Raw genomic sequence first — 71,631 nt, 5'->3', positions numbered from 1 at the left:
GTGTTTAAATGTTAGCGTGTGTGTTGTTTGTACCTTCCTATTGGTTGATGATAACTTGTGTTATTCATCGTTGTTGTTGTTGGGCTGTGATCCATTCCTTGATTGAGTATGGTTTCATATCTTCGTTGTGATCCGTTGATTGATTCCGGTTGAGGTGTGATGCGTGTGTGGCTTTACCTGGATTGCACGATTAGTGGTATGGGACCCTAGCCACCAAGGTATTGCAGCGGTCCTCGTGGTGGTCGTGACGTGATTATGGAGTTTTGACCTTTGTGTAACGTTCACGTGATTCTTGGGTGGCATGTGTTGCCGTGTGTGTGTACGATACCCCCTCGTGTACTATGAAATTGGTGGTCTCGTTGGTGGGGGACGATGGTCCCAGGAGGGAAAAGGTTGGACTTGGTTGTACAGGGGTCCTGGAGGTAATGGTTGGAAGAAGATACAAGGTTGGGGGTAGCCATAAGGTTGGAACCGGGCATAAGGAAGGCATATCAACTCGTGATGGGTGATGTCACGAGGGCTTGTGTAGCCGTTGTTATGAGTTCTCTTTCTTGTGACGTGTGTAGTCACAAGGGCATGTGTTGCCATCGGTCTTGTCTTTATCCTTTGTGTGGTGGTTATCCTTTGTGGTTTTGGGACGTGTTCCCGTATCCTTGATTGAGAGAGTGTTGAGTCTTGTGTTGACTACTGCTCTTGGTTTTGTACTTATATACTTATGTATTCCGTTTCGAAAATGGCTTTACAACTTATATCTTACTTATGTATGTTATTTCACATGTATTGGTGGGTTACCAGCTTTATTCGCTGACCAGGCGTCGTCCCATGTTTTATTGTGTTCTTTCAGGTGATGTCTAGGCGAGTGCATAGTCTAGTGCTTGCTAGTGTAGCTTCTCCCGTTTGTTTTATGGCCTGTGTGCCGGTTTAGTTGTAGACTTCTGAGACTATGGATTAGTTGTAAACAATGTAGATATTGCCGTAGCGTTCATCCTTTTGGTGAACGTGGCATAACACCCCCGTTGTTTTGGGTTTATGTTTATCTAGTTACCCTTCAGTCTTCCGCTGTGATTTTACTTTAGTTCAGTTATCTGCTTGTTTAAGGCTTTTAAATAGCTTGTTTTTAGGGGGTGTTACATTATGGAATAATAATAATAATAATAATAATAATAATAATAATAATAATAATAATAATAATAATAGTGTTTGCAAACTCGCAATGCAGAAATGATTTTAAAAAGAGTAAGTCGCAATGCAAAAATGATTATTAAAAAAGGTAAGAAGCAGCTCTAAAATTTCGATCCTCTAACCTTTAAGTTAAATTAAAATACAATAAATACATGTTCCTACCAATCCTCCATGGAGCCTTTTAAGTTTAAGTGAAAACTTTTTGTTTTTATTTCTAAACTAGCTAGGTAAAAATTAAATATTGGACCCAAGTTTCAAACCTCTGACCTCCAAGTTACATTAAACACATATTCTTACCATTCCTCTATGAAACCTTTTAAGTTTAATTGAAAACTTTTAGTTTTTATTTCCAAACTAGCTAGGTAAAAATTAAATATTGAACCCTCCAAAATTTGGGGCCCTCTAAAATTTGGGGGCCCTATGCAGTACCCCAGCTTGCACAGCCTAAAATCCGGCCCTGGTGGTGGGATAGCAAGAGATGAGAATGACATTTGGATTAGAGGATTCATGCATAAAATTAGCGCTTGCGTGACTGACACGACTGAGGCCTGAGAATTATTGAAAGGCATACAGTTAGCTAATCTATTAGGGAGCTGGAAAACAATGTTTGAATGTGATTCTAGCTCTATCCCACCGGTTGATGCCATAAGCTAGCCGAGGATCAAAAGGTAATAACATGCTTGTAGATGGGAGCTTAGGAACGTTGGTGTTGACAACAAGAGAACATAATCAGGCTGCTGATTTTTTGGCCAGATGATAGTGGTGGTGTCCCTACTAGTCGTATCGGTATTCAATAATTTTCTTATCTCTCCAGGTGTCCCCTTTGTTACAAAACATTTGAATAATGGACATTATTGCTGTTTAAATACCATTGATTAGCCATTAGTGTATTGTTTTGTAACAGCTATTCATTTGTATTATATAAAGTTGATTCTCAATAATAAGATGGCTAATTCTTTGAGTCTCTATCTTCTTTCTACTTTGCATGCACTCTCTATTTTATATTATATTGTTCCTGCAAATTCACCGGCTAGGAGCTAACGGGCCAACGGGCATCAATATTTTAACACGTTATCGGCACGCTCAATCCCGGTGAATGGTAACTTTATAAGTTTTATACCGAGAAAATTTCAATTTTGGTCCTACGACTATAGGGGTCTTTTTAATTTCAATCTCTAACTTTTAAAAGTGTCAATTTAGTACCTTAACTATGCAATTTTTGTCAAATTTGATCACTCCGGTCAAATTTCCGGCCAACAGTGATCGGAAAATTTTAATGCATAAATTTTGAGGGCAATTTAGTCATTTGTTACCCTTTTTTTCTTCTTCACCGTTTCTTCTCTTTTACGCGGCCGGAAAATTTTTGTTGAAACTTGTTGAAGCATAGACGGCATTTACAATCACCGAATGAGCATCATTATTAAGCATACAAGGTTACAATTAGTTTCATACTTATGCACTAACCTCAATAATTAGCAGGAGAAATTTCCACGCCATCGACTGGAGTACCTCCAGCCACCGCTGTGCCACAAATTAATTCGCCAAACAGAGCTCTGGGCGAAGAGATTGAATCATTCCTCTTCAGAATTCGCCCTCTTTTTATCATTGATGGATAAATAAATAAATAACTTAGGTAAACTCAGAGCTCAACATTCTCTTCCTTAACTGGAAATTCAATTATGCGATTTTTTTTGCTGCATTTAGCATGCTTTTGTCTTCAGAACATTCCTCAGATTCATAGATCGTAAGGTATGTGACGAAGCGGCGGTTCGGATGAGTTTGGTCCTCTCTTCTTTCCAAAGCCAACAACGGCAATGACGAAGCGGCGGTTGTATTGCATACATGCAATTGTTGCAATCAAAGAAGCCGGGAATGTTAAGGTTGCCGTCGGTCATAATCTATACTATATTATAGTATTTTTGTTGTCTGATTGTGTTTAATTTTGTTGTCTGGTTTCTTGAATTGTATGCCACCGCCCCTTCGCGACTGTCGTTGTTGGTTTTGGAAAGAAGGGAGGACCAAACTCATGCGAACAGGGGGAGAAGAAGGACGACGACGACAGCTTCAAGAACGGAGGAAGAAATGATCGCCGGAAACTGGAGAGAAGAGATGAATCGGTTGGAGAGTAAAGAAAATAGAAGTAAACTGACTAAATTGCCCTGAAAATTTTATACATTAAAATTTTCCGGTCACTTTTGGACGGAAATTTGGCCGGAGGGACCAAAATTGACAAAAATTGCATAGTTAAGGTCCTAAATTGACACTTTTGAAAGTCAGGCACTAAAATTAACAAGACCCCTATAGTCGTAGGACCAAAATTGAAATTTCCTCGTTTTATGCCTTATTTTTTTTCCAGTCATCTCAAATCGCATATTATTTTTATGCTATGTGAATTTATATGTTTATATGCTCTAGTTGTATACATGCTTCAGTAGTACATATTCAATAAACTGCAAATAATCATTTTACGTTCATATGCTTTATTGAATATGTTTTATTTCTTATATATATGTTCTGTTAATTTATAAACATATGCTTATATTTTTCTCTTGCAATAACTAAAACAAAAAAGAAGAAAAACAAAATTTCCAATTGTTAGATGTACTGGATCTAGAAATTTGCATATGACTTTTTTGTGTGAAAAGTAAAAAATTGCATTACTTTAAATATATTTTGACATACAGGCATGAAAAATATTTTTTTTTTACTGTATTTTTTTTGCCTTTCGGAATATCTCAAACAATATATATATATATATATATATATATATATATATATATATATATATATATATATATATATATATGTTTTTTCTCGTTTTCCATGAATATATGTGTTTTGTTTTCGATTCTGTTTATACTATGTATATTTTTCATGAATCCAAACAAAATCAAGCGAACAAAAACAAAAAAATCGAAACATATATGTTTCTTTTCTTTAGCAATCTGCGTTCGGCAACGATCTTGAGATGATCGGCGATGATGGCTGTGACGAGAGGCGATGGAGGATGGCGGCAACAAGCCTGGGTTTTTGGCTTCCAATCTCTGTTGTCTCTCTTCTTTTCTCTGCAAAACCGATCACCGGTGGAGAGACGCCGGCGACCAGCGGGCGGCGACGGCAGGACTGCCCAAATGCTGCTACTGTTTTTCCATCCTCCTCGATCCGACGGTTGACGGTGATCTGTGCGTCGGATGGCAATGCTGGTCGGCGATGGTGACGGCTACAGGCGGCCGACCGCTGGCCGAGGTATGACGATCGGTGGTGGTGTGGTCTGCGGCAATGGCGGAGTAGATGGTGCGTTTTTTTTCATCTCTTCGGTTTTCTCGCTTGAGTAAATGCGAATAATAACGCCAACAACGTTTTTTTCGTTTAATATTCAGAGTCTTCAGAGTCTTCTTCGCTTTAATTAAAAATAACGCCAGAAGCGTTATGGTTTCTTTTAGCAATTTAATATTCATTGATCCACCTTTTATTTGGACCACCTTTATTTATATGGATCATTATTACATGGGGTATTTTTTTTTCTCTCATTCAAGCCCTCATTTGTTTGGACTATTTTTAGGGTATGCTATATTATATGTTCCTTGGGCTTTTTTTGAAATAAACTAGGCCACACATTCAATTTCTTTGGTCCTCATTCAAATATTTTCTGTAGAAATGGCTGCTCTCGCAAAAAGAAAATTTGCTGAACTCGCCGTCGATGGAAGCAATTTCCTCACTTAGGCGCTTGATGTTGAGATATATCTCCAATCTACAGAACTGCTGGACACCATTGAAGAGACATCTACGAGCACTGCAGCCCAGAAGGCAAAAGCGGTCATTTTCCTCCGCCACCATCTTAACCACGACCTCAAGAATGAATACTTAACAGAAAAAGACCCCTATGTCCTCTGGAAATCTCTTAAGGAACTCTTTGACCAACAGACATCATTGGTCCAACCCCAGGCCCAACATGATTGGCTTAACCTCCTATTTCAAGACTTTAAGTTTGTGACTGAATACAACTCCGCCCTACACAAAATTGTGTCACAACTGAAGCTCTGTAAGCAAATAATTACGGACGAGGATCTAATTGAAAAAACTCTATCCACGTTCCATCCAAATGACCTTGTGCTCCAGAAGCAGTACAGGAATACAAAGTATGATACGCATCCAAAGCTCATTACGACTTTACTGGTGGCTGAAAAGCATAGCCAGTTATTGATGCATAATCACAACGCGCGTCCAACTGGCGCTGCACCTGTGCCTGAAGCACACACCGTTGCCCAGCAGAGCAACAATCGGCGGGGTCGAGGCCGGGGAAGGGGGAAAGGTCGTGGTAGGGGCCCAAAGCGAGGTGGCAGAGGGGGAGCTAGCAGTAGTGACTCCCGTCCTCAGAACAAGCAAACTCAAAGAAATAGACCAAGCAAGTCACAACAGAACTCTGGTCAGTCGCAGCCATGTTATAAATGTGGTTGCAAAGGACATTGGTCTAGGACATGCAGGACTCCTAAGCATCTGGTCGAGGCTTACCAAAAGATGCTCTAGCAGGAAGAAGGACAAAATAAGAAAGGTTATGGGCAATCATCTTTGCCTGAAGTAAATGCCCTCATCTTAGGAAATGATGACCTGCTAGGCGATGAACTAGCTGATTATGGAGATCAGGAGTGAAACTCTTATTCTTTTCTCTCTTTCCCTTATGGACATCCTTTTTACTTCATGCCTGCGTGCATGTTTATATTTGAACTCTTTTGTCCTAATATGAATAATGGATCTTTTTTTGAACACTTTTGTTCTATTTGAATAAATTCAATGGATCCTTCTTACACATTATCATGATACGCATTCTTTTTCTTTAGAGATATGGGAGACTAATCAACCCTGTGCTTGGTTGATTGTGCGACTACGCACACTATTCTGACAAACCGAAGATTTTTCCAAAAGTTCAAAGAACACAAAGGCAACCTTTCAACCATAGCGAATGATGATATTCCTATTGTGGGCTCCAGCAGAGCTTCACTTATTCTTCCTAACGGAACAAAGTTGATAATTGATTTAGCCCTCCTATATCCTCAATCAAAAAGAACTTTGCTCAGTTTCAGGGATATTCGGTCCAATGGTTTTCACATAGAAACTAAAACTAAAAACAATACCGAATTCCTTGTTTTGACCAAAACGGTCAATAACCAAAAAAGAGAAATTGAAGAACTTTCTTCCTTTTCTTCAGGCCTGTATTATTCCTATATCAGGCCCAAGCACTCATGCGTTGCACTCGCAGTGAAATTTAAAGATACACATTCTTTCAGTCTATAGCATGACCGCTTAGGTCACCCTGGGCAAACTATGATAGGCCGTATTCTTTCAAATTCAATTGGACATAACCTTCTTAGGACAAACATTCTTTCTACAAAAGATTACACATGTGCTCCATGTGCACGGGGAAAACTTATTGTTCGTCCCTCGCGTCCTAAGATTGATTTTGAGTCACCTGTCTTCCTGTAGAGGCTACAGGGTGATATTTGTGGACTAATTAATCCTTCATCCGGATCATTTCGATATTTTATGGTCCTTATTGATGCTGCCACCCGATGGACACATGTGTGCTTGTTGTCCACTCGAAATATGGCATTCGCAAAATTCATGAGCCAAATCATTAGGTTGAATGCCCAATTTCCCCATTATCCTATTAAGAACATAAGAATGGATAATGCTGGTGAATTCACTTCGTCAGCTTTTGACGATTATTGTATGGCCATGGGAATTAAGGTGGAGCATCCTGTACCATACGTCCACACCCAGAATGGTTTAGCTGAATCTCTTATCAAAAGAATTAAACTAATAGCTAGACCATTACTGCAACGGTCCAGTCTACCAGTAAATTGTTGGGGACACGCAGTGTTGCATGCTGCAAATCTAATTCAACTCCGGCCAACTGCATATCACGATTATTCCCCTCTGCAACTTGTACGTGGTAATGAGCCAGACATTTCTCATTTGCGTGTCTTTGGCTATGCAGTTTACGTACCTATACCACCTTCGCATCGTTCTTCTATGGGCCCGCATCATCGGTTAGGTATTTATGTTGGGTATGAATCCCCTTCTATCATTAAGTACCTCGAGCCTATGACAGCAGATCAGTTTACTGCCCGGTTTACTGACTGCATTTTTTGTGAAGATCATTTTTCGGCATTAGGGGGAGAGAAAAACCCATCTTTGAAAAAATGCCACGAAAGTTCATGGGATGAAAAAGATCTTTAGTATCTTGACCCACGTACTAATCAAACTGAACTTGAAGTTCAGAAAATAATAAAATTTCAAAAACTAGCAAATAATCTTCCACATGCGTTTACTGATTATAAAAGAGTAACTATGTCCTATATTCCTGCAAAAAATGCTCCATCAAGAATAATTGTCCCCGAAGGACCAAATACTAACACCGACACTATCCGACGCCAGAAGCATGGAAGACCAGTTGGTGCAAAAGATGTAAATCTGCGATAATTAAAAACAATAAACAATCACAGTTACTCCAAAATCATCCTGAAGACGAAATACCCAGTGCAAATGCACGTGCTACAAATAAATCTAACACTGGGAATACGAAACACTTTCACCAAGATATGATAGCAAATGAGAAAGACTTGGTTGAAGTAAATATAGAATCTGCCATAAACTTTTTCGGAACAGGAGAAAATCTTAATAGAAATATAACAGTCGTCGACGACCAATTCGCCTCTACAATTGCTCTTCACATTTCTTTCAATAATCTGGATCCAGAACCAAAAACTATAGTGGAGTGCCGGAAGCGCTCCGATTGGTTGAAATGGAAAGAAGCAATTGAGGCTGAGCTGAACTCGCTAAATAAATGAAAAGTGTTTAGCCCTCCTGTACTTACCCCTAAAGGCGTGATCCCAGTAGGATCCAAATGGGTATTTGTACGAAAGAGGAATGAACAAAATGAGGTGGTCAGATACAAAGTGAGACTGGTAGCTCAAGGGTTCTCACAGAGACCCGGAATAAATTTTGAACAAATTTACTCTCATGTCTTAGATGGCACATCGTTCCGTTATCTAATACCGATGGCAGTAAAAATGAATTTAGAAATGCAGTTAATGGATGTTGTGACTGTGTATTTATATGAGTCACTAGACGCTGACATATATATGAAAGTACCTGAGGGCATCCAAAATCCTTTATGTAAAGGAAATACAAATAAAAATATGTTCAGCGTAAAACTACAAAAGTCATTGTATGGCTTAAAACAATCAGGAAGAATGTGGTATTGTCGATTGAGTGAATTCCTCTTAAAACAAGGATATGAAAATAAAGATATTAGTCCTTGTATCTTTACAAAGAAATCAACTGATGGTTTCTGTATTATATCCATCTATGTAGATTATATAAACATCATAGGGACAAGCAAGGATGTCTAGAGGGCATGCTTGTGCTTAAAGGAGAAATTCGAAATGAAAGACTTGGGAAAAACCAAGTTCTGTCTCGGCCTGCAGATCGAGCACTTCCCTGAAGGGATATTCATACACCAATCCAAATACACAGACAAGTTATTGGAGAAATTCTACATGGATAAGTCCCATCCACTTAGTACTCCAATAGTAGTCCGATCACTTGAAGTTGATAAGGACCCGTACAGACCTAAAGAATATAATGAGGATATTCTGGGACCAGAAGTTCCTTACTTAAGTGCCATTGGAGCACTTCTATATCTTGCCAACTGCACTAGACCTGATATTGCATTTTCAGTAAACATGCTAGCTTGTTTTAGTGTTGCTCCAACCATAAGGCATTGAAATGACATAAAATATATCCTCAGATATTTACAAGGTACAAAAGACCTTGAGCTTCTATTTAAAAGAGACCAAGACACCACATTAGTGAGATATGCGGATGCTGGTTTTATGTCTGATCCGCATAATGCTAGATCCCAGACTGGATATGTGTTTCTTTCAGGAGGTACTTCTATCTCATGGAAATCAGTTAAACAAACATTAGTAACTACCTCGTCAAACCACTCTGAGATTATTGCTTTATACGAGACCTCCAAAGAATGTGTATGGTTGAGGTCATTAATATACAATATTCAAGACTCGTGTGGAATAATGAATAATGGAAAGATCCCCACTTTCCTGTATGAGGACAATGCAGCATGTGTTGCACAAATGAGTAATGGATATGTTAAAGGGGTGTTTGGGAATGTAAGATTACCTTGTGTGTTTGGTTTGGATGGTATAATATAATATTACCTTGTTTGGTTCAGGGTTATATTTTAGGTTATATGGATCAATTTACAATAATGCCCTCAATAATATATATATATATATATGCTAGTTTTTTACGCGCATTGCGCGATTGGGATAATGCCCAATGTTTTTTTTTTTTAAATAAGTACTTTAAAGTATATTAAGGCAAGATTATATTGAAATTGTTCATGTATAGATAATTGAAGGTTGAATTTGCGTATTTAAATAGGTAATTCTTCTCCCAAAGGTTGAGTCCCCAACCCCAAGGGCCCCCCACACTCTGACCCGACAGAGCATTGTGGGAAGTTGTAAATCACGGTGACTCAATGGTTCAGCAGACAGGACCAAATGCCGGTGTGAAAAAGGAATCTGCCCACTTTGGACATAATTCCCGCACTGCCGCCACCGAGGTTCAAACCTTGGTCTCTTCTCCCAAATACTGCCCACTAAACCATTGAGCTAAGCCCGTGCGGGTTAAATAGGTAATTCTAAGTTTACAAATGCAAGATAATATAGTCAAGATTGATTATAATTGTCAATAAAATAATTGTATAGGTATGGTTGAAACCAAATACGGGACATAAGGGAGAACAAATAAAAATTAGGGCATAAAATATTAAATATATACTAATATTGTTTGAGGAGATTTCGACATTAGGATTTGTGGTTAAGTTTTATTAAGACTTTAATATTATAATTAGATTAATGGTGTAATTATAATTATATATTAGACATTAATATTAGAATTAGACTAACGGTGAATTAACGGTATTTAACGGAAAAGTTAAATGGATAATCATATAATTAAGGATAAATTAGAAAAACTTTAAAAAAAATTAAAACCTGAACAATTTGAATCATTCATTTGATTTAATAATTTGGCAGTCATTTTTTCTACCCAATGTTAATAATTAAATAAATTCGTTGGTCAAACCCGCTAACTGCTGATTGTCAAACAAGGACATTGCAAGGTAGTTCTCACTTCAATTTGTTGTGTGATTTGAATATTTTCTTTGTCACAAAATCTCTCAAGTAGTTAATACGGTTGGCTTTATTAATTATATATATTTTTAATTTTTTCATGGTATTAATAAAATACTTGGTAAATAAATATATAGCATTATTTTGTATTATAACTTTGATATTTAATTAGAAAAATAGTGCACAAAAAAGATATTAGACAATGTAGTGAATATAATCAATTGATGAATTTGAATGTAAAAATTTTTACATTTGAGAAAAATAAAGACAATATAACTAATGAAAATATTTCTCTTAATTAATTTATTGATAATGAATAATTTTTTTTTTACTGCATTAAGACATTGTAAGGACAATGTAGCGAATATAATCAATTAATAAATTTGAATATAAAGAATTTTTATATTGTAGAAAAATAAAGACAATATAACTAATACAATTATTTCTCTTATTTAATTTATTGATAATGAATAATTTTTTTGAATAAAGGCATTGTGGACACATAATTCTAAATTAAAGAAATGCATATCTATAATTTTTTGTTGTAGCTACTAAATTATTATTTATATAATTTAATAAGAGTAAAATAGACTACTAATTATGCCAACTTTGATTGAGATGAGGTTCGAACCTAAGACCTTTTTTTTATTGAAATTAATGAGTAAGTTAACGGTGAACTAACGGAAATTCTTAAAATTTTAACGGAATTAGTAACGGTGTGTGGGTATTTTAGGAAATTTTAGTGTAAAATTTAAATCTTATCAATCTTTTAATCAATCTGAGCCATTCATTTGATTAAAATCTGTGACCGCCATTTTTTCTACCCATTATAAGCCTAACTCTCTTGGGCTCTTATTAGTATAGTAGACATATATATATATATATATATATATATATATATATATATATATATATATATATATATATTATGTGTGTATTTATTTATATCTATGAATGTATATCAAAACTTAAATATTAAAAAAAAAAACCAAATATATAAATATACACATATGTATATTTGATTATATAAACATATATTAATTTTATTTTTATTATTATTATTATTATTATTATTATTATTATTATTATTATTATTATTATTATTATATAAGGATTAGTTAACAAGCGCAAAGTTGAAATAATTCAAGGTAATCTAAGATTACCTAAAAAAAAAAAAAAAAATGGGGGTAATCACATACCTTGAAACATTACCGCCACATCAGCTTTGAGGTAATATAACATTATCTGGTAATCTCATAACTTGAATCAAACAAGGTAATATAACATTACCAGACTCAGATGACCTAGGTAATCTAAGATGACCTGAACCAAACGCCCCCTAAAGGTAATCTCACCAAACATATTGCACCAAAATTCTTTTATCCACATGAACTCCAGAAGAGTGGTGAAATACGAGTCCAAAAGATCCAATCAAGTGAAAATCTAGCAGATTTATTCACTAAGTCCTTACCTACATCTACTTTTGAAAAATATGTATATAAAATTGGTATGCGTAGATTAGGAAGGCTGTTGTCTTCAGAGGGAGCAACAACATCTTCAATGTAATGAAATTGTTAGTCCAGAAGATTAACTCATTCACTTTGATCCAGAAGATCAAGATATATTATTATGATTTATACCTAAACCCAAAAGGTTTACGGTTGTACTCTTTTTCCCTTACTGAGTTTTTTTCCCACAGGGTTTTCTCAATGTAAGGTTTTTTTTTTAATGAGGCAACCGAAGCAACACATGCATTACCCATATGTCGTGTACTCTTTTCTCACATAGATTTTTCCCACGGGGTTTTTCTAGTGAGTTTTTAACGAGGCATGAATATGGTTGAATAATGTCCAAGGGGGAGTGTTACAAAACATTTGAATAATGGACATTATTGCTGTTTAAATACTATTGATTAGCCATTGGTGTATTGCTTTGTAACAACTACTCATTTGTATTATATAAAATTGATTCTCAATAATAAGATGGCTAATTCTTTGAGTCTCTATCTTCTTTCTACTTCGCACTCTCTATTTTATATTATATTGTTCCTGCAAATCCACCGGCTAGGAGCTAACGGGACAACGGACATCAAGATTTTAACACCCTTCCATTAGATATAAAAATTGTGTATTTTAAATCTGAATCCACCTTACGGCAAATTATTGTATGGACCATGATCCACACAGTGTTATGTGGACCATAACAAAAAGTATATTTTTAATATACTGAATGTACATTATTTTTGTATTGAATGTACATTATACAATATAATGTACACTCAGTACAAAAATAATGTACATTTCATGAATACAATGTACATTATTTTATAGTATACAAAATATGGTCCACACAACTTGTGTAGACCATGGTCCACATAATAATGATTGCCACCTTACAAGGTGGGCCTTGGTCAATGGTATAACAACTGGGCATAACACAACCCAAGTATAGCCCATGAGAAAATATTATTTTTAATCCCTCGATTATAATACATGTATCAATTTTAGTCCTTAATTGAGTATTAAAATTTTTAAATTAGGTGCATGACTATTCAATTTGTATCACCTTGTGTCCTTAACTATTAACATTTTCAAATTAGGTGCATGACTATTCAACATGTATTACATTTGGTCTTGCCGTTAAATTTTCCGGGCAAGTCACTGGTGACCAGCTAATTTATTTAATTTTTATTTTTTTAATTATGTTAATAATTTTTAAATTAAATTTTTTTTTAAAATAAAATTAAAAAAAAAAAAAAAAAAAAAACGACGGTCACCCCAACCCTCCTCTCTCGTCTCCGCCAGAGACAAAAGAAGAAAGGGTAGAAAGAGAACGCCAGCCACCTCACCCCCTTCTTTCTTCGTTTCCGGCAGAGAGTCAGAGACGAAGGAGGAGGAAGTGGGGTGGTTGTCGTTTTTTATTTTATTTTTTTCTTTTATTTTTAAGGTTTTTAATTTAAAAATTATTAAAATAAAAATTAAATAAATTTGTCGGTCACCGGTGACTTGATCGAAAATTAACAGCAGGATCAAATGTGATATAAATTGAATAATCATACACCAAATTTAAAAATGTTAATAGTTAAGAACTAAATATAATACAAATTGAAATTCATGTATCAAATTTAAAATTTTAATAGTCAAGGATTAAAATTGATACATCTATGGACTAAAAATGATATTTTACCTATAGCCTATTAATCCACTAAAATTTAAAACAAAATCAGGCCATTGTTTACATACATCTGTATAGCCCAATTACAAATAAAACCCAGTAGCAATCCTAAGTATACAAATCGAAGAAGAAGAGGACAGCGAATCAAATACAAATCGCCGCTTCATCTTCTCCGAACCGCACATTTCAACCGGTGATTGGCACGATCTGTAATTTTTAGAGGCTGAAGTTCAAGCTATTACAATACACAAGGGACCCCTGCACAATAGGTAGATTGTCAAAACTGAATTGATTCTCAGTTCAATATTACGCATATATATTGCTATAAATAAACTATTCGAAAACATAATAGTTTTATCAAAACTGTTACGAGTGTAAATTTAAAATCTGCTAACCTGAGATTTAATAACATAAAATTCCTTGATTTGAGCGTGTGATCCTTAAATGATGCTTTCTGTAATTACATATCTGCGTTTGTTAATGTATTTGTATTTCTTCGTTTTGTAGTAAAGCTTTTAGTACCAGTGTGCAAAATGAGAACAAAAATGATCTAATGTGATTTGTTAGTTGAATCACTTGTAATTCAAAATTTATGGTAAAGCATTAGTATTAATATATAAACAGAAGTTAAAATGGTCAAATGTAATTTGTATCTTTAGGAAGAGTTCACCTTTGTACACCATGGCTTCTTCGAGGATGTAAATTAAATTATCAATCTTCCAATCTTTAGTTGGTTTATATGCTTTTTGACCTTACACAGATTACATGATCTTAATCTATTAGCTTTAAGAGCAAGTTTATTTCCAATTCTCTTCATTAGGAAACAACATATGTTAAACTTTAATCCAATGACTTATTTTTATAGTTGTTTTCAAAAACAGCTGATTTCCTCAATCTCCTTTTCTGGATGAAAAATGAAATTGCAGACACAACAAAGACCTCATTTAGGACATCACTAGACATCACAAACCCTGTTCTGGGTTAAGGAAGATCAAGTGGGACCACTGGGTTATTAAATCAAGTGGTACTTGATGGTGAAGATCATAAAAAGTAAAAAATCTATATATAAAAACATGCTTCTTGAGTAATTCTACCATGGGTATATTCAACTTTGCTTAACTCAAGGATTTCTTGAGTAGGGAGGATACATGCACCTTTAGTCAAGTTGGAAGAATGTAAATTTTTTTTGGTGTGCGTTGGAAGAATGTAATAATTCCAAAACCAGCATCCTCAACCCCACTATGGTGATTGGTGAGTACCCGAGGAGAAAACCTGTTCAACTCATATACCCACTCTATGGTTTGTATGAAGAGGGAAAAACAAAAATTAAGATAGAATAAAAACTCTAAGAAAATGAAAGAAACAAACCTGACTGTTTTTGGCTAATACGAGGCATTGCAGGAAGATGCAGAGAATTTAAGCTACGTTCAATATGTTTGTAACATGACATATGGATTGTGCTTTTAGCTGAATGAGGCTTTACAGAAATTTATGGTCTGTGGTTGAAATGAGGCCTTGTGGTCTTATTTATAATGGTATAGGTAGTAGGTTTGGAGAACTGATGTAAATGCCTGCTGTTATTAAAATTTAATTAATTAATTAATGTACCCTGTTGGGGGTTGCAGAAGTCATGTATGCTTTGGGGATTGCATTTTTTGTTTCCCAGACATTTATATTAATTGCACTAACTACTTCTGCTGGTCAATAATGCTAGGGCCCGGGTGTGGGGGCGTCTGGGGTGGGCGATTTGACCTTTTGTCACAAGAACAAAAAAGTTTTGTAGGAATTGGTTTATTATGCATGCCTGTAATTATCATTGACAGAAATCAAAGACTCAGCCAGCATCCAATGAAAGTTTGTAGTAAATGCCAAAACTTTTTATTAAAGGTTCAACTGAATAATAAATCTGTGGTTGGATTTGTTTTACTTGTGACAAATTTCACCTTTGTGACCAGTTTAGCTACCCATGCGGGCAAATGAACTGCTAATTTTGGCTGTTATATATACATATATATATATATATAATATAGATGCTTGAGGGGCCAGGCCCCGCCCTTTCCCCTTTGGTTCTGCCCCTGTAAATGGTATGCTCCATGAATCACCATACATATGCCTTATGGTAATTATTCTTACACTTGGTAATGCTGAAAAGAATTGGTAGCTTCAGAAAATCGACAATGGAGAGCGCATGCGAATTTGTGGAGTTCCCACAGCTGCCAACTCCAATCGAAACGAATTACAGGGCATGCACAATACCTTATCGATTCCCTTCTGATAATCCCAGAAAAGCTACACCCACTGAGATTGCCTGGATTGACCTCTTCCTCAACTCTATCCCTTCTTTCAAGTAACCTCTGATTTTATTTTTTATAATCACAGTCCACTAGTATTGCTTTCTAATTTATTGACTACTCTTCACCCCTTGTAATATTTTTTTAAATATTCATCGGTAAATGCAGAAAGCGTGCTGAGAGTGATGATTCAGTTACTGATGCTCCTTCGCGTGCAGATAAATTTGCTCAAAGGTAACCTTTTTGCCTTTAGCAGTTAACACACAATCTTTCTGTTAAATTTTTGAAATGAGGAATCAAAATTAGGGAAATTTGTATTGGAAGAATGATACAATACAGATCCTGGGCTGCCAATCTGCCTAAAATCAATTTAGTTATCTTATTTTCTAGTTTATTAGTAGTTGCCTTTTTACTTTAAGTAACCATATTTTAGAATATTGTTTCCTTATGTCTTAAGTTTTTAACTCCTACATATAGGGAGAATATTAGATTGTCTTAGTAAGTTGGAAATTGAATAAAATCCAAGGTTTAAAAAGGCGGAGGCGTGCCTTGAGGCGTTTTCTATTTTGAGGCGAGGCGTAAGCCTCAATTTTTAGCCTCAGAATATATTAGTAAGCTGTAAGCCTGTAAATATTATTCATAAAATTTACCAAAATATAAAATTAATATTCATTAGCTAAAAGTTTCATTGGTCTCAAAGAAACACCCTACAAAACATCAAACATAGTATAAGTCTAAAGCAAACAAATGCATAACAATCTAAGATTAAAGTACTAAACAAACAATCAAACATTCAAACAAACAGTCAAACACATCATAAATCACAATATAAATTCATCTAGAGCATCATTGTCTATATCCTCATCATTCCCATTGTCACTATCATCATCAAAATCCCTCCCAATCTTCTTCATCTTCATTGATTAGTCTCATTTTTCCTTTTCCCTTATTTGATCCTTGTGCACTAGCTTTCTTGGAGTTCTTGCTTGAGGATTCAATTGGTTGAGCTTGAGTTGCTTGTGATGGCCCCTCCCCTTCAAAAACATCAACATCAATGTCATCTAAACTTATGTTGGGAGCATATTCATCTTCACCCACAAGCCATTCATCATCCGATGGCAACTCATCAATCAACAAATTATCCTCATCATTTCCCAATGACTTCAACTTCAAATGCCTATCCTTCAATTTTTTGTTGTACAAGATGTAAACCAAAGCATTCATCCTTGCCGTGGTCAAACGGTTTCTTCTTTTGGTGTGCACTTGATTAAATGCACTCCAATTGCGCTCACATCCAGAAGAAGAACAAGTGAGACCCAACACTTTAACGGAAAACTTTTGAAGCTCGGGAGTGCCATCTCCATATTGAGTCCACCATTCAACTAAAAGAATAATAACAATATAACTTTTAAGTATTTAAATTTACTATAAATCTATAATTAACACTCATATTTAACTATTTAAGTAAGAATTTAAACTTTAATTACCGGGACTTCGCTTTTAGAGTGTGTTTTTAGCTTGAGTTAACCCAAAGAATCCTTGTTGAGCGTGGAAAGCACTACATTGTACGTCAGCTTTCTCCATTTCATCTACGTTGGGTATGAGCTTCGCTAAACAATCTAATAAGCCATGCTTGATCTCAACATGTGTAGAAAAACCAGGAGCATAATGGCAACGAGGATTTAAAAAGTAAGCAGCTGCATGCAAATCTCGGTGCATCTGAATCTCCCATTTTTTATCAATGAGATCCCATATCTCCTTATAATCCTTTTCTTCTCCACCCAAGTTCTTGGCTATCTTTTCCTTTGCTTCATCCATAGCATTGTAAAGAAAACCCATTGCAGGCTCTTTTTCTCCATCTACTAGCCTCAATACTTCAACCAAAGGCTTTGTAGTCTTGATAGCATAGATTAAACTTGGCCAAAAGTTGTTATCCCTCAAAATTATTCTTCTAATTTCCTTCCCATCAGCTTTGTTTGCGTAATTACTATTTGTCCACTTTTCAGAAGTGAACATAGCCTCCAATGGTTGCCTCACTTGATAAATACTTTGTAATGTCAAATATGCAGTGGCAAATCTAGTAGCTGCTGGCCATATAAGCTCTCGGTTAGTGAATTGCCTCATCAAGCTCAAACCCAAGAATGATTATAAATGTAGTTGCTCACTTTCTTTGCCTTGATCAAAGCATTTTTGTGTTGTGGTAGCTCTCCAATTTTTTCTAGCATTAAATCAAGGCAATGTGCAGCACATGGAGTCCAATACAAATGCTTCCTTTTCTCCATAAGCATTTGTCCCGCTGCCCGGTAGTTGCTTGCATTATCCGTTATCACTTGAACCACAAGCTCTTCTCCAACTTCCTCAACAACTTCATCAAGCAACCGAAACAACAATTTAGCATCTTTCACATGCTCGGATGCATCAACACATTTCAAAAAAATTGTACCACTAGGATTATTGACAAGGAAATTAATTAGACTCCTATGTCTAATATCTTGCCAACCATCAGACATGATTGAAACTCCGGTAAGTGGCCATGTACTCTTAATGTCATCAACAATTTTTGTTGTTGTTGTCAACTCTTCCTTTAATATCCATGTCCTAAGGTCGTACATGCTTGGAGGTTTAATCCCCGACCATATGCGCCAACCGACCGAAGCATGTTGACAAATGAAGGACTCCTTGCCACATTGAATGGTATTGCATTCTCATAAAAGAACCTCCCAATGTCTAAACAAACTTGGTTACGTAGTTCTTTTGCATTCTGGGGGTGTAATTGTGGTTGGTTGGTCACCACTAGAACTGTCTTTCATCATGAATCTATCCATAGGTCCCCGGATACCTCTATTAGAGATAGAACCAGAACCACCGGAAGCCACATTGTTCCCATCATCACCTTCAGCTTCCCTCCCGCTTCCAAAGTATGAGCCAACGTCCACACGTTGTTCAAACTCCATCTGTGCTAAATTCTTGGAGGCTTGAACTTTGTTTAATATATCAACAAATTTTTTCTTCACTTCTATTGATACATTGTCACAAGGCTTGACATTTTTCTTTGTTCCGGCGAGATGATGTTTCATCCGTGCCACTCCGCCTGTGATGACTTTCTTGCAGTAATTGCATATAACATATTTATATGATCTTTTTTCTTGACCATCCTCAACAAGTTCAACACAATGATCCCAAGCTGGATCTTTTTTATTCTTTGAACCGGTAGACACTCCAAGATTGCCTAAACCACTTCCTGCACTACTCTTTTTTGAGTGGTTCACCATTTATAAACAATCAATCTTTCAACCTACAAATAATTCATAATATTCAACACATTAATATTTAAAAAAAAAAAAAAATCATATCACAGATTCACAGTGCCTAGTTGCCTACTGCCTACTGCTGAGTGAATATACTAGTATACTACTGCCAAAAATCCTATCACAAATATTAGTTATATTACTTATATACTTATATACATTATACATATATATAATACTCTAACAACACCTACTCAGCTTATTAGTTTAACCCAAAAAAAAAAAAAAAAATTGAAATAAAATGACGCATCACCTGAAGTTGGAGGGTTGGAGGCCGCCGGATGGGGGAGGTCGCGTCGCACAGTGAGTTCGCAGTCTTCGGCTATTCGCACAATCGCACTTCCCGTTTCTTTGAATTACTTACACTGACTTAGTGACTTCTAAATTCTAATTCTAGTCAAACTAGGGTTGATTGGGTATTGGGTTGGGTTTTTTTTTGTATTGGGCTTAAACAAATAATAGTTGGACTTTCTAACATCTAAAAGGCCTAAACAGCCTCACTTCACGCCTCAGACACACCCTAAGGCGTGCCTGAGGCGTACGCCTCTATGGCCTGAGGCGTCCGCCTCTAACATTGCCTGAGAGGCGGATGCCTCAGGACTATACCCTAACGCCTCGCCCTGAGGCGTACTGAGGCGCGCCTTTTTAAACCATGATAAAATCAAAAGGAAGTTTCTTCCTCCAACTTCTCCCCAACTCTCTCTTCTCTCATTCTGTTTTCCCTTCTTCACGATTGGGAAGAACAGAACCAATCGTTCAAACTCTGTCTCTCATAGGCCCATAACGAGAAGTATATCTCGTGAACATATCAATTTGGTTCCCGTTGCCGGCGTTATGGGCAGTAACATCACTGAGGATCCTGCTTTCAAGGCACTGCAGAAATCTGTTCGCTCCCATGAAGCTTATGCTGACAAAATTGAGAACCTCTCTGCCACTGTGTCTTCCCTCTTTGCAACACAACACCAACAGGCAGCTTCCCTGGTTAATTTGGAGAGAATGATGAATCAACTTTTGATTGCTCAAGGCAAAACGCCAGTCTCCGAAGCTGAATCAGAAACGGTGCACCAACTTGAAGGGGATTCTGCCATCCAGGAAACACCAGACGATCACCATTCCCTCATTCGATATGCTAAAATGGACTTTCCATTGTTCTCTGGAGATGAAGACCCCAGTGTATGGCTGCTACGTTGTGAATCCTATTTCCGGAATGCCAACTTTCCGGATTTGGATCGGATAAATTTTGCGCACACCATATGATTGGAGAAGCCCAATTATGGTACCATTCTGAAACAGAGTTGATGAAGTTTCCCTCATGGGCTGCCTTCAAAACAGATTGTTGTCTCAGCTTTGGGCCACTACGTAGTATTAATGCCTAAGGTGAACTTAAACAGTTGTTTCAAGCAGGACGGAATATAGACGAGTATGTCAAAGAATTTCGCACGCTGTTAGTGAGAGCAGGGACAGTACAACCCAACCAGCGAGTGGATCTTTTTACCGGCGGATTAGATGAAATAATCCGTATAGATGTGGAGCGCACCAAACCAAAAACACTAAATGAAGCCATCAACACAGCCAGGGATTTTTCCCGCAAATGCCAATTGTTGGGACTTTTGTCATCCAAGCCTGCACCTCTACAAACCAGTAACAACATTGCCCAGTCATCCGCCCATGTTCCATTACCCATACATCCATCACCCAATCAGCAACAACCCAAATTCAAATTCCTCACACCCGAACAGAAGGCCGAACGCATAGCCAAAAATTTATGCTACAACTGTGATGAAATTTTTTTTTCCGGGTCATAAATGCTGCCACCTTTTTATGCTGTGGACATTAGAAGATGGTGAAGAACTGCCTGGTGGGCTTGCATCCACGGAGGATTTCCCTGAATTCAACTTGAACGCACGCGATGGAATCACCTAAATTCAAGCTTGAGGACAAGCTTGATCTCCAGGAAGGGTGTAATGATACAATACAGATCCTGGGTTGCCAATCTGCCTAAAATCAATTTAGTTATCTTATTTCCTAGTTTATTAGTAGTTGCCTTTTTACTTTAAGTAACCATATTTTAGAATATTGTTTCCTTATGTCTTAAGCTTTTAACTCCTACATATAGGGAGAATATTAGATTGTCTTAGTATGTTGGAAATTGAATAAAATCAAAAGGAAGTTTCTTCCTCCAACTTCTCCCCAACTCTCTCTTCTCTCATTCTGTTTTCCCTTCTTCACGATTGGGAAGAACAGAACCAATCGTTCAAACTCTGTCTCTCATAGGCCCATAACGAGAAGTATATCTCGTGAACATATCAAAGAAAAGTTGTTTTGTATCACATAACACAAACGATACAACCCGGTGGAGAATATTGCTTAGCACTTGCTCTCTTGTGAATCAACCATTGTATAAACCTAAATACTACCTTTTGGGTGGATTGAAATGTGAACTGGCCAAATTGCAAGTCTAACTAAAACATGTATCTTTCACATGCTCAAAATCTGGACAATCTCTACTGAACTGATCATAACTCTCTTTTAATACTCTCTGATTGATGAGTTGCTTAATTCTTTAGAAACTAGACATTAAAGAGCTTTATTTGGATGTGATTTGTCCAGATTCCTTGTGCAATATTTCAAAAGCATAGGATTACTTTCCATGTCAAGTATAATTTCCATTGTGGTTCTTGTGTTTTTCTTTGCATGATGAAGGTATGCTGAAATACTTGAAGATTTAAAGAAAGATCCTGAAAGCCATGGTGGGCCACCCGACTGCATTGTTAGTCCATACTATACCCTTGAGCTTTTTGCAACTTCTTTTCTTTAATCAATAAGGCTATGGTGAAGCTATATTGCTTTCCTGTTTTTATATTCAATTTAGCTTCTTTGCCGACTTCGCGAGCAAGTTCTTAGAGAAGTGGGATTCAGAGATATATTTAAAAAGGTTAAGGTGAGCATGAATTCTTCATTTATTGTGTTCTAGATGAACTTTAGAAGATCCAGGCTTAATAGGAGAAACATTGTACTGTTGATGGCTTGATGCATTCCAATTCACTAGATGTTTTTAATGGATTGGTTGGGTTGGGTCTATTGGAATTGAGTAATAAACAGGTCCAACCATTTAATTAATGGATTGGGTCATAATGGGACTTTATAAACTTATTAATCTATTGATATTTATTTGTGACCCATTTATACCAAGTCCATTACCTTTTTAGTTTTCATTATTATTGTTGTTGTTCTTGTTCTTGTTCTTGTTACTATTGTTGCTGCTACTATTACTACTGCTTGGTGAGATAGGTTCACCCAGTTCAAACTCATCACATATGTTGGTGCTAAATAGATATGGGTGTACCTAAACCTATGTATTTATGGGTTGCATTTGGCTGCCATTCATTTGCACTTTGGTTAAGATTAACACCTATCCAATTATATAAAAGAGTGTTTCTTTTCTGATTCCCCTTCCATTTATTCCATAATGTGTAGAAATAATTTGAATTCTGGATCATTCATTTTGTTTTCTCATGTGTGGAAATGCTCTAGGATGAAGAAAATGCCAAAGCTATATCCTTATTTGAGCATGTAATTGGCCTTAATGATGCTATTGTGGATGAAGCTAAGCGTGTTGAGAATTTGGTTAGAGGAATATTTGCAGGAAATATATTTGACCTTGGCTCAGCTCAGGTATGTCCTGAACTCGGAGATACCCCCACAAAATTAAGAGTTTTTTGTCATTGAACCTGACTTGATTGTGAGCATAACATTTATGTTGGTGAAGATGCTGAATGAAAGTATCTATGGAGATATTGCTTATAATTCATTCAATGAAGTATTGGAATTAACATTCCTATATAATTTAGATTCCATGCTATGTATCATTGTTGAAAAGATTGAAAGAAGTCAAAGAACTGCCTCTGTGTAAGATAATCATCTCATGTGTTTGCAACATTAAAGCACAGCATATTTGTAAAAGTTCAGAAAATGCTTTCTATTAAAATTTGTTGGTTGACTTTAGTTCATGAAATATTTTATCATGAATTCTATAACCTGCAATGACCAACACATTTTTAAGGTAGACTTTTTTACTTTTCCATCATTAATGCCTCTTTTCGACAATATATAATGAAAGCTTGCAGAGGTGTTCTCTAAGGATGGCATGTCCTTTCTTGCTAGCTGTCAAAACCTAGTTCCTCGACCATGGGTTATTGATGATTTGGATGCATTCATATTGAAATGGGGCAGGAACTGTTGGAAAAAGGTTAACTTCACATCATCTTTCTTAATATTAACATTTCCTTTACAATGAATTTAAGTTTCATTATCTTTCATAATTTCACCTTATTATACATTTTCCTTTACTGACCTGATTACCTCTTATACAGGCTGTAATTTTTGTTGATAATTCTGGTGCAGACATTATTTTGGGTATTTTACCATTTGCAAGAGAGTTACTCCGGCGTGGGACACAGGTTATACTCTTGATTTAGCTCTCTCATAGAGTCATAACTTTTAGATGTATAACATGAATACAAAACACAACTTTGTTGCTAGCTGTTAGCTCCCCCCTTTTTCATAATACTAAATAAGGGTAGTGGTTGCGGGTTTCCCTTTTTACCCAAATAAGGAAATCATTTTTTTTCTCTGGCAATTTTTCAAGTATTACAAATTTTGGGGTTTAATATATGCACCCATATGTTAGTTGCATGATGAAGATTATGTTACTTGTATCATTGGTAAATCTTCTCTTGTATTTCCTCCTCAACTTTCCATCACTGAGATATAGGAAGTGGAGGATATTTTGATTTGATTAGTATAGCCATTGAAATTTTTGTTTCTTTGAGTTTTCTAGCTTTTAGTATCTTTTTAGTTGTGATCATAATGTGACACTTAAATTTACATGATCTCAAGTCTTCAATGTTTAGGCATCAAATGAGGCTCTAATTGGTTGTCAAAATGAAGGTTTCTAGTAATTGAGCACTGTGAATAGTTCATCTACTTCTGCATCACAGCTTATTCTGACATTTTTGCTTTGTTGGGAGCAGGTTGTTTTGGCTGCTAATGAGTTGCCTTCTATAAATGATGTAACATACACAGAGCTGATTGATATAATTTCTAAGGTGGTTGAAGCACTATTATTTGATAATCTTATAGGTGTGTAATTGAGGTTGATTCTGACATGTTTATGTATTAACAGTTGAAGGATGAGCGTGGGAAGCTTGCAGGAGTTGATACCTCTAATCTTTTGATTGCAAATTCTGGTAATGATTTGCCGGTAAGGAACAAACATTCTTTGGGTTTAGTCGCATGTTGCATCATTTTATCTGATGTCTTTTAGGTAATGCCGAGAGCCTGAGACTGACCCCTTTGCATCTTTCTGCTGTTAACATAATAATAATAATAATAATAATAATATTCTTACCTATTATCACAGGTTATAGATCTTTCAAGAATATCACAAGAGCTTGCCTACCTGGCGAGTGATGCTGACATTGTCATTTTGGAAGGCATGGTGAGCTGGGCTTGTTATTCTGTGAATCTTCTTTGGTTGCTTTTTGTTTGACCATAGATAAGATCGAGGACCCAACAGAGAATTGCCTGCAACTTATGCATATGCTTCTTTTGCAGGGCCGCGGAATAGAGACTAACCTATATGCTCAATTCAAATGTGACTCCCTTAAGATTGGAATGGTAATTAACTTCAGTTACAACCTCAATGAGTTGCACTGCCCTCCATAAAATAACCAGAGAAAAATGTGAACATATACCAGTATAATAGTACGAGGGGGCCGGGGGCATATAGTATTGTTGAAACACCGATCAATATGTAAGCATTTCTTATTGATCGTGTTTTCATTTGATATTTGCATGCAGGTGAAGCACCCAGAGGTAGCTCAGTTCCTTGGGGGAAGGCTTTATGATTGTGTCTTCAAGTACAATGACGTCTTGGGTTGAACTTAGGATTAATCCATTTGTACTGTTAGACAAACAACATTAGAAGGGAAGGTAAGTGAAAACATGCTGCAGCAGGAGGACGTTAAATAATATTACTACTAAAATACTACTTGTGTAAGGAGATTACTTGGTAAGAGTTAGTGGGATCCCACTTGTTGGATGTCCAACGCAATTTGTATTGAAGATAAAATTGTATCGGGTCGGGTCTACCATAAATTGGGATTATTGTTCGGGGTGTTAGGCCTAAATAAAGTGTACAAAGCTTGAGGCACACGTCCCAAAATGGCGGTCCAAATACAAAGACCATGGCCAAAAGAATGAGCTAGAATTAATTATGCAACTTACAAGAGTCAAACCTAGGTGAATGGGTTGGGAGTGCACACTAGAGACCACCAGGTCAGGGTGTTTGTAGTGCTCCAATCGTCATGTCCTAAAGAGAGACAAGATATCCCTGTTTATAGTAGAACCCTCTACCACTGCACCGCTTACGTGTACAGCTCCTGATCCGCCTTTCTCACCACCACCCATGTTTAAGCGCACTTGCCACGCCATATTGCACTTGCCATGACGTTGGGAATGGCTAGTTGGGGAGGCTAGCGCCCCAGTCGGCACTTCGTCAATAGCCTACGACATCTTCGTTACATGTTGGGCCAACTCACCATCCTTTCCTTTTCTTGACCTTCCACCTCTTTTGCACAAATTATGCTGTGACGGTTGCAAAAACGACATCGTTTTGACTAAAAATGCGTGTTCCATTTTTAAAAAAAATTCAGGTTCGATTCCCGGCAATAGCATTTTTTTGTGCATAATTTGAATTTAAATATCCACAATGAATGAACTAAATATCCACAATGAATGAACTATATTCATAGTGAATGAATAACTAAAAATCCAGAATGAATGAACTAAATATCCAGAATGAATGAACTAAATATCCAGAACGAATGAACAACATAATGCTGTTGAGGGGAATCAAAACTGATTTTCTTTTTTTAAATAAGACGCGCATTTTTAGTTAAAATGACGTTGTTTTGCAACCGTGGGCACCATGTTGCACAATATAACCATTGCCTCTTTTGACTTTCTAACCTTCCACCCAGCCCAAGCCTAATAGTAAGCCAAGAATCTCAACCCATGACCTATATCCCCATCAATTATTATTATTATTATTATTATTATTATTATTATTATTATTATTAAGATAATGAATAGTGACCATTACATTAAAATAAAAACTGATATGTAACTATGTAAGCAAACTCTTAGCATGACATCATTTTTTATTGGTAGCCAACTAGGTCAAATCAATACTCTAATTGAAGCATTTTAAATTTTGATGTTTTAATTGTATTTTATTGAAGGGCCTAGTTGATCATATCTCTTAAAATTTTAAAAATTATATTTAAAAATCCCTTGAACCATTAATATTATTATTGATCCATTATTACACAACCAATAAAATCTATTATTTTTATGTTGCATAGTTATATCTTACATATAATAAAGCTATATGGTTTGGGAAATAATAAATGTTAAAATTAATTACCAACATTAAATAGCCACAACATCTTTTACTATAAAAAAAAAAAAAACAAAACAAAAAAAAAACACAACATTTGAATTTTTTTTTTGAAAAATAAAATAGTTATTTTTTTTCTCGCCTATAACAAAGGATTACATTTATTGAATTAATGGGGTTATTAAATGTTATGATATTAGGATTAAAGATTCCGATTCCCGATTAATAAAAAATATGAAATGATGCAATATTAATTAAATCTCTGGCTTTACAATGAAAGTCTATTTGATATGCTTTTGTTATTTGTGGTGGTTCTTGGGATTACAATATTAATTAAATTTTTTATAGAAGTCTATTCGATATCTGAAATAGTGCAATTAATGCAAGCCTCTACATATAATTTTTCTCCCTCTCAAATGCTAGAAGCAAGAAGGGATGAAGAAAGCAAATGTTGCGGGCCGTGGGTCAATTATTGGACTTCAGAATAAAAAAAAAAATTATTTAAGCCATAAATAAAAATTTAAATATATATAAATGTATATATCATATGGGTCTTTAATGTTTTTCTGGATGTCTAAACTTAGGACTTTTAAAAGAAAAAAAAATATTTAAATTATCTCCACAAAAAGTGGTCTTTGACTTATAAAATGACATTTGGGTTTATGGAATGACATGTGCATAAAGAATATATTATATAATCATATAAAAAAATGTGTTCAATTAGAGTTTAAATTTACTCATACAAAATTTGAAATTTGATTTCTAAATGTAATTATCTTAGTTATTATTCGTATTGTGAAAATTATAATATAGATGAAATACAATTAAGAATAAATCAATATAATTATGTAAATTCTCTCTATAATTTTATTTGAATATGTACATAATTAGAGATTATATTAACCATACAAAATTTTAATTGTAATTTTGTATTCTATAAAAATAATAAATACTTGACCAATAGAAGCTCAAAAATATTATTATATATATTAAACAATTTAAATTTTTTCTATTTTTTTATTTTTTATTTATATTTATAATAACATAATTTTTCCCCGTGCATCGCGCGGGTGAATTACTAGTATGTATATAAAATTATAAATTATTTAAAAACATCTCAATTCTCAATTTTTATTAATCATGAACTATATAACCATATTAATGTACACATGAAGTTAATATAAATCATGTTAATTAATATTTATAAATTAGTTTATATATAAAATTTATAATGTCTTTGAATAATTGAGTGAGTCTCCAGTAACGATCCGTGAGGTGAGTCAGGTCATATGATGAAAATGTAATACTTATACTGAAAAACGTAATACTAATTAAAAATAAATTATTTGTTACTTATAAGGAAAATGTAATACTTATGATAAAAATTGTAAGACTTATTTGAAAAAATGTAATACTTATAAAAGATATGACTTGTTTTATGGATCTGTGAGACACTGAGACGGTCTTATAGGAGAGTTTGCCAAAATAATTATATACATATATAATTGTATAATACAAAATTAACAAGTTTTATTAATTTATTTGGTTTGTGCAAGAGTATATTAATAGGAAAAAGATATATGTACTCTCATAGAGTATAACTGACGCTACATGTACAAATTTATTTAGGTAAATAAAAGTGAATGAAAAAAATAATGGTCACTTTATTGTTTGATGACACATCAGTAAAAAAGTATAAAATGGAGTAGAAAGTGAGAATAGATGTAGTATTACTCATATTAATCTAATCTAAAAACATAATAAGTCTCAATGAAAGTTATATCCCTCATTTATGTCCATATTTTTAATGCTAACCATTTTGTACATTGTGCTTTTATAATTGAACTATACAATTTTTTGTACAAAAATACCCTTACCGTTATAACTTCCGTTTTCTTTTCATTACTTTTATCATGCACATGCATCCACCATATCTTTTCTTATATTATTTATTGATAACAATATTTGTAAGACATTATATATTTATTATATATTGGATTAATATAATAAATAAATTTTATTTCACTTATATTTTAATTAGTAAAAATTTTGTCAAATTATTTTTAAAAATATAAATATTGGGCATATGTTTTTGTGCATCACACATAAGAAAGACTAGTATTAATAACAAAGTTAAAGGTTTGGATGTAGGGTAATAATTGTGGAGCCCAAGCAAAGAAACCCTTGTTCTTGGCTTTGGGGGGTAATTTATATCATGGACTAGGGTTTACATAGTATTATGGATTATAACATAAGACAGAAAAAATTACAATACAAGACACATATACATGTTATATATTTATTTATTTGTTTAAATTTAATTTAGGTACATCATTTGTGTTAAAGTTTTCCCGCCATCTTAGTGGTACTAGTCTAATAAACTTTCACTTGAACTGCCAAGACTCGATTTTTTATTTTTTTTATTTTTGTTGTTGTTGTTGTTGTTGTTGTTGTTGTGGTAACGCTCTTCTAGAATTACGTTTAACGTCCCTTTATGATATGCCTTTCCCAATGGGCGCCTCGGGTCGGTAGCCGGGCTCCGGGACATTACTACCACGTCGACTATCGACCTGAGCCCAAAGAAGGAAAAGAACAAACTAAAGCAAGGAGTTCATTAGCCATACGATGGCACATATTTCACACCACAAATACAAAATTTCATAACATAAAACACAATTGTTAATTTGTTTCAGATACAAAATTCATATTCTTAATGTACAGAATTTCATAACACAAGATACAAAAATTCATAACATAAGATACATACACACGTACCAGGTCCATAATGCACCTGTGAATCCTGATTCATGGTATAAGAGCACCCTTATCCACGCATATTTAGAGGAATTTGGAATAGTGTTGGCTGACCAATTGGAGAGACAAAAAATTAGTTCATCTGCAAGCTTGTTTTGGAACAGTAACTTGAAGTGTCAAGCTAAAAAAAAAATGGAGATTGTGCGCGTTTGGCGCACAACAATTGCTCACACAAGTGCGTGTAGCGCACGCACCCCAACGCACCTGTCAGTATGATTTTTATTATTATTTAAAAAAAATCAATTTTTTCTTTTCTCTCTTTCCTAATCACACTTACAAAAATTTAAAAAAAGAACACAACAACAACAACTTCTTAAGGATGCGGTTTTGGGAGTTTTGGGGGCTGGGTTAGGTTGGGAGGTAGTATCTGATCCATAATCTATTCCATTGATTTGAATTCGAGTGAATTGCTGCTCTCAAGTCTCCAAGTCCAGTAGAGTATAGTAGTGAGTGAGCAGGTGCAATTGAAGAAGAAGAAGAAGAAGAAGAATTATTAGGGTTTGAGAGATGGGGGCGAGCAGCGATCCTAACCAGGACGGGTCCGACGAACAGCAGAGGCGTTCCGAGATCTACACCTACGAGGCCCCCTGGCACATCTACGCCATGAATTGGAGCGTCCGCAAGGACAAAAGGTACCGCCTCGCCATCGCCAGCCTCCTGGAACAGTACCCCAATCGCGTCGAAATTGTTCAGCTGGACGACTCCAATGGCGAGATCCGCTCCGATCCTAATCTCTCCTTTGAGCACCCTTACCCTCCCACCAAAGTCATCTTCATTCCCGACAAGGAATGCCAGAAGCCTGACCTCATCGCCACCTCCAGCGACTATCTCCGTGTTTGGCGCGTCGCCGACGACAACTCCCGCGTCGAAATCAAAACCCTCCTCAACAACAACCGCAACAGTGAGTTCTCCGGTCCTCTAACCTCCTTTGACTGGAACGAGGCAGAGCCTAAGCGCATAGGCACTTCCAGTATCGACACCACCTGTACCATTTGGGACATTGAGAGGGAGACCGTTGACACTCAACTCATCGCCCACGACAAGGAGGTTTATGACATTGCATGGGGAGGCGTTGGCGTCTTCGCCTCTGTCTCAGCCGATGGCTCTGTCAGGGTGTTTGATCTTCGCGACAAGGAACACTCCACTATTATATATGAGAGCTCCGAGCCGGATACCCCTCTTGTTCGCCTGGGTTGGAACAAGCAGGACCCTAGGTACATGGCTACCATCATCATGGACAGCTCCAAGGTTGTTGTACTAGATATCAGATTCCCAACACTGCCTGTGGTTGAATTACAGAGGCACCAGGCGAGCGTAAATGCCGTTGCCTGGGCGCCTCACAGCTCTTGCCACATTTGCACTGCAGGTGATGACTCCCAGGCACTCATCTGGGACCTCTCCTCCATGGGTCAGCCCATTGAAGGGGGACTGGATCCCATTCTCGCTTATACTGCTGGTGCTGAAATTGAACAGCTTCAGTGGTCATCCTCCCAGCCTGATTGGGTAGCCATTGCATTCTCAAACAAGCTTCAGATTCTCAGGGTGTGACTGTAGTTGTGAGTGTGTCACTGTGCCACCCTACAAACTTCACTTCACTTCAAATCCGGTTCGTTATGATCTCAGTCTGTCTGTCTTCTTATTTACAGTACAATTTTATTATGTGTCAAAGTATTGTTATTTTTACCTTCTTTCTTCTTCCTTTAATCTCACTAGAGACAATCCACTTATCCTGCTTTTTTACTGACCTAGAGTGCGAACAGACTTAGGATCCTTGTAGAATTTGCATGACACCTTCAAATTAAGGACTTTCATACAATATCAAACTTCTTTCATAGCTTAGGATCCTCCTTGTATTATATTCTCCTGTCAAACTAATGCTATTTTTATTTGCTTTCCTGCAATTTTATTTTCTTGGGGACTTCCATACATTACCAAAGACTTGGATCCAATATGCTCCCACCGTATAACTTTCCTAGATGGGCATATGTGTCCTAGTGTTACTTTCACCATAGATTGTTCTAAAAGGTTCTGTGAGGCTATCTCATTTTGATGACTGAGATGTCCCTGATTGCAGATTCCCACCTAAAAAGATGGAGAAAATAGCATTTTTATTGATTGAAGCTATTTTAGGGGTGTTGTGTCATGAATGTATGAAATTCAAATTCGTAAGTTATGAATTTTATGATAGATTGATAAAACCTATAAAAAAGTTACAATAAATTGTTAAAGTCCCGAGCCTGTCAGTGTACAGGTTGAAGCAGTGCAGCACAGCACTTGGTTTCCGGTTAGTGTTCAACTGTTCACGAAGAGGGTTCAGCAGGTGTGGTGGAAATCAAAAGTTCTTTGGGAATTTTAACTTGATACAATGGAAGTGGCTTAAGTAATACACATGTATGCTAATTAGAGTTAAGATATTATTAATATTTGTGGCCCAGCTGCACCATACTTAAATGCTGCTTGGCTTCCACACAGGTTCTTGCCACTTCCAAGTTCCAAGTTGGGACAGTGCTTGATTGGAATTCATCTCGTCAAGTTCTTTCCTTCTTGGTAGGTAGTCAAAACATTTTTGTGTTGAACTGCAATGCAGTTAGGTGAAGTTTTTCTAAATTACTTTGGGAATGAAAAAATTAAAAAATTGCCAAGAAGTATAGATGCTTCAAGGATGGGAATGGAAGGAAGATCAGAGGCGGAAATGTAAAAGGAGTAAAATTTCTGCATTAGAAGATAAAAACTAAAGCATATATCTAATAACTATATATATATATATATATATATATATATATATATATATATATATATATATATATATATATATATATATATATAGAAATTGGATTTAATTCTGAAGATCACAAAAACCAAACTCTAGTACTGGCCTGATGGGGTTCTTTTTTACTTAATTTTATGTGGCACTACCTTTGACATGTGTTCTTTGTATATTAAGATTCAGATTTATGTTTAGAACTTGAAATTCTATAAGCTTCTCTAGAATGTACTTTAACTATTGTAATTTTATGTTTGGGGCAGAATGACAATATCCCAAAGTAGATAATGTTTGCTGATATGTCTTAAAATGAGAACTTCCTTTTTTTGTATGCAATTATGAATTGATGCAAATACAAAAATCTTTACAGCCTATAGGAAATGTTAGAAAATGTGTCTTTGGATTTTCCTGGACAGTTTGTGCTGCTAATGAATGACTTCACACCGGAGGACTATGAGCTTGTGTATGTTTTATTTCTCACCAGTCATGTTTGCTGGTACTAAATCTTTTGTTTTTTGTTTTTCTCCTCTGATTCATTCTTTGATTTCCAGAAGCCACAAAGAGATGTGATTGCTTGTATTTGTGGAAACAGCCCAAACCCTGACCTGAATATTTTTGTTGCCCTTGAATATTGGAGGAAAAGCAGTGTGTTTTAATTGCTAATTTCTACTCTGAGCAGTTATCCCTTCCAATCCAAGTATTTTGTCTCCTCCCTGATTTATATTATGTTTTCCCAAAATGATTGTTTCATTTAGGGTTAAATGATCACAGTTCTTGTGCCTCTACTTTTAAGATTCTGCAAGCATATTTGATGTAGCCAATCAACTAATGTACTTAAAGTCTGAAACTCAATATTATTATTATGCCATCCTGTGTATGTTTTTTACTGGTAGTTTGTATTTTTGAGAAGGATGTAGAATGAACTTCCAAGGCTTGGCCCTAGCCCTAGCCCATAGCCCATAGCCCCTAGATTTGGAAACAACACAACACAAGATTACATGTAACTGTCATGAATCAGCTGCCTGCCAAGTGCCAAGTAGTTTTGAATTGAAGTAGTAATCTGCCATCCTATACTATCGAGTCCTATAATTTCTGAGGCTATCCTTATCCCTGCAAATTGTTGACTCTCAAAAATGGTTTACTTTCATATCATTAAATTTGCAAATTTTTCACTATTTGTTTTACATTTTTGCAAATCTCTCTCTCAAAAATGAGTCCCACTTTCATATTATATTATAAATATAATAAGAAAATAGTAATAAAAGAAATAATAATAAAATAAAAAAGTATGGTAGCGGCAACTTTTGTTACCTACCAAAATATGCCAATTCTATCCTTGCTGGGATAATTTAAGCTTGAGAGTCTTTTTATCGCATCTGGTCCTATGACTAAAAGTATTGTCAAATTAAGTTTACCATTATTATTTCTAGCACATTTAGTGCATGACTTACTGAAAATCATCGCATACCTTACATGTGAGGTTTAATATCTTTTTCCTTAGGGATGACAGTATTGGCAAGGTATGTGAGGTTTAATATCTTTTTCCTTGGGGATGACAGTATTGGCAAGTCTTTGAGTCGGGCATTCTGAGTTGAAAGACGAGAGTAGAAGATATGTGATAAAAAAAGAAGTGGGCAGACAAATGAAGTGTAGTGGGTCTTTTTTCTTAAAAAAAAAAAAAGTGAAATTGAAAATATTAAAGGGAAGTATGAGATTCTGACTTGGTGAAAATGAAAGAATCTGTTGAGAATTCCTCCCAACCAACGGAGTAGAAAAAACTCTATCCAATTTCTAAGATGTGGAGTGTAGTAGTCAGTCAGTATATAATGAAATTATGAGAGTTGAAGTGTTGAAGTGATTGGCAACTAGCTCAGCTCATGGATTTTGTATTGAGATTTGGTACACGGTTCTGATAGCTTCTTGAAATTCTATTTCTCAACTTCCCCACTTGTCAAAATTGTAACAAATTTATCAAAATCCCCACTTCAATTCCGTGGGTTCTGTTCTTACAATTGGTATTGGTATTGGTATTGTATACATCAGCAGATATCAACTACCACCCCACAAGGTTACTATTCATATTTACTAACCACCCTGACCATAGTACAGTATATAGTAAGTATATTTAGTTACACATGACCATTTCTAGTCTAGTTATATACAACCCTACCCTGCTGCCTGCCTGCCTGCCTGCACAATACTAACTAAATTAAGCTATACCAAGCTTGATCATTGTAGATGATGACAACTTGTAGCTCCTTTTCTTCTGCCCAAAAACTTCACCACCAATTCATCAACTCAACTCTCAGTCACCACTGGAAACTAAACTAGTATAAATTAATCATCCTCGAATAAATAAATGATGCCCCTACCCCTTAACCCAAATCCAACTATTAAATATTAATACCAATCAATATCAATATATGGACATTAAAGTATAATACCCTCGAAACCTTGGTAAATCTCTTGACTTCACACCATACTCTGTGGGGGGAGCATTGCACTTGTCTCACAATCCTCATCCACTGAAATTCTTCTCCAACCCTGGCTTCTACCAGGGAATAGTTTAGCTTGATCAACGCCATTTCCTCGGAAGCCTGTTATTTTAGATGAAACCATGGGCATCACCAGCACTGAAGATGCTTGAAGTGAATCATCTCCCAATCCTAATGATAATGAACATGCAGCCTGCAAATGAACCATTCTTCTTAACATTATACCCTTTTCTTCTCTGCTAATAACAAAGTATAATTGTCTCAAAAGGAGGGAATAAAAAAAAAAAAGTTAAATATCGGACCTTAGCCTTGACAATAAGATTTACAGCTTTCATCAGCACTACATGAGAAAATGATTTCACATCTTTAAGTTGAGGATCTTCCAATGGCATAATCAGCCTGTCATGGTGCACATTTGCCAAGTACAGTGGCAATAAGAAAATGCTCACAAAAATACATTCTAAAGAATATGAATAAAATATCCTCTATGAAAAATACAAACATACAAGTGGAAACAGTCAAGTCTGAATAATGCACAACTGTATTTATCATTAGAAAACAATGGTCTGATAAGAGTGTATCCTGTCTAGAAAAATAGAGAATTGACTTACCTCTCCACATCATTTGACAGACTTGAAGCAGAAACAAGAGAACTATCCTTGGTTTGAGTTCCTGCAAAAGTTCACAAGAGATTATTTCATGACCTGACACAGAAACTACGATATATATGCCTTCGCATAACTATTGGCATACCTTTAGAGTCATCCGGGGCAAGCAAAGATATGCCTATGAAAACACACATCACACCAAGTACAAACATTGTTGTCCGTAGAGCATCAAATACCTGCTTAAACATCATCACCCAGTAAGCATGCAAGTCAACCATCTGATCCTTGACTTAGAGGTGGTTTGGAAAACTATTTCCGTTGAACAAGCTGGTAGTACAATTGCAAATCATATAACCTAACTAATGGGGTCACAAAATGGAGTATATCATTTTCCTGGTTCAAGTTTTTTTTTTTTTTTTTCTTTTATATATATATATATATATATAAATCTTGGGGAGGGGAGAGGGAGAGAGAGAGAGAGAGAGAGAGAGAGAGAGAGAGAGAGAGAACCTGATATTCCTGGAAATACACAAATCCTGTACAAATAGAAAAGAAGGTCCAAGCAATCTGAAACATGGGGACGATAAGTATTGCATCAAACCGAGAAAGTCCTTCATTTAACCTAGCCATCTGCAGTTTTTTAAATCAATGAATCAAAAATTAATATTAGACACTCATGAATAAGTATAGCCTTTGAATGATGATTTATTGAACAAGGGTATGTTTTTTACCCAAAATCCTGCTGTACTAAGAAATAGCAGAAGCATTGAGTACGTGAACCAACTGTGTAATAGGTAACTGTTTGAGATGGACAACCTTAGCAAGTTTGAGCTGCAAACAGGCATAAAAAAATTGAATTCTTATTTCCTGCACCAAGAGACAACGGAAAGTTTAGATGGAAACTTACAGTGATTTTGCAAACAATACTGAAAATGACCCAATAGTGCCTGAAACAATAGCATATGAAAATGGAAGCAGCATTTGCCAAAAGGGCTTCAGGTCATTTCCAGGGACATTGAGCAACAGTTCTCCTCTCCTGCATATAATTAAAATTTGGGGGGTTTCCATAAAGTAAGAAATGAAAAATTAATACAAATTATTCTTTGATTACCCAAAAAGGGTGCAGACCAGACCAAATACTCTTGTTTTCTTACCTGTACACCGAGTGATGAAAAGCAACTACTAGAACCAAAATCAGACAATATAGAAGAAATGTGATGTTGCTATACTTCTCCGCCAACTGTTCTGGTGTGTAAACTGCAAACAGTCCAAGAATCAAATATGATACAATAATTCTCTACCGAAATGAAACTTTAGGCTAGAAGTACATAAAAATATGGGGGCAACAAAAAAATTAAATACACAGATCTTTTATGTTTTTACTTTTTTTGGGCTTAAATTTCGTCAGAGTGAAGTAGCAAAATTGGTAAGAAAATAGCTCATACTTCATTTCATCTTGTTATTGTTAAATCAATAGAATGGGAGAGGATTAACACTAGATGGTTGCTCAATCATCAAATCAAATATTGTAGTTGAAAAGACAGTAATATATATGTATTCAGTAATTAGGATTATGTGAACATTTTTATCTACATGATATCAAACATCTTACATAAAATGTTTTCTCTATAATGGTAACATATACAGGGAAAATGATTCAGAATTAATTTAGTACAGATATATATATAGGAAATAACATAGAGAGATAGTAATGTGTATGGGGAATAGCATACCAGGTGACTGGTGGTTGCCAAACGCCACAAGAAAGATGTTTCCAAGAACAATAAAAGTTGTGGCCACCATTACTCTATAAGGTAATAGCACTCGTCAAAATGGAACACTGAAAACAATATGAATCAAATTGAAAATAGGAGTGAAGTATTGAATATTCTGTCAACAATGACTCACTTGATAGTAACTGTTTTGTTAAATACAAAGTAGGCAAATGCAATATTAGAGACAAACTGTATAGAACCCAGAGCTGCAAGGAGCGACTGCACAAAGAAGAATATGCAATGAGATTTATGTGATGGAAGGCAAAGTCCAACTCAAATAAATAGAGGTGGTAAATTTCATACTACACTAACCTGAGCAGCAAATCCAAATGAAATGAAATTAAGAGAGTTTCCAAGAGCAAAGAAAATGATTCCTGAATTAGAGGATCAATGTTAGACATGATGACAATATACAGTAGAAAGTGAAAAATAGTTGCAAACACCAATGATAATGGCTTACCAATTCTCCAGGTTTGGAAATGTATTATGGGCTTCATTGCAGCCTTCCCGTTTGTTCCCTCATTGCCTAGGGCAGAATGTTTTATTCTCTGCAATAAGTAGTTAATCACTCATTACATCAGACATGGTTATTGGTTACTCCAAAATGGATGAAATAAGAAGATGGCCGGCCGGCTGGGGCAGGGGAATCAAATAATGAACCACTGAACAGCCTGGCATAGAAAGGAAAACATGTGGTGATATTGTCTCATGTGCTATATTATGGACATGTAACATGTTTAATATTCAAAACTTTGGACAAGCTACAGGTTGATGATTTAAAAAAAACAAAAAAAAAAAAACATGAAATGCTGGAGTTGCAGGCAGTTATATATTGTTGAATCTGGAAAGACAAAGTAAGAGAGGAAGGTAGCTGGTACCTACCTCATCATGACCCAATTTAAGAAGGTTGGTTCCAAAGTTGATGATAATGCTGCCTAAAAGGTTGATGAAGGCTCCGATAACCCACTCCCCCATAAGGTTGAGGTGGCAGAATGTTGTGTTGAGCGTTGATACAATAGACAATAGAGTGAGTGAAGTTAGTAGGTCTTGCGCAGGCACAGCAGTTAATGATATAAGTTGATGCTCAAAAATAACAAGTCCAGGAGGAGATCCATTAAATTGATTCAGATGTTGAAAAGTGAGTCAGCTTCAAAGCAGCAGCAGCCAAAACTTTGGTTGTTGAACAAGGAAGGAAGGGTGTATCCTTGAGCTTGACCTTGAGAGAAATGTGATAAAGAAACAAGGATAATTAATTTGCATTGCAGAGATGGTGTGTCGTCCTTTTTATAAAAAAAAAAAAAAAAAAAAATCAAATTGTGTGGAATCCCCAGACATAGATCTTGATGGCCGGCCGGCCGGCAAATAAGCAATGGATGGATGCATACAATCAAATTACATACATACATACATACATGTAACAAGCTAAGGAAGAGGAATAAGCAGCCTAGCTAAACCCTAAAGACAGAGAGACAGAAATAATGAAGTAAAAAGTGCGATAGGATGTGATAACAACAATGATAGTGAGATGAGATGCGATGCGATAATTATTAATATGGCTGTGAGAGACAACAAAACAAAACAAATCAAATGAAATGAATGAAATAGTGAAGTAGGAAAGCATGTTTGATCCCTTCAGTCCAACCTAATAATCGTAAGAAGAGAAGAGAAGAGAAGAGAAGGAGCTGCTGAAGCAGAAGAGAACAGAAGCTTTACCTTTAGGCTTTAGGCTTTAGGCTTTAGGCTTTAGGTGGATCGGAGAAGATCGGAGAGGATGGATCGGTGAACGCGCCGTCGTGTAGTGTGGTCTTGTCTGTCTCTCTGTCTTCTTAGTTTTGGACTTTGAATTATGTATGTATGTATGTATGTATCTCAACCTTTCAACTTTAAATTTGTTTTGAAAGCAACTACTCCGTAATTGCGTACCAAGGAGGAATATGGAATATGGTTCGTTCTGGCGACTGGCGTCGGGTCAAAACTCAAAACTTTCTGGAACAAAACGTGACAACTTACTCACTTATCCACCACCCACTTTCTTTTTTCTTTCCGACTCTTTGAATCTTTTTTTTTTTTTTTTTTTTTGAGAACATCTCTTTGAATCTTCTCCCTTAAAAATTTCACTGCTAATGTTTTCATCACGTTACTTTCAACTATTTCAATATTCTACTTTATAAAAATTTTATTTTATTATTAAAAAAACCAGCCTTAAGGAATGAAGGTAGTTGCCACAATGTTAATTTTAAATAAGCTTTTATATTAAGTTTAACAAATACTCCATTTAGGAATTAAAATATAATTTGTTGTGCCACTTTATAATTTTTTTTACAACATTATTCATTTAACAATTGATATTACATTTCTTAATAATTATCTTTCTTTAGTTAATTGTATTAATTTTGAAGTAGAAATAGGGTAGGAGGTCGCTGCGAGAAATGGCCTCGGCGGCCTCCTACGCGGCCGGCCGGTTCGGCGGTTGGGCGATTTTTTTTTTTTTTTTTTAAATGTCGAAAAAGTTTCTTAATTTTAGTTTTTTATGTATTTAGATGGTTTAAACAATCTTTTGAACAATTTTATAACCATTTTTGTAAATAGTTTCTAAGAAATAACTATAAAAACCTTATGTTTTAGTACTAAATTTTGAAAATTTTCAATTTTTAATTTTTTTAATTAAAAAAAATAAAAAATCAGCGCCTAGGGGGCACCTAACGTTTTTTGCAACATTATATATATATATATATAAACGTAAATGTGTAGTTCAACAGTTGAAATAGGATACATGCTTTAATTTAGTATCAACCACATACTAAAAGTCATGGGTTAAAATCCTTTTGTAATTCCAACTCACTTTCAAAAGTGAATTCATATTTCACATTACATTAAAAAATTATTATCATGACATTGTATTTTTGCTCCACTTTTCAAGGATTGCAGTTCTTGCATATATTGAAAATTGACCCAACTGTTGAAGGTTAGTGTTGATTACTTTTCATACTTTGGTTTGCATAAAAGAGTTTTGTGTACATAGTTTGGTTTGCACATTTCATTTGTGCTGCCGAGAGAAACCTATAGATTATAGCTAGTTTTTGGCTTAAATTCAATAGTACCTACACACTCTTTAAGATGTGAATGAGTAAGAACCCTTAAACTAACCACCCACCCACTACAGTGTACAGGATAGAGTTGATTTTCAAGAGTAGAAAATAACAATTCAACCTTGAGGCAACATATTTGTCCAATGATCCATTGGGGTGGGGTAATATAATACAGTACTACTTATGCAAGAGAATACAAGTAAATGCAGTTCATTTCAACACTTGGTATGCTCACAAAACATAATGACAAGGGCATGTACATGCACAACTCGGGATGATTTCATAGAAATCAAGAGTATGCAGTCAGAAAGAATTAATACAACCAACCGCCGCATTATCAATCAATTGAAAATAAAGCTAGCTCTCCAACTACTATGCATTCAACAGAAATATAAAAATGAAATAACATACCGAGTGGTTTAAAAACAAATCAACAGACAAATAATAATGTGAAGGGAAATTCACAAATGTGGTTAGTCTTAACTCAAACAACACATTATATTTGATAGTCTACAGGTTCCACTCTGCTAAGAAAATTCAAGACTAAAGCAAGATGTTGTTTTGCACCCTTTTTGGAACCACATAGAGGAAAGGGGCACACAGATGAAAGTTGCAAATCAATTTTTTATGTAATTTAGTTCTAGAACGCTTGACAAAGCTACTTGCAAGTCTAGTATATGATGTCTATTTGCTCCTCTTCAAGGATAAAGCCAAGCCCCACATCCTTTCCACTACACAAAATAGAAATTGTATGCCAATAGCTTACCACAGCTGTGTTAGTGCTTTTCAATATCCAATCCTCTGGACAGGCACACCATGGCTCAAAAGATAAATGTAAGTACAGTCCAAGGTCACAAGAGAACAGACACTGGGCAATAGAGCAAACAGATGATCAAGATAGCATGAAAGAAAAAAGCACATAAAATTTCAACATGGTTTGGGCACTGAGACCTGTTCCACAAGCAATGGTAGAACCAGATTTGTCCTAGGTGAGTATAGATGATGGTAACTCCACCTCAAAATACAACCCCAAGAACACACAAGCTCAAATCCAAACAAAGAATGGCTCAACATACGTTAAACTTCTTAAACTCTATTCAGGGCATTGTAAACAATATCTTCTAAAATGCGCATTAAGCATATCTTTAACAGGGTTTAATACAAAAGAAATAAACCACTTGGGCACTTGGTGTACTAAGCCATTTCTCAAGATACAACTACCTAAATGTCTGGACTCAGGACATACTATGAAATTAAAGGGAAATGGTACTATTACCACAGAATCAAGATGCAACAGTCCAAAACTCCATGATACTGCAAACACGATAAAATATAAGTTGTAGCAGTTACAAAGGTTCCATCATACAAAAAACACAGCAGGGAAGAAAAATGCAGACCTCCTTTTTCTATTATTAGCAAGATGTTTAAGAGGAAAACTAACACAGATTACCTAGAGACTAGTGACAGGTAATTCAAAATAACATTAGGTTAAACAATTCCTCAAGAGGAAAACAAGAACACACATAAGATCTCATATATTTAGTAACAAGAAGATTGGAGAAGTTGTTGTCTGGAATCAAGCCTTATCCAAGATATAAAGAGAATCTAAATGACATTCAAAAATCAAATATAAGTAATACGTTTAGATAAAATGCTGAGTTAAAACACAGCAAGAAAACATAAAGACCTCCTTTTTGTTCACAATAAGTTTGATAGGTAACTAATACAGATCACCTAGTGACAGGTAATTTCAAAATAAAATCAGGTTAAATTCCTTAAGAAGGCACTTGGTTAGCAGGTAAAAACACATAAGATCTCATACACTTAGTAGCAAGGAGGTCAGATGGTCAAGTTGTTATCTTGATATGAAGTCTTATCCATATATATAGATTATAGACTTCAAATTGTAATGTTGCAGTTCTCTAACTGCAGAGATTTGTCAGACACTGAGTTTGATTATGAAAATGAAAATAAAACTCATAAAAGTACACAATTTACAGATGGCAAGCTACAGGAGATGAAAAAATAGGAGTTGGGGGTAGGGATGGGGGAGGAGAACATTCAAAAACTAGCCTGATCATCCATCATAAAATAGTGGTTAACAAAGAGTGCATCGGCAACAGATAGCTTTTAGAAAAATACTTAACAGTAAAACCATAAAGGTGGTGATCCTGATTAAGCCTGTGTGCCAGTCAAGGCCTTCATCTGAATATGGTTTGAATCCACAGGGCTTGCAGATGTGGGTAAGGCCTCGTAAGAGCCAAATCGCCGGCCTAGGGCCCTGGCAAGAAGTGCATAAGTGACCATTAAAATGAGAAGCACAAAGAAGACGTGGACAACAAAGACCAAATCAAGGAGGGCAGCGGCCCTTAGCTTGGAATCCTCCAAATCACACTTGGTGGAGCCCTCAACACCACTGACAACATCCAATAGCTTGTGGCAGCCCTCGGGGATGAATGCATCAACATAGAGGGAGAGACCAGTTTGAAGGAGCCAGAGGCCCTGAAGGCAAAGTGAGGCAGCAAAGAGAAGTTCAGCTACAAAGAGTCTGGGATTGCAAGCAAGGACGAGGGAGATGAAGGAGGAGATGGCAGAGATGCGGGCGGAGACAGAGTCACACTTGGCTTGCAGATCAGAGGTCTGGAAAGAGGCAGAGGAAGATGAGGCAGAGAAGCATAGAAAGAAGAGGGCAGAGGCGATGAGAAAGAAGATGTCAGGGGGTAGGGGGAGGAGGGAGGTGGAGTCAGAAAGGAGGAGGGAGACAGAGAGGAGGAGAAAGCAGAGGAGAAGGGCAGAGAGCTGGAGGGAGGAGAACATATGGACAGGGGTGCGACCCTTGAGGAGGGGATCTGAGTCGAAAGAGATGAAGGCTTGGTGGGCAGAGGCAATAAGAAGGGAGAGGATGATGAGGTAGAGAGGAAGGTAGCGGAGGCGGGGGGATGAGGAGGGAAAGAGGGAAAGATGATAGAAGGGTTTGGCAGAGTATTCACGAGGGGATTTAAGGTGGCTGCAGGTGGCAGAGATGAGATGGTAGAGACCCAGAGAGAAGAGAGCCGATGAGGAGAATACATGGTAAATGAAGCTCCCCATTTCTTCACCTTCCTTCCTTCCACTTAATCTTAGTATCACTTAAAGAAATGCCTGCCACCAAATAGCATTATTAGGACAAACCAATCTCTGATCTATTGATATTTGATTGTGTATTATTCCCAATTAAACAATTGCAGGCACAAATAAAGTATATTAGTGAAAGTGTTGCGTATACATACATACATATATAAACACACGAGTATATGTTAGGCAAATCAGCGATGGATCGCAGTAAATCGATGAACAAGAAAGTTTACCCTTAGTCGCCGTAAAACGCGGAGACGAGGAAACGCCCGCTTCGTAGTCTTGTACTACGGTGTAAGAGTCCCAAACCGGAAATCCCAATTTGAACTTTCTTCCATAACTCTATTTTGAAAGTACGCAATAGTGTGGTGGGAGGCGGAGATGGAGGGAAGGTGACTAACTGGGGTTTGGGTTTAGGTTTAGGTTTAGGGTTGAGTTTGGGGAAGAAGATAGGAGTTTTTTTTTTTTTTTTTTTTAATATTTTGGTAGTCGATTGATTGATGAGAGGTGTTGCGCTTGTCTGATATGGAGAAATCTGGAAAATTGACAATTGCTACAGCGGATCACTGCTTCTGCCCTGCCGTCGTCCAATTGCTGCTGCTAGAAACTGGAAACTGATAATAAGCTCTGCCAATTTGGGTTATTTTTCCCTTCTCTTTTCTTTTGTTTGTTATTAGTTTATTTGACGAATAATAATTAAAGTCAATGAATAAATTTCACGTCTGCTCCTGCTCTAATTATAATATTATAACTCTTGTCCCAAAAATTTAAATCTCAAATCAATAAAGTATTTGGAAGGATCTAAATCAAAGATAATTCAGATAGGGCCAAATATTAGTACACACAATAGTTCCGTACATTTTGAGCTCATACTGCTATTATCAAATTTCAAACATTGATCTCTTGCTTGGGTTTGATGAATATCCCAGATCAGGTACCCAATCAGGATAACACATCGGTAGTCAAGGTTCACAATTTGATTATGTTCTTAGAGGATCGGCGGACTTCATTAACTTAGCCTCGATCCACACGCGTGGTCCACTTGGCTGGCCCAACTGGGCGACCAGTGCATGCAACCAACTGGGGTTCCTGACTGTGTGCTATACTCAGAGGCGGTTAGAGAAGATCTAACGGAGATTTTTTTAAAATTTGACACGTAATTTCCTTTTTTAATATTAGGAAGGAAGTGTAGCTATCTCTGTTTGAGAAACCAACAAAAAAAAAAGAGAAGAAGTCACAACGTGTTATGGAAAAATAAGCATTGACAATTTAATTCATGAACACTGGTGTTACAAGGTCCTTTTCTATGAAACAAATACAATTGTCATTTTCATTTCAAGGACAGGCAAAAATTTGGGCAATACAGTGAGCGTTGTAAAATAATGATCATCATCTCGGCATTGCATTGCATTTCAAGGAAGAAGAGAAACTATGGTATTTCACGAGGGAGCTGGAAAACTTATTTGGCCTGCCGGCCTTTCATCATTGTGGCTGAGGGTCCATTACCACTCCGGTCCGGCAGACATCTCAACCATACCTTAACCCTTCTTACCTTCTAATCACATCATAATACACCTGCCAGTCTGCACAACTTTTGGTTCACTTCTGAATATGATGAACCCCAGTGGACTGGCGCACATATATGAATTGGATGATTCAGTGATTGAGCCTCGCCGAGCCTCTCAGCATTGTATTGTATTCTAGTTCTAGTTCTAGAGTAATAGCAAGGTCAGATCTAGGTTCTCACACTTGAAGATCCAACCCATGGCCCATGGGGCTATACCAATACCAGCAGAGCAGCATTATGTGCGAGATGGTGCATTCATAAACACCTGCTGCCAAACCTAATACTTTATCAAGGCTGGTAATGAAGCATACAATTCAGCTAGGCATTGAAACACCCAATTAAGCAACTGCTCTCTTGGTAGCTCCAAAAGCAGTTCAGCCTGAAAATGTCAAATGCTAAAATAGTAAGTGATTGATTGCCTGATTACTCATTCACATGGAGACACTCCACTCAACACTCAAACTTACAATAGGTAGGGTAGGGTAGGTATAGTTTATTTCTGCTCTTTTAAAGAAGAAACTAAAACATGAACTATCCATGTTGACGTAACTTACTACAACAAAGCACAATAATACCTTTATTTCACCATCCTCAAAAGTGAGAGAATTCCGATGAACGTCTGATGCTACTGACTCTGTTATCAGCTTGAAAACATTCTTCGTCATGTTTGTTTTCATGCCAACTATCTTTCCTAAACCATATATTCTGGTAATTCCCAAATCTGCTGCCATTCTCCTCACATAAAGCTTCTTCAACAGGATTTCCATGGAGTAAGGTTCTTTCCCATACTGCCGCCTTAGATTCTCAGTAAACTGCATCAAGTTCCACATGTCTTTTTCAGCTGCTTTCTCAGCTTCACTAATTATTTCCATGGGGTTCTCTAAATGATTTATGTAGTCAGAAGGAAGATGCAGGTTTACATCAATATCAAGCTGATACACAAAACAGAAACAAACAATAGATTTAGGAACCTACTTAAGTTGCAAACGTGTTCTAAGAATAGTTTAAACTTCATTTATTGGTGATCTGCAATGTGATCTTTGCATGACTTGCAGGAACAGGAGCACTAAAAATCTTTCAGAGGCCTAAGCATTATTTTTCAATAAAGATGACAAGCAAGGTAAAGAGTCTTGAGACTTTTATCCTCATTTTAGCTTCTGATGTACAAAAAGAAAAATATATATATATATATATGTTTTTATTTTTCTAATGGAAACAATAAAAGGGAGCACTTTCAAAACTCAAAGGTTGCAAAGTATAGAAAAGACATTTAATTTCAAAGAGTTATAGCCCAACCTCAAACACCTACACAGACACCCTTCTCTCTTTGTTCTCTTATGTGCCAAAATTGGAATATGTAACTGATAGGCTTGGCCTTCCATCTCAATAAATAATATTGCACCTTTGAGAAAGGTTCTTGAAATATTTCTGTGTAGGTTCACAAACTTTCATATACCATGCACCAATTTTTTTTTATAAGCTTCATCGTGAACTCACCCTACTAAAACAGGGCTTGGATGTTGAACTATATAAGTAATCACTAAAGGTATCTTTTTAGAGATCTGGTGTGAAGACTGCTAGAAAGTTTATTCATGGTATCTTTAACAAAGCACATTGAATACCTTTACTGAATGGTACGGAACTGAAATTACACGATGTTCATCAACCTGGAAAGAAAAAAGAAAACATACTTACATTATAGGTTTAATGGCTCTGACCATTATCGAAATTTCACATACAAGTACTAGTCAAACAAGAAAGAAAATCAATCACTGGGCAAAAGCAAGCTCTAATAAATGGTCCATAGAAGTGAAAGAGACCTTGGACAAGCTTTCAAATAGCATTTCAAAGAAGAGATCAATGCCCACATTCCCAACATCACCTGTCTGTTGCTCACCAAAAATATTACCAAAACCTCTTATAGCCATGTCTCTTTCAGCAAGTTGAAAACCTTGGCCAAGATGACAACACTCTTCAAGAGCAACAAGCCTCTCCTGAATTGCCAAGAAATCAATCTACTTTACATGCGCGTACATGAGAGTGTATGTGTGTGTGTGCCAATAAATCATAAATGTATATAAAATCTGAAAGTAAAGGCAGAAAATTAGATTTTGGAACATGAAAGCAACAATGTTCTCAATATCTATCATTCATACTATGAAATCAATGAAGTAGTGGGCATAAAGAACAGCACCACAAAATCCACAACAAAAAAAGGAAACTGGATAGTAATATGTCAAGTAAATAGCATATAATGATACCCTGTGTTTTTTATCATTGACTAGGGTGAGTAAAACGAAGGAGAAACATACAAGTGCTTGCTGAGATAGTAGTGACTTATCAGGGTAAAATAAGTATGCATGAGCTTCCTTGTCTGCCCGGCCCACCCTTCCACGCAGCTAAAAGAAAGGCCCAAATTAGATTGAAGAATGGACAACATACCATGATTATTAACATCACTTCTCATACTATAAATACATTACAACTGAGAGAAACAAAGCAACTATAAAATGGAATCTTCAACACACTCATTGCCATTGTGCCATGCTCGTATGGTGGTCAGTTTGGCTTGAAATTAATCACTCCAAAAGGATGCAATACCACACTTTGTAAATTTAACTATTAGTCTGTAAATTGTATACTTCAAGTAGACCTGATATAGTTGCGCAAGACCGAATTGTTGAACATCTTGAACTATGATTGTGTTAGCATTTTGAATGTCAAGCCCACTTTCTACTATATTTGTGCATATTAGAATCTTTATATCTCCTTGTGCAAATCTTTCCATGGTTTCCTCAAGCTGCTTGGAATATTGCTGCCACAGAGATCAACTTAAAGGTGAAAATAACATACTTAAGCATACACTGAAAGAGTCTGTGCGCACACCTATCTATATGTATATGGCACAATATGAACTCCATCATGAACCATTTAGAAACAGAGCTAGTGCAGAGATGCTAAGCAACAAATTAACTAGTGTTCATGAGTCCATCATGACTATATTTGAGAGCCACACAACAGTAGGCCATAAGAAGTTGGCTCTTACTAATTTCAGCCACACCCTATAAAAGCAAATATTTGAAGTTGACACAGAAGAAATTATTTATCACAGTTCAGATTAGGTATGAACAGAGAGGTGCTGAAAGTCTGAAACTACTACAAAACCAGAGTTTTAATGACTGAAACAATGGAAAATTAACCAAGCCCCAAAAGTCAAGCCAAGCATAATATAATACAAATATAACCATGTGAAATGTTATTATAATCACAAAAAGCAACACTCTATTAAATAAGAAGTATGAACAGCTAATTACACCTTCAGCGCCTTAGTGCATTAAAGTTGGATTTAAGCAACAAGAAATGTTTAAATTAAAATGGAACATAAAAAAACAATCTAAAGATATGTTTTATAACTGTTCAACTTTAAAGAATCCCACTAGAAACCTATACCTTCTTTTTGAGCATAGCCCCTATACAGACCACCACTTCATACAGCACCCATTTTTGCATGGAACAACAAAGATTTGATTAATAAAAATTGACAAGCTAGAGGAAATTAAATTACTGCTACTATGGCACAACTAATAATGGCCATCTTCACATAAATAAGACTTTATAACCTAATAAGCACCCATGTCAAAAAGGGACCAACATGGAATTGATTCATTAACCTGCCAAAGAAATTATTTGCTACATCAAATGTTTTAACAACAGCAATCATCTAGAGAGAAGTGTGATTTAATGCACTCATGAAAAAACTAGAAATATTTCTTAGAATAGGTGTTGAGGATAAATGTAACATAATAAATGTGCATCCTCAATAACAACTTAACCCTTTAATTGAGGTGGAAACATATACCACATTAAAATAAAAATAAATAAATAAAAACAGAGGTTTAATTTTCAGGTTTTCTACATGAATTGACAGGAGAAACCAGTAGAAGGTTCACCTTTCCATGAGCAATAGCTATTTCAACATGTGAGAATACTTCTTCAAGAAATTCCATAACATCCTCAAGCCCTGTCAACAAAATAGCAGCCAAGTATTCACAATGAATATAGTTGTCAAACTTTACCAAACCAGGAAATGACTCAACAGCATGCAAATCAAATTGTACTATATAGACTACAAGAAAGAAAAGGTAGATAGTTCTCTTCACATTACCCTTAATCCAGGGCAAAACATAAAATACTTGGCCACCACGGTCGAGTTCAAACTTGATTGCTGATATTACTTTTTCTTTCATGTAAGCCAAAAGATGAGTTTTGATTGGGACTCTCTCAGGAGGTGGTGTTGAAATCAAACTGTAAAGATTGGATTAGGGTGGGAGCAAAAGTAGAGAAAGGAAAATTATTTACTTGAATGTATATTAGTTCACATGGACATCATCACTTAACAAAAGAGTAACCAATTTCAACAGATAGATTACCCAGCTGTAAAGCAAAGAACTAATCCTGTATGCGCCCATATTCCAAAAGATCCCACGGCTGAATCAAGCAGTTTAAATTGCATGCTAAACTGATGTAAAAATTAAAAAGCAGCTAAGTAGAAAAGAATTAAATTTTCACCATTTTCTGAGCTATTACCTAGCATCACGAAAGCCAGTTAGCGCTAAATAAAGTGTTCGCGGAATAGGAGTTGCTGAAAGTGTGAGGACATCAACTGAAGTTTTAAATGAAGCAATCTTCTCCTTTTGTTTAACACCAAACCTCTGAAAAGCAAGAAGTCACGGCATTCATACATAAGACATCTTTTAAATGTGGTAGTCCCTCGAACAATGCTTAACATTGAACATGGTTAGAAAACCAGAACCCCCTATTCCTCCACCGTCCCACCAGGGAGGCTTAGTGCATGTTTTTTGGTACCCTCAATTAGGTTAACATTGTTTGTGACTAAACTAAGCATAATAGCTTGTAATTTTTCTGATTTCTTCATTACTTAACATAGCATTTTGAATCTTGTAGCAAAGACACTTCATTTATCATGTGATTCCCATGCTAAAAATTGACATCACATATCATGCCTACTTGCTTAACATTGATAGGAAATATAGGGGACATTGAAGATGATTTCACTTGTATTGTAATGTTGATTTAACAAGATGATTTAAATAATATGATTAGAAACGATTTAAAGTTTAATGTACTTCCAATTTATCTTGGCACGCCTTTTGACAATTTAGTTGCTATTTCCTTCATGCTATCATTGACTTTGCAAGTTGCTTAAACTTTGATTTTTTTTTTTAGTGCCTTCCAAATTTCAATGCTTAAGCTCTATCAAAGGATTCAAAGCATTATGATATCATCTTACCTTTTGCTAAAACTGTCAGCCTCAATAACTGTTGAGCAATACTAAATAAGTAAACACTTCACAAAATTGCATATGGGATAAAGGGCAAACCTGTTCCTCATCAACCACAAGAAGGCCTAGCTTATTGTACTCAACTCGATTGCCAAGTAGTGCATGAGTCCCTACAATAATGTCCAGATGCCCATGTTTAATCATGTGCAAGTACTCCTCCTTCTCTGATTTAGTCTTCAATGTACAATGAATTAGTCACAAGAAAAGCCAAAGTTAGAACACAGCTAGAACACATCTAGAGGGATATAGACATATAGTAATATATAGTGGCATAGAAAGAGTTATGGAGCAAACATTGGATCTTCATTTCAAGAAACATCATGTCTTTATTTTTTCAGAGGCAAAAAAAATACATCACCGTTTGAATTATGAGAAAAAATTCCCATTGAAAGGCACCAAAAGATAGAAAAGACACAACTAGTGCACCTATTAACAAGGATAGTACTTCAACACTCCGCATTATCTACGCTTTATTCCCAAACTAGTTGGGCAGGCAACTACATGATTTCTCTTTCTGAACTCAATTCCAACACTAACTTTCTGACAATCCCTTGGTCTAGCATACATTTTATTAAACCAACTTCAACTAGGAAGAGAAATTTTTGTGGAATGAGGGAAAAAAAAAAACATTTTTTTCTGCATAAACCATTTAGTGTAACTAGAGAGAGCTGCTAGGCACCTGAAATCTGCTTAAAAGTCCAACTGTGATATGAGGATATCTTGAGAACCTGTCTGAGATTACATCAAAGTGCTGTTTGGCTAAAACTATAGTTGGTGCTAGAACCATAACTTGCTTGGCTGCTGAGACTACACAAAAGATAGCACGCAATGCAACTTCAGTTTTACCAAAACCAACATCGCCACAAATTAATCTGTCCATTGGATTTTCTCTCTCTGTCAAGTCCCTTTCAACATCTAAGAAAGCCTGTCATGAGAATAGAAACTCTAACCCATTTTAGTTAGAAAAGAGAACCACAATAAATTATACTCTTTTAGTACATAGCCACATTGAATATCTAGGTGAGACAACATAAAGGTTCTTTCCATAGACTAAAGAATTTGATAGAGGATCAACATGAAGGCACCTGATCTACTACATGCCACATGACAACCCAAATGGTTTGAAATGCTTATAACTCATCCCAAAACTTTAAGAATAGAAAATACGTGCACACACAGAGAACTAAACCTGTTTCTGATCTGGTGTGGGCTCATAAGGAAATTGAGATGCAAATTCAGCCAGAGCAGCAGTCTTTGGATAAAGAGGTCTTTTTTGTTTTAGCCTATGTAAATATAACTCCATCAAATCCACAACCATTTTCTGGACTGCAATTTTTCCCTTCAACCTTCTCCTCTCCCATGCACTGGGATCACTTAATTTGCTTAAAGCCTGAGGCCTTTTGCTTTCATTTGGGCTGAAGTGAAAATGAAAGGAAAGGAAAGAAAAGCAGAGACGTGCATGGGATCAGAGAGAGCGTTTAAATTTTGAGTGTTAAAGAGAAAGTGTGTATGATCAAAATAATATTGAGCATGCATAAAGCTACAAAGTGGGTGGGTGCAAGGTGTTGAGAAAGGAAAGTGGCATGATATGATGTTGAAGCGTTTTAAGGTAGTAGCACTACTTACAGATTGTAGCGATAGAGCAATCGAGATGCCTGTTTAACAGGTAACTTAGCCATTCCATCGGAGTACTCGATAAAAACATACTCAATCGGGATAGAAGAATCCTTAGAGACATCAAATTTAATGCCAACAAAACGTCCGACGCCGACCTTCTTGTGGACGACGTAATCGCCGGAGCGGAGAGTGTAAGGGTCGACCTTATAACTAAAAACTTGATCCTTAGTTGAGGGCGCGGCATTGTCAACGGGGGCTCTAGCTCTGCCGGCCTTGAGCTTCTGAAGGCCCCTTTGCTGCTGCTCCTTGACAAGCTGAATATACTTATCAGCCTCATCCGCGTCCATGACGGGCCTAGTGATCGATAATTGGTCCCTCTTGGCAAGGTCGCGGCGGATTCTGTGGTTTAGGAGAGAAATGGCGTCAAGCTCCGCATCAGCCTCCTGCGGCCGAGTGCGACTCCGCGTGGATTTGGTATACACTAGGTCGGCATTTAAGGCCTGGGAGACAGAAAACCGGAAATTAAGAGGAAGAATGGTGAAGAAGAAGAGGCGGCGGCGAGTGCGGTCGAGTTTACGAAGACGGCGAGGAGTGGAATGAATAGGAGAGGCGTCGTGGGAGAAAATGGAGAGTTTTGCGGCGGCCATTAGCATTAGCTATAGCTAGCTACAGTAACTGATGCTGCTCTGCTGTGCAACTGTAAATACACAAACATTCATTCATTCCTCACTCGTCTCTTGTTGGAGAAGAGAAGAAGATGAGAGAGAGAGGGCTCCTCCTAAATCCCCCTGTGGGGTTTTCGTGTTTTTGAAACAAACTGGTTAGAAAAACAAACGCAAGGCTGCGGCAGGCGTTATCTGCTTCAAAATTTTTTAAGCCGTCTGTCTATTTTCCAATTTCCAGTCCAGGCCAAAATATCTTCTACTCCTTGTAGGAATATCAAAGTAGACTTGTCCGCACCGACTTAGCTTAATGATTCGGTAGAAATATTTAGAGGAAAAGACAAGGTTCAAACTTTAACAGCAGCAATGTAGGAATAATGTTGTGCTTGGGGATTCAACTTTTTGAGAAAAGTCCTATAACATATCTATCTATCTACCTATATATATATAATAGGAATAAAGGTCAAATAGGCCACTCAATTGTACATTGTCTTTAGTTATATTGTCTTTATTTTTCTCCAATGTAAAAAATATTCTTTACATTCAAATTCATCAATTGATTATATTCACTACATTGTCTATTACTCCATATCTTTTTTGTGCACTATTTTTTAATTAAATATTAAAGTTATAATGCTATATATATTTATTTACCAAGTATTTTATTAATACCATGAAAATTTACAAAAATATAATTAACTCAATCATATTAACTACTTTAGGGATTTGTTGACAAAGAGGGTATTCAAATCACACAACAAATTGAAGTGGGAAACTACCTCACAATGTCCTTGTTTGACAATCAGCAGTTAGCGGTCAGCATTAGCAGATTTGACCAGCGAATTATATCAACGGTTGGTAAAAAGGTATTTGAAAAAATTAACTGTTTAGATTAAAATGTAAAATGACATAAGGTATACATATATTTCATAATTACTACTTGATAAGTGCCAAAGATACCACCTTTTAGGGGTTATGTTGTGCTTAATTGAAGTACTTTGTGAATAATTTATGGTGTAAATGCTATGAATTGTGTTAATGTGTTACAAATGCTCATAAACATGTACACTTTAGTGTTTTGAGCTAAAAGGAAGGCATATGGCTTGAACCGGAGCGAACCGAGGAAGAATGCAATGGAGAAAAGCACCAAGCACCCATCCACGTTCGTGGACCGTTGTGGATCGGAAACAGAAAGTCCCACGAAGCAGATCCACGAACGTGGATGAGAAAAGGCGAGAAACAGGGCGTGTACGTAGCCATGTACGTGCGTATGCGTGTCAGGGCAGATTTAAGCATATTTAAAGGCTTGGCGGGATTAATTCTCCTATCATCTCTCATTGTATCTTTTATCATTTTTTTTTGTGTATTTTCAGAGCTTTGTAGATTAGGAAATTCTCTCTCTAGATTAAGTCATCTTCTAGATCAAGCTATCTTCTCAATTTCTCCATTCAAGCAAGAGGATCTTCAAGGACTTAAGGAAGAATTTACAACTCTACCTCCATGTATTGATTATTCTCTCGTAATCTAGTGGATTGTAGCAATCTAGCTTGGTATCTCCTGCACTTTTCATCTTCAATTCCATCTTATAATTGTATTACATTGCTTGATTGTGTTTATATTGCAATCTAGACAATGATGCTTGGCTAGTCTTCTAGGAATCGGATTGGATTGACTTGTAATTATGCATTCATGATTTGTATTGATTAATTTATGAAGATGTGATGTAATGCTTGACCTAGAATGCTTATGTTGTGTATGTGTGTATTGATTCTCTCTTCATAGAGGGCCCCTATAAGAGAGGAGTATGAGAGTGTGGAAGTATCAAGAGATTGTGCTTTCATTAGTCATACTCATTGCAATTCCCGGCCTTTGATCCGAGAGGGCAAGGCCCGGGAGGAGAAGGTAGACCACCAAGTGTTTGATAGAATGTCTCTGCCGCCTTAGGATGTGAGAGTCTAAGTCATACGTGACTTAGTGTTGGGGCCAAACATGGTATATGGGCCACCCGAGAGCACTACATTTCTGTCTTCTTCCTTTTTGAACCAGAACATGACATGTCCATTGAGGAGACTCTCCGGCTTGCAATTCTCTCCCCAGGATTCGACCAATCCTTCAATAGCACGCATACCCGTAAACCTTCTTGTGAACCGGCCAACAAGGTCGTAAGCTCTTTCTTCCTCAAAAACCAAAATCTCATCAGCTTCAAGATCAACAACCCCCCTGTTTCTTCGGGTCCCCCCGCCCCTTTTTTTTTTCCAAAAAAAAAACAAAAAAAAAAAACAACCCCCTTGTTTGTTTCAATGTCCAGAAGCTTACTGTAACACCCCACTTTTCTATCTCTTAATCACAACTCTAAACAATCATTAACATAAACTAAGCAGCAGAAATAATAACTAAAAAGATAACTAGTGGGGGTGTCACCGCCACAACCACCACTCTGTTGTGATTGCACAGGCTAAGGGGTGGAACTAGAAATAAAATAAATATCTAACTCCCAAAATAAATATTGAAAAACATAAGGGGGAAAAAGTCACCCCAAAAGTCTACATCATCAAAATTCACAAATCAACGTAAGTCTAGAATTTGGAAACAAAGTCATAAACGTAACTAGAGTTTAGACATCTCAAACTACGAGACTAATCTAACTCGATCTCTTCTAACTGCTGGGCCCACCTGAAAGGGGTTTTGCAAGCAACACATAGACAAATAGGAAAACACCCGTTAGCACGAAGCTAAGTATAACCACACTCAACCCTGTAAAGCATTATAGCATATACTTTGAAAACATTTGATTTCTCTTGTAAACAACAAACTCATCTCAAATCATCTTTAGATCTATCACATACTTTCTAGATGCTTGCAACCTATAATATCAACTGGCATGCTTATATATAAGATTGAACACTTAAATACTTCAACATATAAACTTCTCCATTAACATAACAAGCAACTCTTGCTTACAGGTAGGATCACGCTAATAAACCATATACAGGTATTCTCATACTCTCGCATTCTCATCACACAAACTTGATATACAAGGCTTCAAATATAACAAAACAATCATGCTCGATGAACAATCTTAAATCAACATTCTCATTATGTAATCTCATGCGATACTCTACTCAAATGCAATCTCGTGCAATACTATACATCTACTCATATGCAATCTTGTGCAATACTATACTCATACTCATATGCAGTCTCGTGCAATACTATACTCATACTCATATGCAGTCTCGTACAATACTATAATCATACTCATATGCAATCTCGTGCAATACTATAATCACTCATATGCAATCTCGTGCAATACTATAATCATACTCATATGCAATCTCGTGCAATACTATAATCATACTCATATGCAATTTCATGCAATACTATAATCATACTCATATGCAATCTCGTGCAATACTATAATCATACTCATATGCAATCTCGTGTAATACTATAAACATATGCAATCATGTGCAGTTCTATATTCATATGCAATCTCGTGCAATACTATATATATACTCATACACTCTTTATAAAAATAGAGTACTTTATGTGGATGTCTCTTTCTTATTTTCTTTCTTATTTTCTTTCTTACTTTTGAGTCTCTCTTGACTCGCTTTCTTTCTCTTGAGTCTCTCTTGACTCTCTTTCTTTCTTTTACTCGTAGACGGCTTAGGGTTTCACCGAAGCGTGAATTATCCCATCGGGAGCGGCATAAATCCGACCCAATATCTCCCACCGTCTACGGAACCAATCTCGTGGTTCTCTCTCTGTGGAATCAGGTATCGAACTATTAGTGTGCACATCCCCTAACCAGGATTCCAAGCCTGGCGGGAAGTTTCCAACCTTGTAATGTGGGAATACGCTGCGTTACATATACTGGGACCGCAATGTTCATAAATATCTCCCGAGAGGACATAGTCCAAACGGTATCCTCCAAAACCTCACCAATTTAGATAATACATAGGTATATCTCCCATGCATCAATCTCATGCATGCAACAACTCTACTACTTCTCAATGCATCAAAGAATGATATATCACATGATTATGGTTTTTGAAAGTAATACTTGGGCTCACGTTGGCCCTTTATGCACTTTTGAAATATGACATATGTGGGATGTCAAAATACTCAATAACATGCTTCTAAACCATGTATAAAATAATATAAAGTACTCAAGAATACAATATCATGCTCGGTTTGCACATAGCAAATTCTACACATTCTAGCAACAAAATATGCTACATTTCTCATTGATAAAGTATCACAATCTAGTCATGCTTTCATAATAAATCATATTCTCAAAGGATCATGCTTGCATAATAAATCATACTCTCTAAGGATCATGCTTCTCTACTCAATAAAATAACATCAGATTGCAAAGTCAATTATTTCTCATACACAGTGAACTAACAAATATATGAACTGTGTAGAAATTCTTCAATAAATCATTCATATCTTACTCATTTTTTATCCAAATTCAACGAAATCAAAGCCAAAACGTGTGTCGAGACGATCCCGAAGAGCCGAGCCACAAGGGCCCGTAACACTCGACCCGGAACGACACGTAGCTGAGCCACAAGGGCCCGACCATTGCACAAATTCTCCTCAGAATCAAACTCAGGGACCTGGGGCGGGACTCCTCAAGAGCCGCCCCATGGGCCCCGTTACTCCATCGGGTCTAGGCGGCGGCCCTCCTCTAGGGTCGTGCCCTAGACCCGTGTAACCACGGCTCTAGCCGGCGGCCCTCCTGATGGGCCGCGGCTAGGGCCGCTGGTCTAATCTGGTGCACTCTGTGTGTGCACCAAATGACATTTTCATCTGCAAATCTCAATCCAAACAAGTCCAAAACATTCTTAACAACTCAAAGACAAATACTAGATCACTTTCAAGCATAAACACAACAAAATCTCATAATTTCTATTCATTTATACTCAATATCAAGGCTTCACAGAGCCAAAGTTAAAGAAGGAATTCATGGGGTTATACCTCCTGTAGTTTCTTCTTCTAGCTTGGATCTCTTCTTCCTCCCAACCTAGCTAGTGCCTCCTTCACCACCTAACCTTCCCAAACAACCATACAATCTTAGCCTAGAACCTCAGAGGATGGATGAAACTAGAAGAGAAAATGAAGCTAGGATTGAAAGAAGAAGATGATGAGCTTACTGTGTTGTTTTCTCCCTTCTACTTGGCAGACAATTGTTTAGAGAGGCAAAGAAAGAGATCAGGAAACCAACAATGAAATAGTGAAGTTTATATAGGGTCCAAAACCCTAGGTAGAAAGCAAATGATTGGATGAGGGCAAAATGGTAAAAGTTTGGATAGATGGTGTTCTCAGGCAAAACCTTCTTGAAGTAGTGTGGTACACCTTGTATCATAGACCAAGGCTAGAAATGCTAACTTTAAATACTTTGGGGTTGAAAATGAATTTTCTTAAAAAGCTATTTAGATGAACACTTGTTTAAAGTCTTTCTGAATTCTCCCGGTCTCACTCAGATAAATTTCTCGATTTAAATCTTGGTACGCGAAGTACCTGAAAATTTTAAGAATTTCGAATAAAATCAATTTTGGTGTCGAATTAATTTAAAATGTGACGAAAATAATATATTCAAACACCAATTGATTACAAAAATTTTTAAGGAGTGAAAATGACTATTTTGAAATTTCTTAATACCGAATTTATAAAATAAAAATTTTGGATTGTTACACTTACAATCATCACCATCAATTTCTCTAGTTTTATTGAAAAGCCTTTTGGGAGGGACGCTTCTCTTAGGAATCAAAACCTTTCTTCTCACACCAAATGCCTCAACCCCTTGAATAGACTCAACATCTGAGTATGTGTCATTCGAACCCAATGAACGTGAAACAGTCGGGTCCTCCACAAGGTTCTGAGTTTTAGAGCCCCCATTGTTGGGCATATTTCCAACCCCAACCATTTTGTTTTCTAAAAAAGCCATGGTGCACCTACAAATACGCCGGTAGCCCACAAGCAACCACTCGACAAAGAAAAATGACTGGTACCAACTAGCGGTTTATCAGATTAAAAAGCAAGAAAATTAACGGATGAATGACACCGGTACTCACAGCCTCACAGGCAGTATAGGTGAAGAAACTTTGAAAAATAACTGGTACCCACTGGCGGTTTATTCGGTAAACAAGCAAGAAATTTAAACATATAAACGGCACCGGTACTCACAGGTAGTACATTGTTAGTGTTTTAATTGTTCAAAAACCCCAACTTATAATTGGCAATATTATTATGGCATACTAAGATAGGATTAGTTCAGTGTCTGTTTTGTTCCACAGAGGACTAATCAACCAGATTCAACAACAAAAGGACTGACATTGAAGATCTGTTTTAGGAAGCTGTTTTCCTAAATGCTGTACGCGGTTTTACAGAAGTCAGATTTGGAAAGAAGATCAGCGTATCTGCTTTGGAAAGGTATGAACCGAATCCTTAAGATTACATTCTTCAAATATCGTCCTACCATCTACAATCAAAGACATCTATGGAAGGAGTGTTCTTTGACGGAACTATAAGTATCCTCATTCGAAGAGAATTAGGGTTACGCTTTGAGAAAGAAGAAAACACTTCACATCAGTTTGATGAGATCAGATCTTTGATTATCATGTCTCTTCTCAATACAACATGTTCATGGTGATTAAGATGACGAACTTGAGAAGAATCACTGCTGCTTAAACGAAAGGACATTGTGATCACACTGTTGTGGGAACAACTGTAAAGAGCGTCATTGAAGTGGACTGCATTAGAGTGGGCTTTCCAACTGAAGGGATTTCATTGGACTTCTGTATGCATAGCTCTCCATCTTCAACAATCCACTAAACCTGTGTAGACTGGGTATGTACCTTGTGTGGGGCACTTGGGTAAGATTATTGTATATCTACCTTTGTACATCGGATTATGATTTAGTGGATTTGACGCCTATGTGATCGTCCCCCAGACGTAGATACACACTGTATCGAACTGGGTAAACATTCTGTGTCGTTGGTTTTGTGGTGTTATCTTTTCTCTAATCTTCACTGTGACTAGTTATTACTGATTGAATTCATCGTTGAATCAGTCAGTCCATTTAGTCAGTTGATTAATCCAGTTAATCTGTTTAAAAAGAGAAAATGCAAAATTACATGTGGTATCAGAGCTTTTAAGTCTACATAGTGACTTGATCCGTACGGGCTGTTTTGTTTAGTTTTGAATTGTTCTCTGTCTTTTGGAAGTGCCTTTGTGTCTGTTTGTTGGCTGGTTGAATCCACTATGCGCGGGTTCAATTCCCGTCGTTCGCCCATCGCATCTTACTTAATGGTTACGTGCGATTTTTGTAATGGAGCTCATAAGAATAATCAAATATATGAAAAAATAATATAGATAGATATGTTATGATATGGATCTGAATTGTGTTATGTGACATCAATTCGTTATGTTTGTATTCAGGATGGATGCAAGTATGAAACCACCGGAACTAGATGGTCACAACTACTCTTTCTGGAAGGCTCGCATGGAGATATATCTCCAACCACAAGGTACCAGGGTTTACCGTACTGTCCTAACTGGGTGGAGCCGTCCAACTATTCAGAATGCGGATGGAACCACTGGAGATAAACCCATGGAGACGTGGACAGACGATGAAATGAATTCCTCTGATCTAAACAACAAAGCTTTGAATTCGATGGTAGGATCTCTGCATGAATCTGTTTTTACTATTGTCACCGGGGTAAAAGAAGCTAAACGTGTATGGGAAATTCTTGAAACCAGATTTGAGGGAACTAGTGATGTCAAGCAGTCAAACCTACAAATGGTACTATCAGAATTCGAAGCCCTTAGAATGAATGAAGAGGAAACCATTTCGACCTTTCATAGTCGGGTTCAGAATCTGATGAATAGAGCCTCAATTCTTGGTGAACCTTTCACTGATGAGAGAGTAGTCAAAAAGATCCTTCGATCTTTGCCTAAACGCTTCCGGATGAAAGTAACTGCTATTCAGGAACACACAGGTTGGGAAAAGAAGACTGTCGGAGAACTTATGGGAAGCTTACACATATATGAACTAGAAGTGCTTGCGGATAACGATCTTGCAAGCAACAGAAAAGGAAAGTCAGTGGCTTTTGTGGCTGAGGCTGATCGAGAATCTGACACAGACGACATAGATAATGAAACCTTGGCTCTTCTAACCAAGAATTTCAAGAAAATATTAAAAGGTTTCAACAGAAAGAGTCAAGGTCAGCCCACCAGGACACAATACAAAGGCAATAACTCCTCATATCAGAAAGCCGAAACGACTCCTTTTTCACAGAACAATCAATCTCAGACTGGTCGAACAAGACAGAACAGAAATAGTCCCACAGACACAGGGAAGTCCCTCAACCGGTCAGTGCAGTGTAGAGAATGTGAAGGGTATGGTCACATACAGGCTGAATGTGTAACGTATCTCAAGAGGAAAAAGGCTATGTCAGTAGCTATATTAAGCGATGATGAGGAGGAAACATCCAATGATCAGTCAGATGATAATGTGGGAAACTTTGTAGCCTTCTTTACAGCTACAGACATTCAGTCAGACGGAAACCAATCAGATGAAGAATCTTACATATCAACTGATGATTTTGAAGAGATACATACTCAACTTGAAATAGAATTTGCTAAACTTGTTGCAAGCTGGGAACAACTAGTGAAAGTCAATAAAAATCTCAATGACGAGCTGAAGCAAAGGGATGAGCTTCTAAGAAAACTGAATACAGACCTTGTCATAAAAGAAGATCTCATCACTCAGATAAGAACCAGAGAAGGAAAACTGATAAAAGAATTGGAGGGTCTGAAGAAAAATATCCAGATGATGGACACCACATCAACCTTAGACAAGATTCTAGACTCTGGCAGAAATCCTAATGATAAAAAAGGTATAGGATTTGAACGAGGTGAATCTTCGAATAATGCACCTATGTTTGTCAAAGATGGTATGTTTAAGACCACAGCAGTTCACAGCTTTGAACAAGGACAGTCATCTCGGTCAGTGCAAAAAATTGACAAGAGAAGGAGATATGACCAGACTGCAGATACTGACCTTGCCAAAGTAACTCATCAATCTCATTATTCAAGGTTCAAGAATAAGCTTGTCAAAGTTAGACATTACACTCCAATTTGTCACTACTGTCAAACATAAGGTCATACTCGGCCTGAATGTTATTTTTTCTACAGAGATCAAAGGAAGGAGAAATATCAGAACAAGACTATTACACCGTTTACTAGACAGGTTTGGGTCAGAAAGTCAGAAGTTATTTGCTACCCCACTATAGTTCTGACTGCGTCTACAACTGAAGCTAGATGGTATTTCGACAGTGGCTGTTCCAGACATATGTCTGGAAATGTACAGTGTCTGATGGCTGTTCAACCAAGCAGTGGAGCTGTAACATATGGAGATGGACAAAAAGGGAAAATAGTTGGGAAAGGTACCCTGAATGTACCAGGTTTGCCTCAATTAGAAGAAGTTCTGTTAGTCAGTGGGTTGAAAGCTAATCTGATTAGCATCAGTCAGTTGTGTGATCAAAATTGGAATGTGTGCTTCGATCGTAACTGTTGCAGAGTTAGTGACAAATCAAATCAACTTGTCATGGAAGGAACCCGGTCCTCAGACAATTGTTATGTTTTGGCTAATGAAACTGCATATAACCTATCCAAATCTGATGAATCAAAACTCTGGCATAGACGACTGGGTCACGTAAACTTCAGAGATATGGATAAAATGATAAAACTGGAAGCTGTGAAAGGTGTACCTAAGATCAGAATAGATCTGGAAAAAGTTTGTGGTGCATGTGCCATTGGGAAACAAATCAGAACTCCGCACAAAGCAGTAAGAGGTATCACCACTGAGAAGTGTCTAGATCTTGTTCACATAGACCTCATGGGGCCAACACAGACTGAAAGCATTGGGGGAAAGAAATACATATTTGTGTGTGTAGACGATTTCTCTCGATACAGCTGGGTATACTTTCTAAGAGAAAAATCAGAAGCGTTCAAGGCTTTTAAAACTTTGTGCATAAGGATTCAAAAGGAAAAGAATGAGTCTATAATAAAAGTTCAGAGACTGAGAAGTGATCATGGAAAAGAATTTGAGAATTCACTATACTCAGATTTCTGCTCCGAGCATGGTATATCACATGAGTTCTCAGCTCCTAGAACTGCTCAACAGAATGGTGTAGTGGAAAGAAAGAATCGAACTTTACAAGAAATGGATAGAGTTATGCTACATGCCTCTCATCTGCCGTAGCGCTTCTGGGCTGAAGTAGTACATACAGCCTGTCATACTGTAAATAGGGTCTATCTTAGACCAGGAACGACCAAAACACCATATGAGATCTGGAAGGGAAAGAAGCCAAACCTGAAGTATTTTCATGTGTTCGGGACAAATTGTTATGTGCTGGCTGATAGAGAACAAAGAGGGAAGTTTGAACCTAAGAGTGATGAGAGCATCTTCCTTGGATACTCTCCAAACAGTCGTGCCTACAGAGTCTACAACAAGAGAACTCAATCTGTGATGGAATCAGTAAATGTGGTTATAGATGATAGTCCAGAAGAATCAGTAGACACAGCAGTGACAGATTCAGTGACAAAGCTTCCTCTCAGTGAATCAAATACCACTGATAGCAACAGTCAGCCCAAATCACAAGAATCCTCAGATGAAGATCAAGAAAGTTCGGAACATGAGACAAATCTCATAAATGATACATGTAAAGACAAACCCACAAGAACTCAGAAAAATCATCTGTCAGACAACATCATTGGAGATCCAACAGATGGGATGAAGACCAGGAGCAGATTAAGAAATAATCTGACAGAAATATCTGGGTCTGCTTGCTATACCTCAAAGATAGAACCCAGGAATGTTAAAGAAGCTTTACAGGATGATCTGTGGATCAAGGCAATGCAGGAGGAGCTACATCAGTTTGAGCGAAATCATGTCTGGGATTTAGTTTCAAGACTTGATGGTGTTAACATAATTGGAACAAAATGGATCTTTAAGAATAAAACTGATGAAGCTGGAAATATAGCAAGGAACAAAGCTCGGTTAGTGGCCCAAGGGTACACTCATATTGAAGGGATTGACTATGATGAGACATTTTCTCCTATAGCTAGACTCGAGTCAATCAGGATTCTGTTGGCTGTCGCATGTATTTTGGGATTCACACTGTTTCAGATGGATGTTAAGACAGCATTCCTGAATGGCTATCTGCATGAAGATATCTATGTGGCTCAACCTAAAGGTTTCGAAGATCCAGACCATCCATCATATGTCTACAAGCTTTGAAAAGCTCTCTATGGTCTCAAACAAGCCCCACGAGCATGGTATGAGCGACTGACACAGTATCTGCTTCAGCATGGGTATAAACGGGGAAGTGTCGACAAAACCTTGTTTGTAAAGACTACTGGAAGTCATGTAACCATTGCCCAAATCTATGTTGATGACATTGTATTTGGATCAACCTTACAGAGATACACTGACGAGTTAGTAAAAGTCATGAAGGAAGAATTTGAAATGTCCATGGTTGGTCAACTGACATACTTTCTAGGACTACAGGTCAAGCAAAGCTCCGAAGGATACTTTATCTCACAAGAAAAGTATGCCAAGAATCTAGTCAAGAAGTTTGATCTGGAATCATGTAAACCATCCAGGACACTAATATCTACCTCCACAAAAGTATCAAAAGATGAAACCGGTGTATCAGTGGATAACACAGTCTATCGAAGCCTGATAGGCAGTTTGTTGTATCTAACCGCCAGTCGACCAGACATAATGTTTAGTGTTGGAATCTGTGCAAGGTATCAATCAGACCCAAAGGAATCACACCTGATAGCTGCAAAACGCATTTTGAAATATGTAAAGAGAACGATGTAGTATGGACTCTAGTACTCCAAGGACAGTGAACTAAGTCTTGTTGCATACTGTGATGCTGATTGGGCAGGAAACATTGATGATCGAAAAAGTACATCTAGAGGATGCTTCTTTATTGGTAAGAACTTGGTATCGTGGTTAAGTAAGAAACAGAATTCAATTTCATTAAGCACTGCAGAGGCAGAATACGTAGCTGCTGGTGGATGTTGTACTCAGTTGGTATGGATGAAACAGATGTTGCTGGATTATGGTCTTACTCAAGGGATTATGACACTCTATTGTGACAATGTCAGTGCTATTAATATTTCAAAGAATCCAGTTCAACATTCCAAAACGAAGCATATTGATATCAGGCATCATTACATCAGAGACCTGGTTGAATCCAAGGAGATTGAATTGGAATATATTCAAACTGACAAACAACTGGCGAATATTCTGACTAAGCCTCTAGATGCAAATCGTTTTGAAATTCTCAGGTCTGCTCTGGGAATTTGCAGAATTGACTAATAAAGCAGTTGGTCAGTCAGAGAGGAGTGGAGTTCTCCGTATACGGGTCAGAATTATGATTTGTCTTCCTTTTTAAGACTCCTCTCTATTATGTTAAGTGGATTCTATAACCTAATATAACTTAAAGATATCTTAAAGATTTTTTTTGAAATTCAAATTTCCTTGGGTTCCGTTTCCTTCCTTAAAAGAAGCTGTACCGTTGGGTCAAATCAATCGCGTCTACATTCTATTTGACTAGCCACATTAATTAGGGTTCATCGCCCTTAAGTCTATTTGTTATCGGGCCAAGAAGAAAAATATCTATGAGTACCTCAGCACTCAGTCTTCCTCTCTCTCTGCATCCTTGCCTCCCTTGATTTGTTCTTCTCCTCTCACAAAAATCTCCAATGGCGGATCCAGTAAGAAATATCATCATCAAACTCGGAAGCAAGACACATTTTCCAGAAGTGGCTTTTAAGCATATCCAGACGCTATTACAGTTTGCCATGAAGAAGAAACTCAAGCTTGATCCTCTGCTTCGTGATGAGATATTGGTGACTGTTATGACAAACTACCTAGAGTTTTATGCTGATTGGTCTGAAGAAGATGCAACTGAACTGCTGATGATGGTTTCTGAAGCCAGTGATGAGGTCTCTCCAATATCTATTCCAGAACCCTCGGATGGAAATCGGGCCAGGGCTTTTCTTCGGCATTTTTCACAACGATCCTTAGAATCTGCTGAGGTCTCTCGACGGCAAGCAGAGTCGCAATCCTTGTATCTCGAAGCTGCTGAAAAAGAGGCAAGACACAGACTGGAGATCCTCCGAAACAGGTCAAACAATTCTGATTCTCCTATTGAAATTTCACCGGATAAACCTGATGATTCTGCTACTCCGTCTTGTGTGCCTGTTAATAATGAAAATTTAACTGCTTTGATCTCTGAGAAACCCCCTGTGAATGCTGATTCATCATCCCTGCCGTTAAGTGAGTCTGATTGTGTGAAAAATGATGTCTTGCATGTGTGTGATGAAAAAGAAAAATCTTCTGATTAGCCCAATAATCTGAGTCTAATTGTATTCTCTTCTGATAATATTGTTCTGCCATCTGCTGAGATTGCTATTGATCCCAAAGAAATTTGCCCTACTGATGATCCTTCTGATTTACCTGCTAATGTTGAGTCTGTTGACCTCTCAAGCCCCCATAAGTCTGAGAAAAAAGGTGGAATCCCAGTCTACACTGCCACATCGTTAGGTGAAAGTCTGGAGCATGTGCGACATTTTGCTAGACTACCGTCTGCTTCGATTCCTCAACCATATCGAGTGATTCACCCATCTGAATCCTCCAGCGAAGATGATAAGATTCTGGCTGAAGTTTATGGGTCTCAAGCACCTCCATCTGACATTCCAACCATTGACGCCACTGCTCATCCTGACTCCACAAAATTTAAAATACGAGAGGTTACTAATTTGCTTGATGGCTCTTCTGCTCAAGTATCTGACTCCAGTCATTCTGTGACTCCTGTTCAATCCCAAACCAAAGAAACAAGAAGGTCTAAGAGGAAGAATGTTCCTGTAAAAGTTATTGCTGAGACAGGTGATGACAATGCTGACACAGATCAGCCTGAGAAGAAAAGGAAGTCTTGTGAAACAGTCAAATCTGAATCTAATCCACCTATCCAACAAGTTTTCAAGACTCTACGCTCTTCTGTTAAGCAAAAGGGTTCTGTTGCTGCTCAACCACCTGTGGTCCCCGCTTCTTCCACCAGAAAAGTGAAACCTGCTACCCGTGCCAGAGGTCGGAGCATTACACCGAGGTTCAAGCTGCTGAAAGCTCTGACACATCCATTTACAGACCTCAATTTGTTTCTCCTTCTGCTCAAGCCAAGTGGTCCACAATGGTCCGAAGAGAACTGATTGTTCAAAGATCGGTTGATGAAAACCAGATGAATTCCGTCTGCGATGTTCTGCCCTTGCTGAGAGAAGTGGGTCTTCTGAAGACAGTCACTGCCATCTGTCCGTATTCCAAGCTGCTCACATACGAATTTTACTGTAATCTCAATGAGGAGATGGACAATTTATCTGGAGAGCATCCACTGCAGATTTTCATTTGAGGGAAATGGTATGTGTTTGGCCCTGACATGATTAACGAATACTATGGCCTGCAAGGAGTCCAAGAGGAGGCTATCACTGACTGGGATGCAGTGGCCAAAACAGTCACAGGTGGACAAGCTGACAGATGGCCTACTGGTGATAAGGATACTCTACCTTGCTCTCAGCTCACCTCAAAATATGTGATTCTTCATCGTCTTGCTCTGCATAACTGGCTCCCTTCGGCACATTTCCACACTGTCGGCAAGCCACTGGCCAGTCTCTTATTCAGAATTGGAACCAAGATGTCCTTTGACCTTGGGTCATGGATCTATTCTCATATTCTCACTCTGATTCACCCGAGAGAACAAAAGGTACGACTGCCCTTTCCTAATTTGATCTTTGGAATTCTTACAACACAGGGCCTTGAGCCTATGACGAGTGAGGTGATCAGTCCGACCCTTCTCTACACGGTGGACCGGCGTCTGTTGACTGGAGAACATATCTGTGATGTTACACCAGTGACTGCACCCTCCAATCCTAAGACTGATACAGTGGGAGATAACTCACCGCATGCACGAGATCTTCAACTCTCTATCCAATTGAAGGCAAGAGTCTCTGAGCTCGAGACCGTTCATGGCATAATCGCTAAACAGCTGACAGGGGCTCATACAGAATTAGCCACTATTCTTCTTCGTTTAAACCTGACTGAGGCCTCTGCTGCTGCTCCTGTGAAGTCTGACAGTGAGACTCCCTCCAACGCTTGACCTGGCTTTGGCTCTCTTTTGGCAAAAAGGGGGAGTATGAACTCAGGGGGAGTTGTTAGTGTTTTTGTGTACCTTCTGGCCCTGGCTGGGCGATTGTTTGTGATGGCACCTCCTTTTTTAAGAATGTTCTTTCTTGACTTTGTTTTGATCCAGCATGACATGTATGCTGTGTTTTTATTTCTGCAATGTAATCAAATGTTGGGTGGCTTTATGATAGCCTATCTTAGTTATCTCAGTTCTTATGTCTTTCTATATAGTCGAGTTGTTTTGCCAAATAATAGCCAAAGGGGGAGTTTGTTAGTGTTTTAATTGTTCAAAAACCCCAACTTATAATTGGCAATATTATTATGGCATACTAAGATAGGATTAGTTCAGTGTCTGTTTTGTTCCACAGAGGACTGATCAACCAGATTCAACAACAGAAGGACTGACACTGAAGATCTGTTTTAGGAAGCTGTTTTCCTAAATGTTGTACGTGGTTTTACAGAAGTCAGATTTGGAAAGAAGATCAGCGTATCTGCTTTGGAAAGGTATGGACCGAATCCTTAAGATTACATTCTTCAAATATCGTCCTACCATCTACAATCAAAGACATCTATGGAAAGAGTGTTCTTTGACGGAACTATAAGTATCCTCATTCGAAGAGAATTAGGGTTACGCTTTGAGAAAGAAGAAAACACTTCACATCAGTTTGATGAGATCAGATCTTTGATTATCATGTCTCTTCTCAATACAAGATGTTCATGGTGATTAAGATGACGAACTTGAGAAGAATCACTGCTGCTTAAACGAAAGGACATTGTGATCACACTGTTGTGGGAACAACTGTAAAGAGCGTCATTGAAGTGGACTGCATTAGAGTGGGCTCTCCAACTGAAGGGATTTCATTGGACTTCTGTATGCATAGCTCTCCATCTTCAACAATCCACTAAACCTGTGTAGACTGGGTATGTACCTTGTGTGGGGCACTTGGGTAAGATTATTGTATATCTACCTTTGTACATCGGATTATGATTTAGTGGATTGGACGCCTATGTGATCGTCCCCCAGACGTAGATACACACTGTACCGAACTGGGTAAACATTCTGTGTCGTTGGTTTTGTGGTGTTATCTTTTCTCTAATCTTCACTGTGACTAGTTATTACTGATTAAATTCATCGTTGAATCAGTCAGTCCATTTAGTCAGTTGATTAATCCAGTTAATCTGTTTAAAAAGAGAAAATGCAAAATTACATGGTAAGGAAGCTTTGAGAAACAAACAGCTTACCTGGTGCAAAGTTGCGTACAAAGGTTATCCAACCCGTCGACTGCTAGCAACAGGTCCACCACCCGCCAAACAATTGTGTTCAGTTGTCTGGGGGAGGGTAAAACTCTAGCAAATTTGTTTCATCGAATGGGTCAGGCGATATAATCAGGCTTCTTTGAATTCAAATTTCGAAAACAAACGTCGAACAATAACATCCGGGCAAGGACAGTGTTCCACTACCAGTCGGAATTCGAGAACGTCGTCGGAGGGGCTAGGAGGAACCCTAGTCTAGTCGAGAATCACCGGACAAAGAAAATCTAGTCTCGACCGTCGCACTTCTTGTTCGGCGAACCTAGTCGCAGCCGACAAACTTCACGTCGGAAAGGGTTTCTGACCAAGGTAGACGACCTCTTGAATAGTATTTGGGGCGGGGATATGGTGTTGCCATCGTGAAGGGGCGAGACAATGAGGAATCCGTACCTTGTTTGAGAGACCCAATAGAATACAAATATGCAGATTTTCTAACCTTTTTTAATTCAAAAGAAAATAACGTAATCTTTTAATAAAAGATTAAATCGGTAATCTTTTAATAAACGACTAAAGAAGAGATTGGCATAAAAAAAATCCAGAGAGCCAACAAAAATCATTGTTAACTGGAAAATCTCACGGACGAACTCATGATACCTGGCACTCTAGAAAGAAGTCATAGAATTCTTTTAAAGAGAGAAACACTCTAGCCAGACGCTACTCCCTAGCATACCTTCAGGAATGTATGCCTTGTCGTCCTCTCTTGGTTCCTCGATTGACTTGGAGCGATTGAGGATGTGGTTAACCTCAGCCACGACCAAAGATTGTTTTGTGGTGGTGCCCAAAAGATTTGGGGCGCCACAAAACAAAAGTCACGCCCACATGGCAATAGAGGGTTTCATAGGCCTTCACCACCTCATAGATGTTAAAGAAGATCGATTGCTGGCAAAGCTGCCCACCGAGCAGCCACACCTCCTCACCCAAGGGGCTGACCGGCCACGCCCTTTCACCCCCAAAAATACGGCTACAACCGTCCAGCCGCAATCTGCTAGCCAAATTAATGAGGCTACATAACTCTTTGGCCAAGGCACACCAAGAATCACGCCTTTTCGGCTACACTAGCAACTCCCTTATAAATAGGTCTCATTTTCCCTCATCCATTTCGGCTTTTGCTTGGCTATTGCTTAAGTGTAGCACTAGACGTAAGTTTGCCCCTTAGAAACAAGTTTTCTAAGTATCTTGGGGGCCGAGGCAGTGTGCACGTCTTACCCTATTTTGCATGTAACCCATTGGGAGTATTTCCGATATTAATATAAGTTCCTTTCGTTACATTACGAGTCGCGTCCGTAGGGCGAAGGATCCCTTTTAGAGTCAAGTTGGTCTAGATTTCATGGGGTTGGATAAGCGACGAAATCGCCCCGTGACAATTGGTATCAGAGCCGACTCGATCCGAGGGGCTAACGGGGGCTCATGAGTTTGTAAGAAGGACAACGACAGGCAGTCAGTCACAAAGATGACGGGATTTGTGGTCGGTCATAATAGTTGGGACCTGATGAGGAATAGGCAAGAGGAAGCTGTGTTTGGCACCCTTCATTGGGACTGTTCCTCGTGGGACAGCGGTTGCTAGCACGGGCAGGAGAGACCTGCTGTGACCAAGCCGGCTACGAGGGATGAGATAACCGAATGGGTATTAACCCAAATGCGGGAGCTGCGGCATACGTGCTCCCTCCACAAATACATAACCAAATTCATCATCCTCTTATTCCATGTACCAGAGTTGCCTGAAGAAGAAGCAATCTCCTACCTCACCAATGGGCTACAGTATTCGCCCCAGACCAAGGTATGGAACGAAGATCCTCATACCATCGACGAGGCCATCTTATTCGTCCAAGAGATGGCCCGCATCGTAGAGGGCATGAGGATACTTGAGCGTCGAAAACAAGAACAAATCGCCTGAGAACTCGCCCGAATTGGGTCCCTCAAGGGGGAAACCGAGGAAGACTCGACAACTCCTACCGATCTACTCTATGTAGATCTCAAAATAAACGACCAGCACGTAAGAGCCATGATCGACACGGGAGCAACACATAACTTTTTGCGAGAGGCAAATCTAGACGCCGCACGAGGTTGGATAAGCAAAGAAATCGCCTCATGACAGTTATATATATATATATATATATATATATATATATATATATATATATATATATATATATATATATATATATATATATCGCCCATAATGAAGGATTTTTTTTTAAAAAAAATGTGATGGCTTTTTGATAATTTTTTGTAAGTGTTTTTTTTTTTTTTTTTTTGATACATTATTGCCTTCAAGTGTACAAATTTGGACCAGTGCACAATTTTTATATTCGAGTGTACATTTTAGTGCCTTTGAGTGCACAATTTTGACATTTGAGTGAATATTTTTGTGTTTTCAAGTGCACATTTTTGTAGATTAAAAGTGTAGAATTTCTTTTAGAGCCGTTGATCTCAAATTTATTGGCATGTTTACCTCATTTTTATAGATTAGAAGTGTAGAATTTCTTTTAGAGCCATTAATCTCAGATTTATCGGCATGTTTTACCTCAACACTTCTTCTCTCTCTCACACACA

At 37.2% G+C, this 71,631-nt stretch overlaps 6 protein-coding genes across 10 annotated transcripts; 3 read left to right on the top strand and 3 right to left on the bottom strand.

The window, feature by feature from the left end:
- Window positions 1-8,627: 8,627 nt before the first annotated feature.
- On the top strand, window positions 8,628-8,969 carry LOC109171833 (uncharacterized mitochondrial protein AtMg00810-like). The gene has a single exon (XM_019320938.1). The coding sequence runs from the start codon at window positions 8,628-8,630 to the stop codon at window positions 8,967-8,969; it is 342 nt and encodes a 113-aa protein (XP_019176483.1).
- A 4,656-nt stretch (window positions 8,970-13,625) lies between these two features.
- Window positions 13,626-25,389, top strand: LOC109191930 (uncharacterized protein At2g17340-like). 3 transcript variants are annotated; one of them, XM_019343490.1, is made up of 13 exons: window positions 13,626-13,843; window positions 15,727-15,921; window positions 16,034-16,099; window positions 21,877-21,943; window positions 22,046-22,114; window positions 22,708-22,848; window positions 23,294-23,422; window positions 23,547-23,633; window positions 24,207-24,281; window positions 24,359-24,436; window positions 24,596-24,673; window positions 24,790-24,852; window positions 25,036-25,389. In XM_019343490.1, exons 2-13 carry the CDS (start codon window positions 15,752-15,754, stop codon window positions 25,114-25,116), a joined length of 1,104 nt encoding a protein of 367 aa, XP_019199035.1. In that variant the 5' UTR covers window positions 13,626-13,843; window positions 15,727-15,751; the 3' UTR covers window positions 25,117-25,389. The 3 variants fall into 3 exon arrangements, with proteins under 3 accessions (XP_019199035.1, XP_019199710.1, XP_019198384.1); XM_019344165.1 differs by having other exon boundaries at window positions 13,627-13,843; window positions 15,742-15,921; XM_019342839.1 differs by having other exon boundaries at window positions 13,627-13,843; window positions 15,736-15,921.
- A 4,433-nt stretch (window positions 25,390-29,822) lies between these two features.
- LOC109193868 (WD repeat-containing protein LWD1) lies at window positions 29,823-31,341 on the top strand. The gene has a single exon (XM_019294101.1). The coding sequence runs from the start codon at window positions 29,957-29,959 to the stop codon at window positions 30,995-30,997; it is 1,041 nt and encodes a 346-aa protein (XP_019149646.1). The 5' UTR covers window positions 29,823-29,956; the 3' UTR covers window positions 30,998-31,341.
- A 2,828-nt stretch (window positions 31,342-34,169) lies between these two features.
- On the bottom strand, window positions 34,170-38,312 carry LOC109191101 (probable magnesium transporter NIPA8). The gene is made up of 13 exons (XM_019342022.1): window positions 37,974-38,312; window positions 37,552-37,639; window positions 37,404-37,465; window positions 37,225-37,310; window positions 37,050-37,123; window positions 36,471-36,573; window positions 36,224-36,352; window positions 36,048-36,147; window positions 35,827-35,946; window positions 35,462-35,552; window positions 35,320-35,380; window positions 35,011-35,107; window positions 34,170-34,901 (listed from the first exon to the last, which is right to left on the bottom strand). Exons 1-13 carry the CDS (start codon window positions 38,064-38,066, stop codon window positions 34,686-34,688), a joined length of 1,320 nt encoding a protein of 439 aa, XP_019197567.1. The 5' UTR covers window positions 38,067-38,312; the 3' UTR covers window positions 34,170-34,685.
- A 2,766-nt stretch (window positions 38,313-41,078) lies between these two features.
- Window positions 41,079-43,962, bottom strand: LOC109147041. Of its 3 annotated transcripts, XM_019296174.1 has the most exons (3): window positions 43,526-43,962; window positions 42,309-43,327; window positions 41,079-41,496 (listed from the first exon to the last, which is right to left on the bottom strand). In XM_019296174.1, the coding sequence occupies exon 2, from the start codon at window positions 43,268-43,270 to the stop codon at window positions 42,356-42,358; it is 915 nt and encodes a 304-aa protein (XP_019151719.1). In that variant the 5' UTR covers window positions 43,271-43,327; window positions 43,526-43,962; the 3' UTR covers window positions 41,079-41,496; window positions 42,309-42,355. The 3 variants fall into 3 exon arrangements, with proteins under 3 accessions (XP_019151719.1, XP_019150493.1, XP_019151019.1); XM_019294948.1 differs by lacking the exon at window positions 41,079-41,496 and having other exon boundaries at window positions 42,119-43,327; XM_019295474.1 differs by lacking the exon at window positions 41,079-41,496 and having other exon boundaries at window positions 42,119-43,321; window positions 43,528-43,962.
- A 576-nt stretch (window positions 43,963-44,538) lies between these two features.
- On the bottom strand, window positions 44,539-52,767 carry LOC109190271 (ATP-dependent DNA helicase At3g02060, chloroplastic). Its single transcript, XM_019341050.1, has 14 exons — window positions 51,850-52,767; window positions 51,413-51,638; window positions 50,903-51,148; window positions 50,263-50,397; window positions 49,449-49,573; window positions 49,027-49,166; window positions 48,812-48,882; window positions 47,515-47,676; window positions 47,174-47,260; window positions 46,682-46,855; window positions 46,484-46,528; window positions 45,437-45,793; window positions 45,097-45,240; window positions 44,539-44,896 (listed from the first exon to the last, which is right to left on the bottom strand). Exons 1-13 carry the CDS (start codon window positions 52,491-52,493, stop codon window positions 45,139-45,141), a joined length of 2,514 nt encoding a protein of 837 aa, XP_019196595.1. The 5' UTR covers window positions 52,494-52,767; the 3' UTR covers window positions 44,539-44,896; window positions 45,097-45,138.
- Between the last annotated feature and the right edge of the window lie 18,864 nt (window positions 52,768-71,631).

The sequence above is a fragment of the Ipomoea nil genome, unplaced genomic scaffold (assembly GCF_001879475.1).
Source record: "Ipomoea nil cultivar Tokyo-kokei standard unplaced genomic scaffold, Asagao_1.1 scaffold0019, whole genome shotgun sequence".
Lineage (NCBI taxonomy): Eukaryota > Viridiplantae > Streptophyta > Magnoliopsida > Solanales > Convolvulaceae > Ipomoea > Ipomoea nil.
The sequence above is the reverse complement of the archived record's forward strand: the minus strand, read 5'-3'. Positions and strand labels throughout refer to the sequence as shown.

What these genes read in the sequence shown, in the direction of transcription:
- LOC109193868 (XM_019294101.1), top strand. Translation starts at nt 29,957, where the DNA reads ATGGGGGCGAGCAGCGATCCTAACCAGGACGGGTCCGACGAACAGCAG.
- LOC109191930 (XM_019343490.1), top strand. Translation starts at nt 15,752, where the DNA reads ATGGAGAGCGCATGCGAATTTGTGGAGTTCCCACAGCTGCCAACTCCA. An exon ending in AACTCTATCCCTTCTTTCAA is followed by an intron (nt 15,922 to 16,033) that starts GTAACCTCTGAT and finishes CGGTAAATGCAG; the next exon opens with AAAGCGTGCTGAGAGTGATG. An exon ending in ACTCCCTTAAGATTGGAATG is followed by an intron (nt 24,853 to 25,035) that starts GTAATTAACTTC and finishes ATTTGCATGCAG; the next exon opens with GTGAAGCACCCAGAGGTAGC.
- LOC109190271 (XM_019341050.1), bottom strand. Translation starts at nt 52,493, where the DNA reads ATGCTAATGGCCGCCGCAAAACTCTCCATTTTCTCCCACGACGCCTCT. An exon ending in GACTTTTAAGCAGATTTCAG is followed by an intron (nt 50,398 to 50,902) that starts GTGCCTAGCAGC and finishes TGTACATTGAAG; the next exon opens with ACTAAATCAGAGAAGGAGGA. An exon ending in TGTTTTGCCCTGGATTAAGG is followed by an intron (nt 48,883 to 49,026) that starts GTAATGTGAAGA and finishes TTTTGTTGACAG; the next exon opens with GGCTTGAGGATGTTATGGAA.
- LOC109147041 (XM_019296174.1), bottom strand. Translation starts at nt 43,270, where the DNA reads ATGGGGAGCTTCATTTACCATGTATTCTCCTCATCGGCTCTCTTCTCT.
- LOC109171833 (XM_019320938.1), top strand. Translation starts at nt 8,628, where the DNA reads ATGAAAGACTTGGGAAAAACCAAGTTCTGTCTCGGCCTGCAGATCGAG.
- LOC109191101 (XM_019342022.1), bottom strand. Translation starts at nt 38,066, where the DNA reads ATGGGGGAGTGGGTTATCGGAGCCTTCATCAACCTTTTAGGCAGCATT. An exon ending in TTTCATCACTCGGTGTACAG is followed by an intron (nt 36,353 to 36,470) that starts GTAAGAAAACAA and finishes AATTATATGCAG; the next exon opens with GAGAGGAGAACTGTTGCTCA. An exon ending in TGTATTTCCAGGAATATCAG is followed by an intron (nt 35,553 to 35,826) that starts GTTCTCTCTCTC and finishes ATGTTTAAGCAG; the next exon opens with GTATTTGATGCTCTACGGAC.